The 72,089-nt window shown below is 36.1% G+C and overlaps 1 long non-coding RNA gene across 2 annotated transcripts; it reads right to left on the bottom strand.

Annotated features, from left to right (window-relative positions):
* Positions 1–18,703: 18,703 nt before the first annotated feature.
* LOC102554147 (uncharacterized) lies at positions 18,704–57,505 on the bottom strand. 2 transcript variants are annotated; one of them, XR_010064142.1, is made up of 5 exons: positions 57,218–57,505; positions 23,162–23,270; positions 22,315–22,453; positions 20,366–20,440; positions 18,704–18,966 (listed from the first exon to the last, which is right to left on the bottom strand). It is a non-coding gene; the product is annotated as an uncharacterized LOC102554147 (long non-coding RNA). The 2 variants fall into 2 exon arrangements; XR_590957.4 differs by lacking the exon at positions 57,218–57,505 and having other exon boundaries at positions 22,315–40,322.
* Between the last annotated feature and the right edge of the window lie 14,584 nt (positions 57,506–72,089).

Raw genomic sequence — 72,089 nt, 5'->3', positions numbered from 1 at the left:
TAGGTCATTTTCTTTGATAGTTGGCTCCAAACACACCATTATTTTATTTAATTTAAAGTATAAATATTTTTATGTTTATACCTTACATTCAGAGTTCAAAAATATGTTGAAATATATCTAAAATAGAGAAGGCCTTTTCCTGTGCTCAGCTTAGCCTTTTCCTAGTCATGGGAATCATAACTAAGCCACAAAAGAGGCTCTCAAGTGCCCTCCTAAAATATTAGATAGTGTTCCTCATTACAAGTATTCGTTCTCTCCAAACTTCTCTGTTGTTTTAGTGTTTCCTACTTTTCCTCTGTGTAATAGACCCTTTCAAACACTTTCTTTTTTTCCCCTTTCTTATATTGGATATTTTATGTATTTACATTTCAAATGGTATCCCCTTTCCCCCCTCTCCTATCTCCCTCCCCCTGCTTCTATGAAGATGCTCCCATTTCCACCCACTCACTTCCTACCTCAACACACTGGCATTCCCCAACACTGGGGATACAGCCTTCACAGGACAAAGAGTTTCTCCTCCTATTAACGCCCGACAAGGCCATCCTCTGCTACATATCCAGCTGGAGCCATGAGTCCCTCCACGTGTACTTGTTGGTTGTTGGTTTAGTCCCTGGGAGCTCTGGGGGTCTAGTTGATTGATATTGTTTGTCTTCCTATGAGGATGCAAACCCCTTTAGCTCCTTCAGTCCTTTCTCAAACATTTTTTTTCTTTAATTGCAGCTGAATCTCAAAGGAAACAAATTATTTCCCCATGTCTTCAGGTCTATGCTTAAACAGACTTGGTTTTATTATTAAGACTTAACAGGAATCCTGTTTAGCAATCCTATACATGGACTGGCTATCTGAAGCTTTACGCTCTTTTTTTGTTTTGTTCATGATGTGTATATGAGCTCTGTCTCTCTCTTAGTAGGGAATCTCTTTATCAATGAGATAGAATGATATCACTGTTGATAACCTTCAGACTTCTTGGAAAACTCAAATAGACCTTATATGTAATACTTTAAAAAAATAAAACAAACCTTTAAATGAATGTGTATTTCCTATATTGAAACATGATAAAAATAATGATGAAAAACACATATGCATCTACATACAATGCAGACTGACAGTCAGCATATCGAAGCCAATTAAAACATGCATTTATATTTTCAACAGGAAAATACAATTCTCACCTCAAAGGGTAACTTTATGTGGAGCCAAACATAAGTGACTGTGGCCCAAGAACACAGATTTGCATAACTCCATATATTGGGGTCATTGAAATTATGTGCTACTAAAATAAAGTCATAAATAAACATAGCACTCAGATACATAGCGAAAAACTCGGGTAGAAAGGCTGCACCAAGATATACTAGTATATTATATGAGTTTCAGATAGGATTTGATGACAGTCTTAGCCTATTGCTTTCAAAAGAAAATACTGTATTAATAATTCCTAATTTAGTTACATGGATGCTAGGTCACACACTGAGGTGGTTTGAGAATGGCTGTCGTGAGGTCAGCCATCACCCAAGATACATTTTAATTGGTTAGGACATGTAGCATACAACCTCTTCAGAATCATTCAACTTCAACTTCTAGTCAGCTCTCAGACTTGTACAAGGTTCAATGAAAGATGAATTTTTACACAAACTTTTACACATTTTTTCACATACACAGTCGTATACATACATGTATACATATTTACATATCTATATATGCATATATACTTACATAAATGTAAATATAGGTCTATATACATATGTAATTTTATAACTATTGAAGCTGTGAAAAATTATCTATTTAATTCCATGCATCCTATCAAATCACTGAGGACTAATGCTGTTCTTCAATAACAACAACAAAAAAAGAAACACCACATAAACATGGGAGCTGAAAAACACTCTATTCAATGATAACTTGGTCAAGGAAGAAATAAAGAGATTAATAGTTTTTAGAATTTCATGAAAATGAAGGCACAACATATCAAAAATTATGGGACACAATGAAAGCAGTGCTAAGAGGAAATTCATAGCTCTGAGTGCCTCCAAAAGAAACTGGAGAGAGCATACACTAGTAGTTTGACTGTGCACCTGACAGCGCTAGAAGAAAATGAAGCAAATAGATGCAAGAGAAGTAGCTGCTGTCAGGAAATAATCAAACTCAGGGCTAAAATCAACCAAGTAGAAACAAAAAGAACTGTACAAAGAGTCAACATAACCAGGAACTGGTTCTTTGAGAAAATCAACATGATAGATAAACCCTTAGCTAGACTAACCAGAGGGCACAGAGACAGTATCAGAAATGAAATGGGAGACACAACAACAGAAGCTGAGCAAATTGAAGAAATTATGAGATCCTAACATGAAAGCCTATACGCAACAAAACTGGAAAATTTGGATGAAATGGAAAATTTCTACACAGATACTAGGTACCAAGTTTAAATCAGTATCAGATAAACCATATAAACAGTCCCATAACCCCTAAAGATATAGAAGCACACATTTGAAAAAACATGCTGTTCAAAACGTAAAGTGTAAGTATAAGTATTTCCTTAGAATCATTCAGTATTACAAATTCAATGATACATGTTTTTTTTTTTTTTATTAACTTGAGTATTTCTTATATACATTTCAAGTGTTATTCCCTTTCCCGGTTTCCAGGCAAACATCCCCCTCCCCCCTCCCCTTCCTTATGGGTGTTCCCCTCCCAACCCTCCCCCCATTGCCGCCCTCCCGCCATAGTCTAGTTCACTGGGGGTTCAGTCTTAGCAGGACCCAGGGCTTCCCCTTCCACTGGTGCTCTTACTAGGATATTCATTGCTACCTATGAGGTCAGAGTCCAGGGTCAGTCCATGTATAGTCTTTAGGTAGTGGCTTAGTCCCTGGAAGCTCTGGTTGCTTGGCATTGTTGTACATATGGGGTCTCGAGATACATGTTTTGAGCATACTTAATTACCACATTTCCTTATGTTACTTTCTAATATGTATGGTATTTTTCTCTGTGTAACAATCAGTTCATCATCAATATGTTATATGACATTGTTTTCTCTTTGAGTTTTGAGATTGCAAGAAAGCAATTCTGAATAAGTGGGCTGCCAATGCTAGATCGATCTCCTTTACTTCTAATGGAAAGTTCAGATGTCAATGAATTGATAATAGCTTTGCAGTGGGAAATAGCTTCCTCTCTTCATTCTTTCAATTTGTATAACACTTCTGAAAAACAGGAGTCATGATTCATAGTTTTCATAAACTTTTTGTAGCAGAAATATATGTTAGTTTGAAGACTCAAAGATATCTTTCATTTACCCAATCTTTTCCCTATCTAGTGTCATTATCAGAGGGTTTTTTAAACTGAAAATGTTTTAAGTGCTCTGTGACTATAAAAATAAGTGTTGATAAATTAATAATCATGTACATTTATTTATTGTTAAAGCTCCTATTCTTTATGGAAAAACACAGAGTATTTGGAAAATTTATAATATGAATATATATACATATATATATATATGATGGAATTTCAGAAATTTGAAAAGGCACATTACTAAATTTAAAAATACACCTTTAGGTTCAACATGAAACATCAAAGTTCAAAACTTTTAATAAGATATGTTTTTCGGTTATGAAAGTGAGAACAATATTCATAGGAATAACATGGCCCATCACAAATTGATTATCAATCAGCAGAAAATTTCTCAGACTCTGTGTATAAGAATGTTAAAAAAATGTGAAAAGTTAATATAATGGCTGTTTGTAATTTTAAGCTCACATCAAATAATTTTCAATATTTGGTTATATTTAATTCTACTCCTCTAATATTTAGACATACCCCTCTAATATTTATGGCATACCTCTGTAGGTAAATATTTTGCCACAATTATTTCAACATAAGAAAATAGCCTTCCACATAAATCATTAATTTTGTATATCATTTTCAAACAAATAGAAATTCCACTATGTCACTTCATAAAACCTTCAAGTGAGGTTAAATATCCCAATACTCATACACTTGTATTCTATTGCATTTAGTCAATTGTAAGATGCATCTGAAAGTATCATACATGGTGCAGGGTTGTGCCACATAAATATATGTCTCTGAGACAACAATTCCAGAGGTGACCATTTTCAAGTACAATTAAAATTTACCAAGTTTGATCTAGACAGAAAAGAAAAGAGTATGAGAAAAATCTTGATATTATTTTAAAATGGAAGAATCATAGGCAGATCATTATTAGATTGGATTCTCAATAAAAACTGATGAACTTGAGAGGATTGGAAGTGTATTGCATGGACATTTTGAACTTAAAGAAACCAGTGATAGCTGGGAGTGATTTCACACACCTTTACTTCTAACACTCAGGAGGCTAAGGCAGGTGGGACTTCTCCATTGTAGGCAAATTCATCACAACTCCATCTTGCAAATTCTTATATCATGTTTAGCTGTTGTACCACTTTTGATTACCTTATTTTAGAATGTTCTGTCAAATTAAGCCAAGAATTTATCGTAATTAAACTTATAATTACCTAAGGATATCATTATATATTATACATTTAATTCATGGTATTGACTATAATTTCCACTAAGAAACTTTCAATGTATATTTTAAATGCATTAATGAATGTAATATTATTATGACACAATAGCATCATTGTGGCAGTGAAAAAGGAAAAATACTTAAATTATGAAAAATAAAAGTGAATTAAGATCCTAATGATGACGTTTTATTACAGCATTCTTAGAATCAAAGTTTTAATTTATTTTAAAAATCAACATTTATTTAATACAATTTAAGATCACCTTGTAGAGTGTTTATAACATCATGCTAAATAAAACATCTATGGAATTCTTAGCTTCCTTAAAAAAACCCTATCATTAGTTTTTTGAGCTTCTAAACCTATATGTTTTAAATGACATCTGTTAGTTATTTTAAGATAACAGTTTACATGTCTAGAAATGCTTGTGAAGTCAGTTTCTACATATTTTAAATCCCATGTATGTTATGAGATATGTTTATTAAATGTGTAAGAGATATTTTGTTGTTACTGTTGTACTTGCCATTGTTTTGTTTTTTTTAACAGAAGAACCAATATGAAAAATAAAGATTGATATCAGTTCTCTGGAAAAAGACATTTTATAACAATGTATATTAGTTTATTTAAATTTATATATTTCATGCTCTTGCTCTGATAGGCTTTTTCAGAGACTATATTCAGGACAGAATTTTCTGATCTTTATTTCAGTACTGGCTCATTAATTTTCTTTGAATCTTTATCTTTATAAAAATACACCCATGGACAATATACATGTGTTGTGCTTTGGCCAAGTATTACCTCTGATGGTGTTTTTCTTATCCGTACCATATAAAGTAAAATTCTGCTGAATAGCTACCATGTATTGCACACTGCTGTGTATCTGCTGCATCCAGGATATGTGGTCCCTTTTATCTCCTTAGTCTTCAGCCATATGGCCTCCTTCCTCCCTTCACAGATCACTTGTTTATATCCAACAGCCCCACACATATACTTCAATTTGTTTTGGTCTCTGTATCCTTCTAGGAGAAGCTATTGTGCTATATGTGAGTTTGCTTGATTGGTGGTAGATCTCATGTGTATTTAGTTCTATTGTTCATCTCCTTCTGTTGCATAACTTGTTATGTACCATTTTAATATATATTTGAATACAAATCTTTTGTATGTTCTGTAGTTGGCCAACATCTTCTGAATTACATCTTGCTTTGTCATGTTTGTTCACACTGAAGTTTTACATTTCAACATTTTGCTTACATTTTCTGATTTATATCCAGTTGAAGCTTTACTTAGACCAAAGTTTTAAATGTCAGTTCTTCGCTTTATATCCAACTAAAAAAATCACACAAATTAAAGTCAGAAAAGCATATAACCCCTCCTAAAATGTTCATAGCTTTGTGCTATATTGAAGTTCTTTTAATAATTTTATTGTTTACATGAGCTAGATGTGGGATAAACATTTTTAATTTACTGAGTTCAAGCTGTTGTCACAATATTTCCATAATGTAAGTTTCATTTTTCAGTTAAAATTTCTTCATAAATCAATTTTTTGGGAAGTGTTGCAATAAATCAAAACAAGCTCATGGTTTAAACAACAAAAAATGGACACCATCTAATTTTAGAGCCTGGAGTCTGAAATCAGGGTGTTCTTGAGGCTGACTATTTTAAAGCACAAAGGGAATCTGATCTATCCCTCATTGATTCGCACTTCTGAAAGCAACATATTCCTGCAGATCCTGTTCTTTTAGTATCAACTGTGTACATTACTGACAATAATCAGAAAAATAAAAATAACCTAAATGTCCATGAACTGATAAATGGATATGAAAATATGGTGCACAATGGAATATCATTCATATCTAAAAATGGGATTTGCAGGGAAATAGATGGGATTGAAAATAATCAGTCTTAGTGAAGTAACCCAGGTCCAGAAAGACAAATCCCACAAGTTCTTTCTCAGTTATGAATCATGAATATAAATGTTGGATACATGACTTTGGATTCCAATCAAATCAAGGATATGAGGAAGAGTAAAAGATCATAGATTATGGAAAGTAAATATTAGGGACATGATTGCAAGGTAGAGAATGCAATAAAAGGAACAATGATTAAATATCTGTTTAAAAAGTTATACAGAGCCCAGACCCGGTGAGAGAGAGACCCAACCGCCTGGTCAGGTGGGCACTCCTGAGGCTGCAGAGCGGAAGAGACCACCAACACTGCTCACCCCTGCCCACATCCCTGGCCCAAGAGGAAACTGTATAAGGCCTCTGGGCTCCCGTGGGGGAGGGCCCAGGAGCTGCAGGACCCCTGCTAGAGACACCACGGGACCCTGAAGGAAACAGACCGGATAAACAGTTCTCTGCACCCAAATCCCGTGGGACAGAGAGCTAAACCTTCAGAGAGGCAGACAAGCCTGGGACACCAGAAGAGACTGCTCCCTGCACACACATCTCGGACGCCAGAGGAAAAAGCCAAAGACCATCTGGAACCCTGGTGCACTGAAGCTCCCGGAAGGGGCGGCACAGGTCTTCCTGGTTGCTGCCTCTGCAGAGAGCCCCTGGGCAGCACCCCACGAGCGAACCTGAGCCTCGGGACCACAGGTAAGACCAAATTTTCTGCTGCAAGAAAGCTGCCTGGTGAACTCAAGACACAGGCCCACAGGAACAGCTGAAGACCTGTAGAGAGGAAAAACTACACGCCCGAAAGCAGAACACTCTGTCCCCATAACTGACTGAAAGAGAGGAAAACAGGTCTACAGCACTCCTGACACACAGGCTTATAGGACAGTCTAGCCACTGTCAGAAATAGCAGAACAAAGTAACACTAGAGATAATCTGATGGCGAGAGGCAAGCGCAGGAACCCAAGCAACAGAAACCAAGACTACATGCCATCATCGGAGCCCAATTCTCCCACCAAAACAAACATGGAATATCCAAACACACCAGAAAAGCAAGATCTAGTTTCAAAATCATATTTGATCATGATGCTGGAGGACTTCAAGAAAGACATGAACACACTTAGGGAAGCACAGGAAAACATTAGTAAACAAGTAAAAGCCTACAGAGAGGAATCGCAAAAATCCATGAAAGAATTCCAGGAAAACACAATCAAACAGTTGAAGGAATTAAAAATGGAAATAGAAGCAATCAAGAAAGAACACTTGGAAATAACCCTGGATATAGAAAACCAAAAGAAGAGACAAGGAGCTGTAGATACAAGCTTCACCAACAGAATACAATAGATGGAAGAGAGAATCTCAGGAGCAGAAGATTCCATAGAAATCATTGACTCAACTGTCAAAGATAATGTAAAGCGGAAAAAGCTACTGGTCCAAAACATACAGGAAATCCAGGAATCAATGAGAAGATCAAACCTAAGGATAATAGGTATAGAAGAGAGTGAAGACTCCCAGCTCAAAGGACCAGTAAATATCTTCAACAAAATCATAGTAGAAAACTTCCCTAACCTAAAAAAAGAGATACCCATAGACATACAAGAAGCCTACAGAACTCCAAATAGATTGGACCAGAAAAGAAACACCTCCCGTCACATAATAGTCAAAACACCAAACGCACAAAATAAAGAAAGAATATTAAAAGCAGTAAGGGAAAAAGGTCAAGTAACATATAAAGGCAGACCTATCAGAATCACACCAGATTTCTCGCCAGAAAATATGAAGGCCAGAAGATCCTGGACTGATGTCATACAGACCCTAAGAGAACACAAATGCCAGCCCAGGTTACTGTATCCAGCAAAACTCTCAATTAACATTGATGGAGAAACCAAGATATTCCATGACAAAACCAAATTTACACAATATCTTTCTACAAATCCAGCACTACAAAGGATAATAAATGGTAAAGCCCAACATAAGGAGGCAAGCTATACCCTAGAAGAAGCAAGAAACTAATCGTCTTGGCAACAAAACAAAGAGAATGAAAGCACACAAACATAACCTCATATCCAAATATGAATATAACGGGAAGCAATAATCACTATTCCTTAATATCTCTCAATATCAATGGCCTCAACTCCCCAATAAAAAGACATAGATTAACAAACTGGATACGCAACTAGGACCCTGTATTCTGCTGCCTACAGGAAACATACCTCAGAGACAAAGACAGACACTACCTCAGAGTGAAAGGCTGGAAAACAACTTTCCAAGCAAATGGTCAGAAGAAGCAAGCTGGAGTAGCCATTCTAATATCAAATAAAATCAATTTCCAACTAAAAGTCATCAAAAAAGATAAGGAAGGACACTTCATATTCATCAAAGGAAAAATCCACCAAGATGAACTCTCAATCCTAAATATCTATGCCCCAAATACAAGGGCACCTACATACGTAAAAGAAACCTTACTAAAGCTCAAAACACACATTGCACCTCACACAATAATAGTGGGAGATTTCAACACCCCACTCTCATCAATGGACAGATCATGGAAACAGAAATTAAACAGTGATGTCGACAGACTAAGAGAAGTCATGAGCCAAATGGACTTAACGGATATTTATAGAACATTCTATCCTAAAGCAAAAGGATATACCTTCTTCTCAGCTCCTCATGGTACTTTCTCCAAAAGTGACCATATAATTGGTCAAAAAACGGGCCTCAACAGGTACAGAAAGATAGAAATAATCCCATGCGTGCTATCGGACCACCACGGCCTAAAACTGGTCTTCAATAACAATAAGGGAAGAATGCCCACATATACGTGGAAATTGAACAATGCTCTACTCAATGATAACCTGATCAAGGAAGAAATAAAGAAAGAAATTAAAAACTTTTTAGAATTTAATGAAAATGAAGGTAGAACATTCCCAAACTTATGGGACACAATGAAAGCTGTGCTAAGAGGAAAACTCATAGCGCTGAGTGCCTGCAGAAAGAAACAGGAAAGAGCATATGTCAGCAGCTTGACAGCACACCTAAAAGCTCTAGAACAAAAAGAAGCAAATACACCCAGGAGGAGTAGAAGGCAGGAAATAATCAAACTCAGAGCTGAAATCAACCAAGTAGAAACAAAAAGGACCATAGAAAGAATCAACAGAACCAAAAGTTGGTTCTTTGAGCAAATCAACAAGATAGATAAACCTTTAGCCAGACTAACGAGAGGACATAGAGAGTGCGTCCAAATTAACAAAATCAGAAATGAAAAGGGAGACATAACTACAGATTCAGAGGAAATTCAAAAAATCATCAGATCTTACTATAAAAACCTATATTCAACAAAACTTGAAAATCTTCAGGAAATGGACAATTTCCTAGACAGATACCAGGTATCGAAGTTAAATCAGGAACAGATAAACCAGTTAAACAACCCAATAACTCCTAAGGAAATAGAAGCAGTCATTAAAGGTATCCCAACCAAAAAGAGCCCAGGTCCAGACGGGTTTAGTGTAGAATTCTATCAAACCTTCATAGAAGACCTCATACCAATATTATCCAAACTATTCCACAAAATTGAAACAGATGGAGCCCTACCGAATTCCTTCTACAAAGCCACAATTACTCTTATAACTAAACCACACAAAGACACAACAAAGAAAGAGAACTTCAGACCAATTTCCCTTATGAATATCGACGCAAAAATACTCAATAAAATTCTGGCAAACCGAATTCAAGAGCACATCAAAACAATCATCCACCAGGATCAAGTAGGCTTCATCCCAGGCATGCAGGGAAGGTTTAATATACGGAAAACCATCAACGTGATACATTATATAAACAAACTGAAAGAACAGAACCACATGATTATTTCATTAGATGCTGAGAAAGCATTTGACAAAATTCAACACCCCTTCATGATAAAAGTCCTGGAAAGAATAGGAATTCAAGGCCCATACCTAAACATAGTAAAAACCATATACAGCAAACCAGTTGCTAACATTAAACTAAATGGAGAGAAACTTGAAGCAATCCCACTAAAATCAGGGACTAGACAAGGCTGCCCACTCTCTCCCTACTTATTCAATATAGTTTTTGAAGTTCTAGCCAGAGCAATCAGACAACAAAAGGAGATCAAGGGGATACAGATCAGAAAAGAAGAGGTCAAAATATCACTATTTGCAGATGACATGATAGTATATTTAAGTGATCCCAAAAGTTCCATCAGAGAACTACTAAAGCTGATAAACAACTTCAGTCAAGTGGCTGGGTATAAAATTAACTGAAATAAATCATGTGCCTTCCTCTATACAAAAGAGAAACAAGCCGAGAAAGAAATTAGGGAAACGACACCCTTCATAATAGACCCAAATAATATAAAGTACCTCGGTGTGACTTTAACCAAGCAAGTAAAAGATCTGTACAATAAGAACTTCAAGACACTGAGGAAAGAAATTGAAGAAGACCTCAGAAGATGGAAAGATCTCCCATGCTCATGGATTGGCAGGATTAATATAGTAAAAATGGCCATTTTACCAAAAGCAATCTACAGACTCAATGCAATCCCCATCAAAATACCAATCCAATTCTTCAAAGAGTTAGACAGAACAATTTGCAAATTCATCTGGAATAACAAAAAACCCAGGATAGCTAAAGCTATCCTCAACAATAAAAGGACTTCAGGGGGAATCACTATCCCTGAACTCAAGCAGTATTACAGAGCAATAGTGATAAAAACTGCATGGTATTGGTACAGAGACAGACAGATAGACCAATGGAATAGAATTGAAGACCCAGAAATGAACCCACACACCTATGGTCACTTGATTTTTGACAAAGGAGCCAAAACCATCCAATGGAAAAAAGATAGCATTTTCAGCAAATGGTGCTGGTTCAACTGGAGGGCAACATGTAGAAGAATGCAGATCGATCTATGCTTATCACCCTGTACAAAGCTTAAGTCCAAGTGGATCAAGGACCTCCACATCAAACCAGACACACTCAAACTAATAGAAGAAAAACTAGGAAAGCATCTGGAACACATGGGCACTGGAAAAAATTTCCTAAACAAAACACCAATGGCTTATGCTCTAAGATCAAGAGTCGACAAATGGGATCTCATAAAACTACAAAGCTTCTGTAAGGCAAAGGACACTGTGGTTAGGACCAAACGGCAACCAACAGATTGGGAAAAGATCTTTACCAATCCTACAACAGATAGAGGCCTTATATCCAAAATATACAAAGAACTCAAGAAGTTAGACCGCAGGGAATCAAATAACCCTATTAAAAATGGGGTTCAGAGCTAAACAAAGAATTCACAGCTGAGGAATGCCGAATGGCTGAGAAACACCTAAAGACATGTTCAATATATTTAGTCATAAGGGAAATGCAAATCAAAACAACCCTGAGATTTCACCTCACACCAGTGAGAATGGCTAAGATAAAAAACGCAGGTGACAGCAGATGCTGGCGAGGATGTGGAGAAAGAGGAACACTCCTCCATTGTTGGTGGGATTGCAGACTGGTAAAACCATTCTGGAAATCAGTCTGGAGGTTCCTCAGAAAATTGGACATTGAACTGCCTGAGGATCCAGCTATACCTCTCTTGGGCATATACCCAAAAGATGCCTCAACATATAAAAGAGACACGTGCTCCACTATGTTCATCAGAGCCTTATTTATAATAGCCAGAAACTGGAAAGAACCCAGATGCCCTTCAACAGAGGAATGGATACAGAAAATGTGGTACATCTACACAATGGAATATTACTCAGCTATCAAAAACAACGAGTTTATGAAATTCGTAGGCAAATGGTTGGAACTGGAAAATATCATCCTGAGTGAGCTAACCCAATTACAGAAAGACATACATGGTATGCACTCATTGATAAGTGGCTATTAGCCCAAATGCTTGAATTACCCTAGATCCCTAGAACAAACGAAACTCAAGACGGATGATCAAAATGTGAATGCTTCACTCCTTCTTTAAATGAGGAAAAAGAATACCCTTGGCAGGGAAGGGAGAGGCAAAGATTAAAACAGAGACTGAAGGAACACCCATTCAGAGCCTGCTCCACATTTGGCCCATACATATACAGCCACCCAATTAGACAAGATGGATGAAGCAAAGAAGTGCAGACCGACAGGAGCCGGATGTAGATCGCTCCTGAGAGACACAGCCAGAATACAGCAAATACAGCATCGAATGCCAGCAGCAAACCACTGAACTGAGAATAGGTCCCCCGCTGAAGGAATCAGAGAAAGAACTGGAAGAGCTTGAAGGGTCTCGAGACCCCAAAAGTACAACAATGTCAAGCAACCAGAGCTTCCAGGGACTAAGCCACTACCTAAAGAGTATACATGGACTGACCCTTGACTCTGACCTCATAGGTAGCAATGAATATCCTAGTAAGAGCACCAGTGGAAGGGGAAGCCCTGGGTCCTGCTAAGACTGAACCCCCAGTGAACTAGACTATGGCGGGAGGGCGGCAATGGGGGGAGGGTTGGGAGGGGAACACCCATAAGGAAGGGGAGGGGGGAGGGGGATGTTTGCCTGGAAACCGGGAAAGGGAATAACACTTGAAATGTATATAAGAAATACTCAAGTTAATAAAAAAAACAAAAAACAAAAAAATAAAGATATTTGGAAATGCAAAAAAAAAAAAAAAAAAACCAAAAAAAAGAGTGTATGATCTGGTGGAGATTGGAGAATACAAAGAAAGTTGCCAGCTAAATCAAGAAGAAAGAAGTTCATCTAAACTCACTGACTTGGAGGCAGCTTGTAAAATGCTGGCAGAGATCTGCATCATGCTCTGAGCACATATGTTTTTTGATTTAGTGTTTTTCAAGGATTCTTGTCTGTGTGAATTGATAGGATTTTCTCCTTTTACTTTGCTCTTTATCTTCTGTTTGTTGCCTGTTTGTTTTGTCTAATTCTGATGTGACAGTTTTTCTTCTTTCTTGTTATATTTCATGTATTTCATTATTATTCTTTAGAAGTCTGTTTTATTAAGTGATGTAAAAATGGAGTAGATCTGGATAGAAGAGGAGTTGGAAAGGAACTAGAAACAGTGGAGAGGTAAAATAGTAATCAAAGTACATTAAATAAAATATGTCTATTTTCAATAATAGGAAAAAGAAAACTTTCCCAAGAAATATAGACATTTATTGTATTATATCTTAAGCATATAAAGTAGGTTGAATTTTAAAGAAGACAGGTTTGTATTATTCTAAACATATGAATGCGGAGAAATGAGAAGTCTTCCTCTAGGCTTTTGAGTTAGAGGAGTTACTGCAGAAAAAAATTATTCCATTCCTCAAAAGTTTTCATAAGAAGCAGATACGTTTGGGAATATTTAATTTTCTGTCTCAAAAGGAAAATGAACAGAACTTCACAAATGGTTTTAGGCAAAAATAATTTTGCTGCATATTAAAGACTGGTTCCAAAATAAAAAGTGGAACATCCTTTGAAACTAGAGAGATATAGTTAAGGGATCAAATTAAGAGATGTAAATTCATATAAGACTGAGATAGAAAAACAGAATTTTCATATTCCAGAAATGATGTGGCCCATTTGTTTGTGCCTTCACACCCTCATGTACTAGAATACATCAACAACAGGGCTGAATTAAACATTTATCGTAATGAAGGTCCCTAAAAGTAAAAAAAAAAGTCATCAAAATATGCAAAAGTAAACAAAATATGAGGATATCTCAGACAGAAAAATGCTGTTCAGGCTATGAGAAATAACATATTGTGAAAGCAAAGCAAATCACAGAAATCTGCACTGTTATTGATTGGAGAATGATCAATGGTGGAAATTATTGTTTTAAATTAAAAGATCAGTGAAATGCTTTACATACAATGGAGCATAATAATGTCTCACCAGTGGCTTCACATTTTATGAAACCTGAATTGTGTACTACAAGGTGCTATAAGACTTAGCTTGAAGAATGCAAAATACTAAGTTTGAACATAAATCTCTGTAAAATACTGTTTCGTATACAGAAAAGTTCACATCTCAGTTTAAATTTAAATAATACCAATTTTACAACTGTAAGAGAGCTATTATCCAATATATACAAGGAACTGAAGAAGTTAGACTCCAGAGAACCAAATAACCCTATTAAAAATGGGTAATAGAGCTAAAAGAATTCTCAGCTAAGGAATAATGAATGGCTGAGAAGCACCTAAAGAAATGTTCAACATCCTTCATAATCAGGGAAATGTAAATCAAAACAACCCAGAGATTATATCTTATACCATTGAGAATGGCTAAGATCAAAAACTCAGGTGACATCAGATGCTGGCAAGGATGTGGAGAATGAGGAACATTCATCCATTGTTGGTAGGATTACAAGCTGGTACAACCACTCTGGAAATCAGTGTGGAGGTTCTTCAAAAAAATTGGACATTCCACTACCTGAGGACCCAGCTACACTACTCCTGGGCATATACACAATAAAAGTGTTCCAGCATAAAACAAAGACACATGTTTCACCATGTTCAAAGAAGACTTATCTATAATAGACCGAAGCAGGAAAGAACCCAGATGCCCTTCAAGGGAGGAATGGATACAGAAAATGTAGTAAGTACATCTACACAATGGAGTACTACTCAGCTATCAAAAACACTGACTTCATGAAATTCATAGGTACATGGATGGAACTTTAAAGTGTTATCCTGCGTGAGGTAACCCAATCACAGTAAAACACACATGGCCTGCACTCACTGATAAGTGGATATTAGCCCAAAAGCTTATATTATCCAAGATACAATCCACAGACAACATGAATCTCAAGAAGTAGGATGACCAAATGCAGATACTTCCCTCCTTCTGTAAAAAAGAACAAAAATATTCATAGGAGGGGATACGGTGACAAAGTTTGGAGCAGAGACTGAAGGAATGCCATTCAGAGCCTGCCGCATCTGAGAACGCGGCATATACATATATATATATATATATATATATATATATATATATATATATATATGTGGATATATATATATGTGGATATATATATATATATATATACATATATATATATATATATATATATACACTAGACAATATTGATGAAGCCAAGAAGTGCATGCTGACAGGAGCCTGACATAGCTGTCTCCTGAAAGGCTTAGTCAGAATTTGACAAATACAGAGGTGAGTGCTAGCAGCAAACTTTTGAACTGAGAATGGGGTCCCCATTAGAGGAGTTAGAGAAAGGTTTGAAGTAGATGAAGGGGGTTGAAACCCCATAAAAACAACAATAACAACCAACTAAAGTTCCCAGGGATTAAACCACTACCCAAAGACTATACATGGACAGACCCACGGCTCCAGCTGCATATGTAGCAGAGGATGGCCTTGTTGGGCACCAATGGAAGGAGAAACCCTTGTTTCTGCCAAGAATGGACTACCCAGTGTAGGGAAATGTCAGGGGGGAGCAAGAAATGTGGGTAGTTGGGGAAAGGGAACACTCTCAAAGAAGAATGGGAATGGGGGGATGAATAAGATAGGGGGGTTATCCTGGACAGGAAACCAGGAAAGGAGATAAAATTTGAAATGTTAATAAATTATTTCCAATAAAAAAATTCACCATCAGTTCAGTAACTTTGCAGATGCTCTACAGTCCATCACATGCTAAAAAAATAAAAAGAAAAAATAAAGAAGAGAAGTATGTTTAATATTCTGAATAGTATAAAATTAATATGAATATTTTATTGTGCATAACAAATAGATATTTTAAAATAACTACTAAAGTATTTAAGACCATCTTTTGATGCTTAAAGAGTGCAAATTGTTCCAGCACCATGATTATCTTTACTGTATTGATTTCCTCATTTGTCAAAGATGTACTGAACATACCATTTATATATCCACACATATATAACAACAATTAACAGAAAAGAGGCCACATATTTGTAAAAGAACAAGGCATATGGCTTCCTAGGAGGGTTCAGAGGAAGAAAAGGAAAACAGGAAAAGATGTAATTACACTATGATTTTAATATTTACAATTTTTAATATTTTTAATATTATTTAAAAATGACACATTGACTATGAACATATGAGTCTTTACAAGTATACAGACACACACATACATACATACATACATATATATATATATATATATACATTTTATGCTGCCTGTTCTGTTCTTTGATCTGTCTACTCTATTTCTAACACTACTTCTGTGTTGTTTATTTATAGAAAGCAGTATTTAATAACTTTCCAGTAAAAGTAACCAATTTCAGGTGATTTCACTGCTCAGTACTGTAAAAGGTTATGTCACTAATTATAGTAGTCACCATTCCTCATGAAATAAAGATTTTCTACAAAAATTTTTCATAGACATGGATACAAAAACTTTCAACATTTTAGGAAACTAAACCCACAAATTTGCACAAAGGAATATACACAGAAAATAACTGGCTTTTTTTCCTAGCACTGTGAAACTCATTTAAATTAAACTTCATGGAATGTATCATGTCAGCAGGCTAACAATAAAATCATAGTCATGTCAACAGTAAGAGAAAGATATTTGATAAGGACAAACATATCATAATAAATATTGTCAAACATTTATTATGTCTAGGATTAGAGTGGAATGTTCACAATTTCATGAAGAATATCTTGAGCCTAATGTATATTAACATCATCGGAATGGAAACAGAGAGGCAGAAAATGTAAGGTGATCCCCTTTATAATGAAAGGTAATGATGTGTCTCTAGCAATTTACTTACACATTAAACTGAAAAGCATAGTGAACCCACTGAGGAAGGAAAAGAAAAAGTGAAGATAAAGAAAAAGTGCTTTAGAAGAAATCTTCCATCAAATCTCATGTTTGTTTATAAAGAAAACTTCAAAAGAACAAAGGCTTTCTTTAAATATACAACATGTAAGTAGTGTTAGAAATAGAGTGGCCAGATCAAAGAATAGAACAAAGAACATAAAATGTAGATATGTGTGTGTGTGTATGTGTATACTTGTAAAGACTCATATGTTCGTAGTCAATGCATCATTTTAAAATAAGATTAAAATTATTAAATATTAAAAATCATAGTGTAATTACATCTTTTCCTTTTTCCCTTTTCTCGCTCTAAACCCTCCTAGGAAGCCGTATGTCTTGTTCTTTTACAAATATATGGCTTCATTTTCTTTTAATTATTGTTATATATTCATAGGTATGTATAAATGATATGTTCAATACATCTTTGACAAATGAGGAAATCAATACAGTAAAGACAATCATGGTGCTGGAACAATTTGCACTCTTTAAGCATCAAAATATTATCTTAAATACTTTAGTGGTTATTTAAAAAATATCTATTTATTATGAAAAGAAGCATCCAATTGAAATATGAATCATGTAGCTATTTGTGGACTTTTTATTTGCTTTCATAATCCTAAACACTGCCAAAACATATATCAGAAAAAAATTATCATTGCCTATAATTAGGTGCTTAATATACTGGCTCATAAAATGTTTGTGGGCATCTAGGGCGTCAGTGAGTCAATTATATTTCTAATCTCTGTAACTGCTCCTGAAAGACTGCTGCTCAAAAAATCACTACTCTTGATTAATAGAAAAACATAATTATAACTAGAAAAGGCTATATGTTGCTCTTTTATTTCTTACCATGTGCACATTTTCCAATTTGCAGATAGTTTATTCTGCTGGGTATTTGGGACATGTGGACCACAGTTTTATAGCTGCTCCGACAGAGCAATCTTCCTAGTATCTATATATTACCCATAGCCAGGCAAGAAAGAGAGCAATTTACAGCTGGCACCACTCCTCAGCCCTCCTTCCTTCCTGCCCTGTATTCCAATGACATGATGAATCTACATGGGATGTATGGCACCAAGAGTTTCTGTTCCCTGTAGAAAGCTTTCTGAGATAAAATTATTTTATTTTTATGTCCAATTCTGTGCTTTATATAAATAGAAATCTGTCAAAGGAAACTTCACAGAGATTACATGACTCTGCACCATATTGTCTCCATCCACCCCCCAAGCTGATGGCATTTGGCTGATATTGCACCATTCAATTCTCATTTGTATTGAAATGCTCTACTGCCGACTTTGTAACAGCAAATGAGGCTTGCAAAAACCTCCATCCAGAGAGCCATGTTCTTCTGTAAATGTGATAATTGCCCCCATTTGCCTACTGATTCATTTGGCCTTCATATGGATAATTAAGAACCACAGACCTGTGGTAATGAACTAACCACATGGTATTCTGAACATTTGCAACATTCTGTTTAAAACATACCAATTAAATTAAACACATTGTGCTAAGGTTTGTTTAAATCAAAAGGTGCTCATTTTTACTCATACTTGAAAGTGTATATTACGTCCTTTATTGTTCATGCTGAAGTATTATAATTGGTCACAGTATGGCATAGAATTAATAATGCCAGTGTCTCATATTTCAGAATAATGTACTTGGAATTTTCTTCTTCTTGTTTATGTACCAAATGCAGAATTTCACATAAGCATATTTATTTTGATGTATTGCAAACGAACTTATACTTTGAAAGTGATGTTTGTTTTAGATGACTGCCTGAGGAAAAAGGAAAGAAATATTTGTTCACAACAGAAAAAATGATCAAACATTTCAACTGTGCAGGCACCGTTACTCTTCAAAAGAGATTCTAGTTGATTAGCTAGCTAAATTGATTTTGAAAAAGTTTCGCTTTTCATTTACTTTAGAATAATTCATTATAAGCAAAATTGAATTATATTGATGTTTTAAATTTGCATGAGAAACCTTTTCAGACTTCAGCCTTTGAATATCCATGGATTAATTCATTGAATTCATTCTAAAAGTTGGAATCTTCGTCATAAGAAGGTAAACGAGTTGCAGGGTAGAGAATGTTGTTGATAAGCACTCTTCTAATTCTTGATATTTCACTAAATAAAACCACTCCTTATCTCTGTGTACTTTTCTGGTATAGAGGGAAGCACAGTGCCCAGGGATGCTAATTCCCCCAAAGAGGTCCACTGTGACATGGTGGGGAATTATTATTTCAAATGAAAATTCTGGTCCTTGTGGTTATTAAAGGTTACTAAAATCTATACAACAGAAAACTTTGAATTCAAGGCTTCTAGGAAATAGTACTTGAGCCTATTTAAGGGAGAGTACAGAAATGAATGAGAAACTTAAATCATTTGGATTTATGGATTCTTTCTGATGAAGACTGTACTATAGAGCTGTTACAATTTTATTAAAATGTTGTGTTAGCAAAAAGTAAATAAGAAATGTGATTATTAATTATTATATTGTTATTATGCTGAATAAAAGACCTGTATTTGATATTCTCCATATGTATTATTCAGTAAGATAATCAAGCAGTTTATGTAGGGTATTTCAGGGTTAGTATTCTGATCCTAGGAGAATAGACTTTCAAAAATATAATTTGGACAACCACTGGTCTATTGAAAATCATTTATATAAAGGCTCCTCTCATGTTTCTGCTGGGAAAAGAGACAGGCATATATGTTATTTGCATAAATGTGCATATGTATTCACATCATATGCAATATCCCTATACAGGCATGTATATGAAAATACATGCATATAATTTACATATGTATGTGTATAACCACTTTCATATGTAGAGTGGATTTGTATGTATATAAACACACAAGTACATGTATATGTAATGGCATATAGAGGTATATATGTATCTACATATATACACACAAGAGTCCCTGTGAGTCAGTCTATACAAAGCATAACACTAAATGACTGTAGCTCTTTCTTTTCTCTTCTTGACAACCAGATTCCAGACAAATTGTAATGAGAAGCCTATCCCTATATATCCTAGAAAAGGCTATCTAGGTCTGGCCATTCTTAGGAATTGAAGAGATGATGAGATTTGTGGTCCACACCCTCTAGTTGTGTGCTTTTGGTAACTATCAGTGTATGTGTTGATTCCATGAAGCATCCCTGGTTTTACCTTTCAGTTAACTTAGAACATGAATGAAATGTTGAATGTTGTACTGGTAGCAGCATATTGAGTTCATGGTGAGAACTGAAAAAAAATACAAAAACAAACACAAAAATCATTCCACTGAATTAGTGTTCTGTGGTATAAATACCTTTTGTTTTTCTGAGGCATATAAAGGTGAGAAAGTGTATCTCCATGTTTTTTTCTCCATCCTTCACTAATGTTCATATCAGGGCCTAATACATAAATTTCGCTTGAGTCTGTTCTTTGCACGATCATCAACTGCATTCCATAAATTCCTGTCCCTTCTACGTATAGAATGCTAAGATTTACATATTCCTTGCTTTATTGTTACAACCATGGCAAATGACTATGTCTTTTATAACACACAAAATTATATGTCTTGGATTCAGATTCATAATATGTTTTGCTAGTAGTCATTATACCAATGAGTAGTTGTATAATTTGCTAAAATCAAACTACTTTGAATACTCCCAGAATCTTAATTCTAATCTGTATTTGTGCCAAATGTACTTAGTATTGACATTCACCATTATTATCTTGGGAGAAATGATATATCCTATGATAGCACATGATAAGTATCATGTGAGCCATCAGAACAGAATTTGCCAGAGTTCACGTTATCTTAGACAAATGCTTACCTAGAATTATTTTCAGACTTGTGTCCTTTTAGCACATTGCTTACTGTAATCATTTTTAATAATCTTCTCAACACTCATACAAATCATGCTTGAAATATTTGAAATTAGTAAAGGAAGTGTTACATAGAGGACACAGGAATTCTCAAACATCAGAAATATGCTAAATATGCTAATATGTTTCCAAGGAAAATAAGAAAGCCAAACTTTCGGGAAAATATGTATCTAATCTATCATTATCAATATCTATTTTTTATCTATACTCTATCATCCATCTATCTATGTATCTATCCTATATTATCTATCCCCCATTTCCCACTTCCTCCTCCCTCCCTCCCGTGCATGCTATGCCTTGTTCTCTCAAAAAAAAAAAAAAGAAAGAAAGAAAAAGAAAAAGAAAAAAAGAAAAAAAGATGCTATCAGATGCGCAACATAGAGTAATACATATATGAAGATTTGGGATATTTTCCTAATTTTTAGGCAAAATTGATTAAGATCTTGAAGTGAATTAGAATTGCCTTATTAACTACCTCTTATAGCACCATGTGACAGTATACCAATGCCCATTATGATTCTTTAATGATGTAACTTATAGTCAGTGATGATCAGACTCCTGTAAGAGTAGCATGTGGTTTAAAATTTGATTACTAACATTTCACTAGTAATGCAGGAGTTATTAGTAACAGAACTCAAAGATGTAGCATTTTTGGCTCACATTTTTATTTAATTTTCTACTTTTAATGGAAAATGCCATGTAATGCTTCCTTCACTGACACTGGTATTTCTTCTGGAAGAAATCTTCCTGGCTGGCTGAATCTTACTCCTTTATATAATATATGAGATCATGTTATCTTTCCCCCCATTTCTATTGCCATCATGCAAAGTTTTAATGTGCTCTGCAGTTGTACTTTGCTATTGGACTAATAGGTTTAGATGCTTTTGGCCACCATCTTTGAATATCATTGCTATTTCCACACCTGATTTTAAGATAAATCTTAAACTATTAAAATAAAAAATTTTAAACTTCTCTACGAATATTTTTTAATAATTTCAGATTCATTGGAAGAGATCATACCTGCATAGTCAAGAACATGCCTCACATATATCTACATGCTTACCTATCCATATTCAGAAAAATAATAATTTAATTAATAATTTAATTAATATAATTGCACATTTATTTTCTACTCAAGGTATGCAATTAAGCACTTTTGTTGTCACATGTCTACATTTCTTTATCCTTCAAATACAAACGATTTTGATCAGTAGAACATAGTTTAAGAAATGCTAAAATTTTACCTCAAATTTCAAAAAGCATTATTCGTGCACTGAAAACAGAAAAGTGGCTCACGATGAAGATTATACAGCCCAAAGGTCCTGAGAATGGGTGACAGGATTTTCCTGAGACTTGAGCTTCGTGTTTACTCATCAGGACCCTCTTAAGATCACATGTAAAAGGAAAGAACAAAAAAAGAAAGAAAACCCATTCCCTTAATGTCTTAATATTTGAAAGGTAAATACATAAAAGATCCAATAATAAATAAATGAATATAAAAATGGAAAGGAAAAAAATGAATTGTGTATACAGAAACACCTAGTGTTTTGTACAGTTCTTCTAAATTTTTGGCTGAAATATTAAACAAATAAACTAAAAAAAAAGACATATTCTAACTCACAAGTCTTGTGATTTTTGTTTTTATATTTCTATGTCAAATCTGGAAATTTTAAAAATAATTTTTATAATTACTTCTTCCACTAGAATACATTTTTCCAATACTGCATTTCTTCTTTTTTTTCTGGGGTTTGGTAGGAATGATACTTTATTTTAAATGAAATTATTTGTAGTAAACAGACAATGACAGTAACATCTTCAGATATTCCCAAATTTTCATTTCTTCTGGCTAGCTTGGGTTACTTTTGGAGAAGGTAGAGAGAAACCGCAATACTGTATTACTAATCTTATTCCAAGTTTCAACTACTCTAAAAACAATCTGTATTTCTGTTTAGACATGGAGATATTTCACAAAAAAATTTACAGTTGAGCTTTATTAAGAATTCCATTAATAACAGTTTAAGAAATCATGCAAAAGTTCTGGGCCGATGTTGGCTTACCCTCATAACCAAGTGAAGCAGAAGGACCACTCACCAGTTAGAAGCCAGCCTGATTTACATATTGATTTCCAGGACCATGAAGTCAGACCTTGTCTTAGTAAACAGGGAGAGAGGGAATCTCATAATAAGTGAGTGGCTATAAACTAAATGAAAAAAAATGGAAGAAAAAGAATAGAGATTGAGAAATGGTTTAGCATTTAAAAGTACTTGGTTGCACTTCCAGACAGCTTTAGTTTAAGTCCTAGCACCTACATGGTGATTAAAAACTATCTATAATTCAAGTACCAGGGGTTCCAATTTCATTTTGGGGTCTTTTTGGGTATGTTTGCATGTGGATAGAAGAGCGTTTCTAATGTTGTTATTTTTCATCATATTGCCTGTTTTGGCAAATAACATTTTTAGATGTCAGGGAGGTGCAAATTTATAATCACCATTGTAATTTCCAACAATACAACATTTAGAAAATTTGATTATATTCTTTTTTTTAGGTAAATGATGTCTAAATGTACATGATAAATAAAACACTTATTTATTTTAATGGAAATTAACAATACAGACAGTATCTTTTAGCTAACTTTATATATATATATATATATAGAGAGAGAGAGAGAGAGAGAGATGAGAGATGGTGAGCCGGAGAGAGGGCTCAGCAGTTAAAAGCACTGACTACTGTTTCAGAAGTCCTGAGTTCAATTTCTAGCAACCACATGGTGGCTTACAAACATCTGAAATGGGATCCAATGCCATCTTCTGATGAGTCTGAAGAAACGGTATATTTCAGTATATGTACTCATATACATGAATAAATAAATCTTTAAAAAGGAAAAGTGAAAACACATGGCTGAACAATCTCTATCATGGATCAAGAGGTCATCAGGATTCTAGGGGCCACAGGACTGCAATGATAAATTCTGTTTGTGACTTTATTTATTGTACAGCTAATTATCCTAATTGTAGAAAATAGGGAAAAAATTGGCTTTCACTGTTTGAGGGTAATTTCCTTCTTTCTAAGGCAGGAAGGGAAGACAAGGATGATGGGAAGGAAAAGTTGGAAAAGTTAGTTAGCCTATACAGATTTCAGGAGGAACCTTCAACTCTACTGAAATCTAGATGTTTGGTTTATTAATTTTTTAGAGAATATGCAAAAACATTAAACCAAAAAGCACTAAATGTCAAGACCAAGGCTGAAAACTGAGTTGTGCTGACTGCTTGAAATAGTAAGAAAATTATCTAATGTATAAGAATGCCCCTGTTAGCTGGGTAACGTGGCCGAGCAGTCTAAGGCGCTGAATTAAGAATGCCCCTGTCATTATAAGCAATGGCAAACCACTTACAGTGTTAGAATTGCTTAACAGAAAACAGAAGTAAGATAGCAAGGCTATGTGCTGGCATGTGGCAAGGCACCAGGTTAGCATTACTGTTTCAGAATCCTGAATCATTCCATCTTCCTACAGTCTTTAACAGTATTTTGGGACTAAAACATTTATTATTTGATATTTTTATTTACTTTTCAATTGTTATTCCCTTTCCCTGTTTCCCATCCTTAAGTCCCCTATACCATCACCCTCTCCTTCTTCTATAAGGGTGTTCCCCCTGCCCAACCACCGCCCTTTCTGCCCCCCATTCCCTTACACTGGGGGGGGTCCAGCCTTGGCAGTCCAGGGACTTCTCCTTCCATTGGTGCCCAAGAGGCTATCTTCTGCTACATATGTAGTTGGAGCCATGGGTCTGTCCATGTATAGTCTTTGGGTAGTGGTTTAATCCCTGGGAACTCTGGTTGGTTGGTATTGTTGTTCTTATAGGGTTGCAAGCCCCTTTAGCTTCTTCAACCCTTTATCTAATTCCTCCTACAGGGATCCCATTCTCAGTTTATTGGTTTGCTGCTAGCATTTGGCTCTGTAATTGTCACACCCTGGCTGAGCATCTCAGGTTTCTGTCAGTATATACTTTTTGGCACCATCAATTTTATCTAGGTTTGGTGGTTGTCTATATATGAGCTGGATTCCCAGGTGGGGCAGGATCTGAATGACAGTTCCTTAAGTCTCTGCTCTAAACTTTGCCTCCATATCCCTTTATGGATATTTTTGTTTCCCATTTTACGAAGGAGTGAAGCATCTAAATTTTGGTCATCCTTCTTGAACTTCATGTTGTCTGTAGATTGCATCTTGGGTAATTTGAGATTTTGGGTTAATATCCATTTATCAATGAGTGCATACCATGTGTGTTTTTCTGTGATTGGGTTACCTCAGGATGATAATTTCTAGTTCAATCCATTTGCCTTTGAATTTCAGGAGGTCATTGTTTTGGATAGCTGAGTAGTTCTCCATTGTGTAGATGTGACACATTTTCTCAATCCATCCCTCTGTTGAAGGAAATCTGGCTTCTTTCCAGCTTCTGGCTGTTATAAATTAGGCTGCTATGAACATAGGGGAGCATGTGTCCTTGTTATATGTTGGGTATATGCCTAGGAGAGGTATACCTGGATCCTCAGGTAGTGGAATATCCAATTTTCTGAGGAAGCTCCAGACTGATTTCCAGAGTTATTGTACCAGTTTGCAATCCCACCAACAGTAGAGGAGTGCATCTGCTGTTACCTGAGTTTTTTTGTTTTTTTGGTTTTTTTTTTTTTTTGGTTTTTTTGTTTGTTTGTTTTATTAATCTTAGCCATTCTAACTAGTGCGAGGTGGAGTCAGAATCTCAGGTTTGTTTTGATTTGCAGTTCCCTGATGACTAAGGATGCTGAACTTTTTTTTGAAGGTATAAAGTTTTTAATCCACATACATGGGATTGTTCATCCATGCAGAGAGAGGCAACCCCAAACCCAAAAAGCACACAACTTTTTTGTTGTTGTTGTTGTTGTTACAGAAGGCAGACTTCAGCAACAGGGTTAGCTGGCCTTTTCTCATTGGTGGTACACAGGACAAAGGATCTGGTCAGGTATTGGCTGGCCTGCTCAAGGGGCTGTTCTTGGCTCAATTAGTCACTTCCTCATCCAGCCCTACACCTGGCCTTGGTGATTCTCTGGGAAAGAGCTAAGTTGGCATGTCCCTTAGGAGGGGGAGAGGAACTGGGTGGTCGGACAGGGTCAGGATGACATCTTGCAGTTGTTCTTGGAATTTACCACAGGGAGGGTTAGGGGATTGCTTAATTAGCTTAGTCAGAATCTTGAGCACCAAAACTTATCATATCACTGGCCATCTTGATGTTAGATGTGTCTCTCAGAAAGGTCACAAGTTTGTCATAGGCATTCTGACCACCAGATGTATTTCTCAAAACCTTGTTTTTACAACTTTGTTTCTTACATCTATGAAACTTTATTTCTTCATTCTGCCCTTTTTCTTTTGTCATAGTTTTAATCTCAAAATTATAACTTAATCTCATCACTACTGATGAGCTCATATTGCTGTTTTTTGGTTCTTTTTTTTTTTTTTTTCCGAACTGAGGACCGAACCCAGGGCCTTGCGCTTCCTAGATAAGCGCTCTACCACTGAGCTAAATCCCCAGCCCCCATATTGCTGTTTTAACATCATTATCAGTACCATACCAATAAGCAATAAACCAGAGTTGTGAACCAAGGGGAAGAATTGAACAGGTTTCAAACCAACTTTTTTCTTGAGCTCTCTCTCTCTTAAAAAAAAAAAAAAAACTTTGTTCTAATCCTTCTCTAATCTTAGCCAAATTGTCTTTAACTCTTCCTGAGTGATCTATATAAAACCAACACAGGCCTCCTTCTTTAAGGAATAAAAAACAGTAAATCCAATCCTCTCTTATTCTGAAGGACTATATCTTAGAGGGAGGTCAGGGATTCTTGGAGGTCAGTTAAAGTCTTTCCTATCTTTTCTATATCTAAGTCAATGGCAGCCCTCAATTCTCTATAAGCCTTGTGTTGCAGGGCAATGGCAGATGTCCCTGCAGCTGCTCCTGCAGCACCTAAACTCAGCCTTAAGATAATTGCCAGAGTAATTCCCAACTCTCTTTTGTGTCTTACTAAGTCTCTAGCAACAGGATCCTAATAGTTGAGTACTTCCTCATAGGGATGGCATAACAACCTAGGCACTATATGAACTAACACACAAAAGTCATGATTGCCTTTTAGAACTTCTAAACTTATACAGGTTGTGACCCAGGAGGCATTCGCCCAGGAAGTGTTAGGAGTACTAACGTATGCAGTGGCTTCAAAGTAAGGGGATGTTACATCATTTGCAATAGAAATCAAGCCTACCCCCACACCTATGTTTGAGGGGCCTATCTCGATGGAGCCTAGGGCAAACATAAAATTCTTGTTTCCAAAGAACACTCCTTAAGTGAGCATTACAGCAAGCCCCCAGTCACGTCTCTGGTGTATCCACTTATCTGACTTGCAGGTTCAGGGAGCTTTGTAAAGATCCTAGTGTCCTTCGAGGTCCCAGCCCGCCCAATCCCAACAGCTAGTAGTTGGCTGGTGAGAGCTGACACTTGACGACTGTCAGGGTGGTCAGCAGCACCAGGTACGGTCCTTTCCAGTAAGGCTCAGGAGTCTGGGCCTGGTGTTGTCATACGTAGACCGAGTCTCTGACCTGGAACTGATGAGCTGTCTTAGGAGTCTCTGGGGCATAGGCTGCTGCCAGCTGTGACCAGACTTCTTTCTGTATCATCTGTAAGCCTTTTAGCCTGGCATACAAATCATTATTACTATGATGTGTTCATTCAATAACATCATCTAATACAATCAAAGGAGCTAGTACCCCATATAAGATCTCAAAGGGGCTAAGGCTGAATTTGGATGAGTATTTCTTGCTCCGAAGAGAGCAAGAGGGAAGGAGTGCCACCCAGTCTGCGCCAGTCTCCATGGTCAATTTGGTCAGGGTCTCTTTTAGAGTTCTATTTATTCTCTCTACCTGTTCTGAGTTTTGAGGTTTGCAGAGGCAATGTAATTTCCAATTGATCTCTAAATACTTGAGCACACCCTGGCTTACCTTGGCAAAGAAAGCGGGGCCATTGTCTGACCTGATTATGTTGGGAACTCTGAAGCAGGGTTGGGGGGGGGAGATTTCTTCCAGTATCTTCTTGATGACTACCGAGGCTGTCTCTTGCTTGGTGGGGAAAGCATCTACCCATTCCTGAAAAGGTATCTCCAAATACTAGGAGATACTTGCAACCATATTTTCTTGGCTTTATCTTAGTGAAGTCCACTTCCTGTTAGGCCCTGGGCTGGTCCCCATGGAACCTCCTGCCAGAGTCAACTTTCCTGAAAACATTTATCTTTTGTCATGGTACACATCAGTGAACTCTCTGCTCCACGAGATACTTGAGGCCTTTCTTTTCTCTTATCATTTTTTTCCATTGTATAATTCTGTCTTCTTTGGAAAAAATCAAGTATACACTGGTGTATGAATTTTTGTTTGGCTATTGGATTCGACTACATTTTTATGCCAAAACCATGTGATTTTTTTTATTACTATTGCTATATAGTGAAGCTTGAAATCATAATACCTCCCGAAGTTATCTTATGACACAGAATTGTTTAAACTATCTCAGATTGTTTTCTAAGGAAGTTTAGTATTCCACTGTTAAGGTCTTGAATGCATTGTGTTGGTATTTTGATGGGAGTTGCATTGTATCTGTAGATGTTTTTTGTAAAATGGCTATTTTTACTATGTTGATCCTGCTGAACCATGATCATGGTAGATCATTCAAACTTCTGATAAATTCTATTTTATTTTCTTCAAAGACATGACATTCTTCTCATACAGGTCTCTTACTTGATTGTCTAGAGTTACACTAAGATATTTAATATTATTTCTGAATATTGAAAAGAGTATTCTTTCCCTAATATCTTTCTCAGCCTATTTATTGCTTGCAATATGAGGGCCACTGACTACTATTTGAGTTAATTTTGTGTCCAACCACTTTGCTAAAGGTGTTTATCAGTTGTACTAGTTATTAGGGAATATTTTTATGTACTTTATTTTCTGTGCTTATTTATTTATTATTACAAACAATCTATAATTTATTTTTAGATTTGGATAAAACATGGAGAGATAAGTAGATAGATAGTGACAGAGACAGACACAGAGATAGACACAGACACAAAGAAAATAAATGAGAAAGAAGAAGGAAAGGGACCAGGACAAAGTAGTAAAAGAATGAAGATGCAAAGAAAGAAATTTAATTTCTTGTGTTCTTTTAAATTAAAAAATGACAAAGATAAATGGATAACAATATTTGTGGTAGTATGTATCTTATGTTTACTTTAACTGTACTTTTAAAGGTAGAATTTTATAGAAATATTATTTTGTAAAATTTAGTACAAAGATGGCCATCAGTTTTGAATATATATAAAACTACTAATACAACATGTACTTATGAAGAGTTCCATACACTGGTGGAAAAGAGTAGAGATTTCCTAAGAGGAAGTCTAATCATAGTATTCAGCAACACTGATTTCTAGGATGGAATTATTTTTTTCTGCCCTAAACAGATGCTGTGATAAATTCCCCAATCCCTTTGAGAGAGTGGCTAAGCAATACTAATCTTTGTCTAAAAAGTTAGCTGAAATAGCTCTCAATGCCTGGTAATTTTTGTTTGTTTCTTGTTTGTTGTTTTTTTTTCTTTTATTGGTGATTGTGTCATCTCAGTAATATTAACTGAGGCTGTCTTTCAAAAATGTATATATTGAAGTAAGAACTTTCTGAAGTTCAGTAGGTAAACATAGCTGGAGATGAATTTTTAACAATAAGTGAAACTTTTTGTGGTCCAAATGCCACATGGCATCTGTCTGATTAGGATAAAAATAGAAGAGTGACACAGGAAAGCAGGTGCACAGAAATGGCATGGCAGAAGCATCAAGAAGCCAGCATCCTTACTGTCCCGGCAAATATCCCAGAAGACCCCAATAACATTGGCTTCTCTATGTTCAATATCCAACTCCAATAGCTTGTTAAAGATGTTACTCAGTTGATAAAACTGCTCAGTGTGCAGCGATTTGTTTTGAATTTCCCAGAAAATCAAAGCACTAGTTCATGAATCAAGAGTTGCTTGGGAGAATGCTTTTCATCTTGAGCCCCCTCCAAAATACAACCCAGGATCAAGAATGTTTGATGAATTGTGTTTGTCTGTTTTCAAACCTAATGGAGTAATTTTCATGTCAATATTGTCAACTTTGTCCTGCAACTTCAGAACCACAAATATCTGTGGCCCAAGTTTCCACTGAGATACAAATGGAACCTGGCACATTCTGTTTCAGCAGGGCATCCAGTTAATTGGCTGTACATTTCTGTTTGAGGGCTTTGAGTTTTAGTTCTATAAAATGAATGTCCAGGTAGATGACATTCATGAGTGATGCAGCCCAGGTGTAAGACAAAAGGAAAGCCTGCCATCATGGCAAACCAGAGCAGCCTTTATGTCCACTGTGAATAAGCTAACCAAGCAGATGGTCAGTGATGTGTTGGATGGAAAGAGTCACAGAGAGTGACTGGATATGTATTAGATGTATGAATGATAGTGATCAATTTTAACAATTATTGGCAGACTAAATTATGTTTTATTCTCCATGACCTCTAATTATTACTACTAATAAAAGAGTTGTAGTTTAGTTATGGTAAAGTTTAAGAAGGAAAACATTGTAGAATACTTTCCCCCTTGCTGGTGGGAATTCTCCACATGTGAAAACAGAGATTTCAGTGTATCTTGTGCATGAAGTTCCTGTCTTTGTCTGCATAGATCTGAACTACACATCTTTCTTTGCTCAGGGTGTTTATTATCCCACAGAAGGGCTTTTGTCTCTTTTATAAGCAAGACAGACATTTCTTTAATAGCAAGTCTCAGGTCAACCATGGTCTGTTCTTAGAGCCCTTGCTGAAGTGAAAGTCACTCCCACTGCCATCTGTACCTTGTGTATAGGGGTGAAAAGATGGAAATTCACTGACAGGGACAGTTTCATCTCTGCTGACCATCTGCCACAGGCGCTGTACATAATGCATGTAACAGCCAATCTTCAGAGCAATGGTTGAATTAACCAACAGGGACTTACTGAACTGTTTGTCCCACTTTTAGACTAACATGTTCTGTTGCTAAATGGAAACACGATGTTAGAACACCGTTTGCTTTACTGAGGTAATGCTTTTCCACTCGGTCAAAATAGGTGCACACTGAGAGAAATAATCTCAAAAAGTTACTGAGAACATGAAGCAGAAACATTTCAGAATGACTTGTCTTTGCCTCCCCATTATCTCAGCAAAGGATAAAGTTAAAAATAAGAAAACAAGATATTGTTCTAGTTTTAATCTTAATAAACATTAATGGGTGATAAAGTCACTTCAAGTAAAGGATGAAAATGACAGAATGATTACTAATCTTATAAAAATAATCATATTCCTAAATATTATTTATGTTCTATCACATTTTGCTTTTTTTTCCTGGGGAATTTTGCAGCTGTGAGTGACTACCAATCAAATTACTTTTTTATTTATACTGTTTTCACAGAACAAAGACAGACTAATGATTACTTAAGAAGTACAGATAATATAATTTTGTCTTTTGACATGTGTTTGATATTCATTACACGTATGGAGTAACAAGTTCAGTCACATTTAGAAAGCACAAATAGAGAAGATTTAACTTTTATTATTAGCTCCATAACTCCAATTCAAGAAATCTAAAGAATGTCTCCTTCAATGCAAATATATTTATTATATGACAGGCTGCTCCTAGGCTGGCACTATTTTCCCTTTTTAAAGCACTCCAGACAAACAGAAAGATCTGAACCATTATTTTTATAAAATCACAAATACTAATACCCAATCCCTTTTACAATGTTGTTTCATCATCTACACTACAAAGTAGTGTCGAGTTCTATCCCTCCAGATGTCGGACTTTGTACAACCTCTCTCTTTAAACTACAGTTTCAGTGAACTCTAAGCATATTGTTACAAGTTGCCTAAATCTGTACATAACTTTCCTGGGCAGTTGGAGTTAGTTAATTGTCTTTGTTTACCCTTACCAATTACTCTATTTGAGTTTGCTTATTCACAGATACCGCAAGAAGGTTTCTGGAGTCATGGCCTCACTTAGAAAGGCCTAGCTTTTTCTAATCCGAGTTTAGCACAATCTCCAGGACATAAGAAAGTCTTCCAAATAGTGGCTAGATACAGTTATTTCTCTAAAAGCAGGAGAGATAGTAAGTTTGAACACAATTTTCTGGGGAAAAGACATAAAATTAACCACAATGCAGAAAGTCCCCAAGAATCCAACATGTAGACACCAAAACCTAAAAGTGAAAGAGAGACTGACAGCAGTCACGCATTCTGCTCAGCCTTGTTGGAACTCTAGTGAGCAACTGTGCTGGCTTCATGACTTTCTCCATTTCCAGTAGCTATGGTTTAGCCAGCTGAGATTGAAATTTTCCATAATTATATTTTTAAAAGTATTGAACATGGACCCTGGTGTTCAGGGTCACTAAACATGATCGTTTAGTCAGTGATTTTTGTCTGATCTATTACCAACCTCTATGACATTAGTCAGCAGTTAACTAATGTGAAACTTGTATTTTGTTTAACTGTATTTCATTTTCCTCATCTCCAAGGACACCAAGGACATTGGCTAGTAATGACAGGACTGCCTCAGAAAGAGAAGATGGGTGATAAGAAATGCTCACATCCAGATTCAGATGAGACAAGACAAACTACCTTGAGTGACACAGCATTAGATCTTTCTTTCTAGAAGAATGTGACATTCTAACTAAAGACTTTGAAAGAAACTGCATGTGTTTTGTTGCAGCTGCAGATAATTTAGTTTATGTCCTGAGATCCTTATACTCAGGGCTGGATAATAGAATGGGCATAATTTAGGTATATTGTGAAGCATCTGGGTTTTAAGTAGTTATGATTATGCAAACATCCTTTATGCCTACCATAATTATCAAATATTTGTTTCATTTGAAGGTAAATGAATTTTCCATTTTAATTTGGTTTTGTTTTACTTTTTTTTTTACATTTTAATCTAAAATAGCATCTTCTCTAATGGAAAAACATCCGGACTCCAGTTTCCTCTCCCTTCATTCCCTTCAGGTATCTTTTCCCTCATCTCTTCCCCTGTTCAGAAAAGAATGGGCCTCCAAGGACAGCAACCAAGCATCACAAAACAATATACAATAAGGCAAGATAAGAGCTCTCATTGTAAGGCTGGACAATGCAACTCAATAGGAAGAAAGATCTTCTAAGGGGAGCAAAAGAGTCAGAGTCATAGTTTCTCCCACTGTTGTGGGTCCCACAAGAACACAAACTAATAGCCATAACATTTGCAGCCCCATGATGGCTCTGTGATTGCCACTTCTTTCTGCACAAGCCCATAGCATCCCTGCTCAGTTGATTCAGTGAGCCATGTTCTCCTGGTGTCTTCTAAACTCTCTCACTCCTACAATCTTTCATCCAAATTTTCCATGGGAGTCTACGAGCTCTCAGAGACAGGACCCCATGAAGACCTCCGAGTTAGACCTACTCTACAAAATGTCTGGCTGTGGGTCTTTGCACCAGCTCCCATCTGCTGCTAGATGGCGCCTCCTGATATGTGTATAGTATGAATCATTTATATTCTCTCTCTCTGTCTCTCTCTCTCTCTGTCTCTCTGTCTCTCTCTCTCTCTCTTACACACACACACACACACACACACACACACACACACACACACACACACAAACACACTGTTTTTTCTTAATGTTCGTTCTACCTTAAGTCTCTGAGCTACCCAGTCTCCAGTTTCTAGACACGGACTCCCTCTGATGGCACGAGCCTCAAGTTAAACCATCCATTGGTTGACTTCAAATTCTGCTCCTGTACTGCACTTGCAAATCTCCCAGGCTGGGCAGACTATAGAAAGAGGTAATTGTGGCTGCATTGGTGTCCAGACTTTAGAGTAACTTCTTGAACCAAAGTGACTAGAACATAAGGATGAAGGCTCCATGCAAGGATGAGCTCAATTTCTTTATCGTCAATGAGGTGTGTGGCTGTTGTCCTCTGTAACAGGGGCCCTGCTATCAGTTTTCAGAAAGGAATAATCTGCCCCAGCATCAGCCCAGGTTGTTTCCGGATTTCCACAGGATCTCCCAGGCCAATAACTCAACTAAATGTAACCTAGACGCAGCACTTGAAGCCTTGCCTGGGTGGAAAATATAGCCAGTTCAGACTCCATATCATGCATCAGGAAACATCCTCAGCAGGGTCACCCTAATAGATCCCAGGAATGTTTTACTGCACTAGACATCCAGTGTTCTTGTCAAATGCCTCCCACTTCCAAGTATATTGGTCTTCAGGCTCCCACTCCATCTTTTCTCCCTCCCATTCTTCCCACATATTTTCCTACATTCCCCTAGTCTCCCCACAAAATCTATTTGGATTTCTCTTTCCATGGAGATTCATCTGTCCTGTCCCGCCCACTATAGAGTCCTCCTCTTTGCCTAACTTCTTTGCGTCTATGGATTGTAGCTTGATAATCCTTTATTTAATAGCTAATATCCAATTATAAGCAAGTATATTTGTCTTCTGTATCTGAGTTCACTCATGCTGAATGACATTTTGCAGTTCCATTCTTTTGCCTGCAAATTTCACGATGTCATTTTTTTTTAACAGATGAGTGATGCTCGGTTGTCTGTGTCACATTTTCTTCATTCATTCTTCAGTTGAGGGAAATCTATGTTGTTTCCTGCTTACGCCTAGTACGGATAAAGCTGCTGTAAACACAGTTAAGGAAGTGTCCTATGGTACGACGGAGTGGCTTTGGGTATAATCCCAGGGGTGGTTTTGAGATACATCATTTCCCAATTTTCTGAGCAACAGGCATATTGATTTCCATCGTGGTTGTACAAGTTTGCAGTCCCACCAGAAACGGAGACGTGTACCAATTGTTTCACATCCTCATCAGCATGATATCCCGCTTGAGGGATCTCATTAATTAGAAAGAAGATTGGGAATCCAAATTATATCCAATCTTAAGATTGTTTTCATTTCATTTGTGTGTATATGTGTGCTTGAATATATGTATGTGTACAGCATATGCGTATGCACAGATGTGCTTCTGGATATACATACAAGCATTCACCAAGAAAACAGAGTAACAGGCCGAGAATCATACTCTGTAATTCTATCTTATTCTCTAGAGACAGTACAGTATCTCATTGGACCTAAAAGTAGGCTGGTAGTAATTAGGCCCCGGTGACCCTATCATCCGCTGCCATATCAGGGGATTCATGTAAACACACACACACATTTTTAACATTGCTTCTGAAAGACTGACTTCATTTCCTTCTCCTTAGGTAGCTATATCTTCACCCCTCAAATTCCATCTAGAATTAAGCTAATTGATGATGATGATGATGATGATGATGATGATGATAATGCTATTCTCCACTACTAAATTCACTACTGAATTCTTTTCTTGCACTAAAAATCATTTAATTGTCCTTAAATATATTTGTTTTGGCTAGGTTATAATTCTCTATTGTTCAAATACTAATCATCGTTTTCCTTTGAATAGACATCCTTAATAGGAATAAAGTGTACCAGCTTATAGCATTAAACAAAGAAGATTATCCTATATTGACCAGATAGCTCTACTTTTGTCAGCCAATTCTCAAAAATAAAACACTGGAAATACCTCTAAGTAAGGATAAATGTATCTTGTAGACAACTGATACCCATTTTAAAACATTCCTGAATGCCTATTCTGTGTACTTTAAGCTTGTATGCCAGCCTACCAATTGTGTCCTTGAAGAGGGCAAAATGCAATTAATAGTGTTCCCTTCTGAAGTCTTTCAGTATAAATGCAAATGCTGAATTTATTTTTATTTAATTTTCTATTAAGTTTCTATTATTTATTAACTAATATAAAATTTACATCTGGAAACACATATGTGCTGATTTCTAATTTAGGAGGTTAGAAATGCAAAATACAAAATACTGACCCAGATGCATGTCTTGACAAGACAGTTTTCTTGGATGCTTTAGGGGAATGTGCTCTCTTGCTATTTTCAGTGTCGAGATACTATTTTCTCTATGAATTTTCTCATTGACCTGACAATATACTTGACAAGAACCAATTTAGGGAAGGGAAAGGTTTATTATTGTTTAGAGAACCAGGTTATATTTTCTACCATAGAGATGTAGACATGGGAGGAGAGAGAGGCTGTTTGGTCTGATGGCATCTGCAGTGAGCAAGCAGAGGATGAGTCAGAAATGGGGTCAGGATATAAAACTTCAACACTCGGCCACAGTGATCTACTTCCCCCAGCATGGGTGTACTTTATAAACGCTATATAGCTGTCACAAATAGCATGTCAAGCTGGGGACCAAGTGTTCAAAAACATAAGCATATGGGAATATTTCACTATATTCCTCAGTTAGTGGCTCCTTCTGCCATTGTTGTAGCAATTAGTACATATTCTATTACATTGTCTATGTCATTGAAGTACTCTTTTTTACTTCTAAGCAGGGAACTCTAAAGATGTCTAATATTACAGGTATTTTAAGATCCTATAATTAGGACAATTGAGATTTGGACTAGAGCCATTTGAAATAGATGAAAACTTTTTCTTTAAAGGAAAAAAATATAAACTTAAAGCTCTGAGTAATTTTCATGTTTAATATTCCCCCAGTCACCAAAGTTCAGTTATATATCAGTAAAATGGGCTTTTTATTGGAAGTATCTAGATGCTGAACTATTAGTAATACAGTAAATATTTTTTATAGTTTTCTTTATATTGCTGTGATCAAACCCCTCTGACTAAAAGCAGCTTAGGGGAAAGGGGGCTGGCATGACTTTTATTTCCAAATCACCATAGGCCACTGAAGTAAGTAAAAGTAAGAACTTGAATCAGAAATCTGTAGTGCAGAAAGCAGGTTGTTGTCTGTCTTACATTTGTTCCCTCACTACTCCATGTTTAGCAAATGTTCTTATGTAATTTAAGACCATCCAGCTAGAGATGGTATTGCACACAGTCAGTTTGTCCCTTCTATGTCAGTTAATAATAATAAAAACAACACCCCTGAAATATGGCCATGGAGACATTAGGTCTGGGTAATTCTTCATCTGAGACTTTACAATCAGATGATTGTAGGCTCTACTGAGATGACGAACTCATTAGTGTAACAATGAAAAACTATTCAGAGAGATTTGATTTTTTTTGACTAATCTTAAAATTCCAATATTTTAGAAGTATTATTACTGCTTATTTCAAAGAGGGGTTTAAAACTTGTCAGACAAAATACCTCAAAGCATTAAGTTTCCAGCTTAAATTAACAAAATTGATAAAACTTTTATTATTAAGTTAATGAACATCAAATTTTAATCAGAGTTTTAACTTTAGCTTTAACTTCCAGCAATTCAAATGTGTAATTGTGCTTACATAATAGATAAGGAAATTCTTCAAAGCATTAAAGTGATAAATGAAGCTTAAAATTTGTAAATCATGCATTTTTTTCATTTTTGAATAGATGTGTTTTAAATATTTGGAGTTTCAAGTAAAGATAATGTGGTTTTGTTCTCTTATATGTGAAAGCAGTAATATATTTTCTTTTACACTCTTAAAATGGTAAACATGTACAAATATTTTTCAATTTGAAATTTATTACATTGATCATGTCCTCAATGATACCTAACAATATTGCATTAAGTAAAAATTTAACCTCACATAGGAATAAGTTTATTATCCCACACTTGAAAGGGAAATTTGCTATAAGATTAACACTGTAAATATCATTCTGGGAAAACCTCTTCATCTTTGCCACAGTTATCCAGAAAAGATGATGGCTAGAATTTTGTTTTATGAAATTAAGTACTCCATATGAGCACCTCATTCTTTGGACATTTTATAAAGACTACTTAGTAATATATATTGAATTACACACACACATACACACACACACATACACATATGATGATGTAAACATTTGTTGTAAATTTGAATAGGCTATTTATAGTATATTGATGAAAATCTATACTAATAAAACAATTCACCCATCACAAGGTTTCAATAGTTATCTGAAAGCAAAATAAAATGAAAAAGGTATTATACATGATTTTATGATCTTATTTTTATTGTTACTGAAACTAAAATTAAGAAACGATTGGTGAATAAAATCTGAATAAGTGAAACAAACTGCAACCGAAGGTTTATTTTGGTTCATTGATGATTGCACTTTAAGTATCAGAATAGCCTATTAGACACATCATTCTTAGCATTCATTAAACGGATATCATTAAAGTTATAAACTCATTCATTATAATTAATCTCTAATGGTAATATGAGATATAATTAAATTTCACAGTACTTTAAAATTATTTCAACTCAATGTCTGATTTATCTAACATTTACAGCTCAAATGAGAGCTGAAGCCTGACAGGATTTTAATGATTTATCAAAGGAGCATTATTCAATAGCAGTGAAAATAATTTGTTTGTAGGAGGAATGAGTCAGAAAACCGTGACCTGCAGTTCACAAGGGTCGACCATGTGCTGCTAACCCTAACCCCTAAAGCTTGCCTGACTCCTTGCAAAGAATGATGACGGAGAACATGCCCAGAACAATAACCATGGGCCAATGGTGCCTGGCTGGAAGGTATAAAGGCTTGCCCAGTTCCTGAAATAAATGAACTGGGTTTTCACTTGCCTAAACCTGAAGTCTGTGTCCTTGATTCTGAGGCTTCTTACCTCTGCCTCCAAAGGTCTTGGTCATGGATGCAAGCAAGAGTATCTGATCCTAAAATGACAATCTTGTCATTGTAAACGACTCCTTCAAATATATCCCTGGAATTTCTGTGCTTACTTTTTAAGATTTATTTAATTTGCTTTAAATCATATTTGTCTACATACTTGGATCCTCTGCACTGAGTTTCCCTGTGCTTGTAAGGTACCTGACATGGGTGCTGGGATTTAGACTTAGGTCTTCTGGAAGAACAGTAATCTTAGTCACTGAGACCTCTTCAAAGCTCCATTTCTTTTTTGTTTCCTTTTTTATTTATTGATTATGTTAACATTCAAACTTACCGCTTTTTAAAATAATGTATGATGCCAAGTTATTTCTATGCCTGAAGATTCAATTTGAACTGAATAAAATAAGTGAACATGGTCGCATACCTCTCCATTGCTCTTTATTGATGTAAATAGGAGGTGATGATATAAGTAATTATGTCTGAATTATTGCACATAGATTTTCTGGTCTTAGAAGATAACTAGTTTTAAATTTTAATCTCTTGTGAATCTTTATCTGAATTTTGAATTTGATACTGGTTGTATTTTTTAGGATTCTGAAAGTATAGTTGAATTTCCCAACGGTTTAGATTATTGCCCATCTTTAAAAGTATAATTCACATTAGCTATGGATTTATAGTTATTCTGGAATATTTCATGACACTTGATATTAACAATTATTTTAGTTGAATTGGGAGATTCAGTTTTCATAAACCAGGCAGTTATAAAATCAACATAACAGAGAACAAAGAATCAAACAATTCACTCTTTACATGCAGTTCGTATTGCAATGGACATTTTGTAACTAAATCATTATTCTAAACAAACTGTATGTCCATTTCCTGCTTGTGTCCTTATTACTGCTAAGTAGAAGAGCATTGGTTTGGTGGGGTTTTATACACTACAGGAAATATTAATCTGATGTGAGAACACCAAAATCATTTCCTCCTACTTCAATTCAAAGTAGCCACACTAATTCACAGCTTCCTTATTTCATTGAACATAATGATAATATGGAACTATAGAGTTAATATATATATATATATGTTATTTAAGAGAATATTTTGCTGTACATATTCAATGTACTTAGTATTATGACTTTTTCAAAAAGAGTCAATGCAAAATCACAAGTTGTACCTAATAGTGGCAATGAAATAGTTTATTCTTGAGTCATATATGAATAATCATGGAATAAAAACACTATTTGAGTTCAACAAAAATCTGTCAACCTAGAAACAATTTTATGAATTTTTTATATTAATGAGGAAAATAAATTCATAAGTCGAATTTTTAAATACTTTGGTGAGAACATCTAGTACACAATTACAGCAAAGTTGAGAAATATTACCTATAGACCTCAGATAATTTATATCTTTTAATTCATTAAATGTTAGTTTTATTAAGTTAATACATTCCCAATTTTTTCTTCATCTTTATTAAACTGGGTATTTCTTATTTACATTTCAACTGTTATTCCCTTTCCTGGTTTCCAAGCAAACATCCCCCAACCCCCACCACTCCCCTTGTACATGGATGTTCTCCTCCCCATCCTCCCCCCATTAATGCCCTCCCCCAAACAATCCCCATCAATGGGGGTTCAGCCTTGGCAGGACCAAGGGCTTCCCCTTCCATTGGTGCCCATACTAGTCTATTCATTGCTACCTATGTGGTTGGAGCACAGGGTCAGTCCATGTATAGTCTTTGGGTAGTGGCTTAGTCCCTGGAAGCTCTGGTTGGTTGGCATTGTTGTTCATATGAGGTCTCAAGTCCCTTCAAGTCCTTTCAGTCCTTACTCTGATTACTTCAATGGGGGTCCTGTTCTCATTTCCGTGGTTTGCTTATGGCATTCACCTATGTATTTGGAATATTCTGACTGTGTCTCTCAGGAGAGATCTACACCCGGTTCCTGTCAGTATACACTTCTTTGTTTCATCCATCTTATCTAGTTTGGTGGCTGTATATGTATGGGCCACATGTGAGGGAGGCTCTGAATGGGTGTTACTTCAGTCTCTGTTCTAAACTTTGCCTCCCTATCCCCGCCCATGGATATTTTTGTTCCCCTTTTAAAGAAGGAGTGAAGCATTGCATTTTGGTCATCATTCTTGAGTTTCATGTGTTCTGTGCATCAAGGGTATTTCCAGCATTTGGGTTAATATGCACTTATCAATGAGTGCATACCATGTGTGTTTTTCTATGATTGGGTTACCTCACTCCTCACTCAGGATATTTTCCAGTTCTATTCGTTTGCCTATGAATTTCATAATGTAATTGTTTTTGATAGCTGAGTAATATTCCACTGTGTAGATGTACCATGTTTTCTGTATCCATTCCTCTGTTGAAGGGCACCTGGGTTCTTTCTAGCTTCTGGCTATTATTAATACGGATACTATCAACATAGTAGAGCATGTGTCTTTGTTATATGTTGGGGCATCTTTTGGGTATATACCCTAGAGAGGTATATCTGGGTCCTCAGGAAGTTCAATATCCAATCTTCTGATGAACGTCCAGATTGATTTTGAGAATGGTTTCAACAGTCTACAATCCCACTAACAATGGAGGAGTGTTCCTCTTTCTCCACATCCTCGCCAGCATCTGCTGTTGCCAGAAGTTTTGATCTTAGCCATTCTGACTGGTGTGAGGTGAAATTTCAGGGTTTTTTGATTTGCATTTCCCTTATGACTAAAGATGTTGAACATTTCCTTAGCTGTTTCTCAGCCATTCGGGATTCCTCACCTGTGAATTCTTTAACTCTGAACCCCATAATTTAAAAATGTCTCCCCGCAGTCTAACTTCTTGAGTTCTTTGTATATTTTGGATATAAGTTAGAGGATTGGTAAAGATCTTTCCCCAATCTGTTGGTTGCTGTTTTGTCCTAACAGTGTCCTTTGCCTTACAGAAGCTTTGCAGTTTTATAGATCCGATTTGTTGATTCTTGATCTTAGAGCATAAGCCATTGGTGATTTGTTCAGGAAATTTTCTCCAGTGCCCATGTGTTCAAGATTCTTCCCCACTTTTTCTTCTATTAGTTTGAGTGTATCTGGTTTGATATAGAGGTCCTTGGTCCACTTCGACTTAAGCTTTTACAGAATGATAAGAATGGATTGATCTGCATTCTTCTACATGCTAACCGCTATTTGAACCAGAACCATTTGCTGAAAATGCTATCTTATTACCATTGGATGGCTTTGGCCGCTTTGTCAAAAATAAAGTGACCATAGGTGTGTGGGTTCATTTCTGGGTCTTCAATTCTATTCCACTGGTCTATCTCTCTGTCTGTCTCTGTACCAATACCATGCAGTTTTTATCACTATTGCTCTGTAATACTGCTTGAGTTCAGGGAAAGTTATTCCCCTGGAAGTACTTTTATTGTTGAGGATAGTTTTAGTTATCCTGGTTTTTCTTTTTCTTATTACAGATGAATTTGCAAATTGTTCTATCTAACTCTCTGAAGAATTGGATTGGTATTTTGATGGGGATTGGATTGAATCTGTAGATTGCTTTTGGTAAAATGGCCATTGTTACTATATTAATCCTGCCAATCCATTAGCATGGGACATCTTTCCATCTTCTGAGATCTTCAATTTCTTTCTTTAGAGGATTGAAGTTCTTACTATACAGATTTTTCATTTGCTTGATTAAACTCACACCAAGGTATTTTATATTATTTGGGACTGTTGTGTAGTGCATCTTTTCCCTAATTTCTTTTTCAGTTTGTTTCTCTTTTGTGTAGAGGAAGGTTTCTGATTTATTAGAATTAATTTTGTACCCATCCACTTTGCTGAAGGTGTGTATCAGGTTTAGTAGTTCTCTGTTGGAACTTTTTGGATCACTTAAATATACTATCTTATCATCTGCAAATAGTTATATTTTGATTTCTTCCTTTCCAATCTGTTTCCCTTTGATCTTCTTTTGTTGTCTGATTGTTCTGGCTAGGACTTCGAGAACAACATTGAGTAAGTAGGGAGAGAGTGGGCAGCCTTGTCTAGTCCCTGATTTTAGTGATATTGATTCAAGTTTCTGTCTATTTAGTTTAATATTAGATACTGGTTTGCTGTATATGACTTTTACTGTGTTTAAGTTTGGGCCTTGAATTCCTGTTTTTTCTAGGACTTTTATCATGAAGGGGTATTGAATTTTATCAAATGCTTTCACAGCATCTAACGAAATGATCATGTGGTTTTAATCTTTCAGTTTGTTTATATAGTGGATTACTTTGATGGTTTTCCGTATATTAAACCATCCTTGCATACCTGGGATGAAGCCTACTTGATCATGGTGGATGATTGTTTTGATGTGCTCTTGGATTCAGTTTTCAAGAATTTTATTGAGCATTTTGCATCGATATTCATAAAGGAAATCCATCTGCAGTTCCAGTTCTTTGTTGGGTCTTTGTGTAGTTTAGGTATAAGAGTAATTGTGACTTCATAGAAGAAATTTGGTAGCGCTCCATTTGTTTCAATTTTGTGCAATATTTTGGACAGTATTGGTATGGTCTTCTATGAAGGTCTGATAGAATTCTGTGTTGAACCTATCTGGACCTGGGCTCTTTTTGTTGGGGAGACTTTTAATGACTGCTTCTATTTCTTTAGGAATTAAGAGGTTTTTTAAATGGTTTATCTGTTCCTGATTTAACTTCGGTACCTCGTATCTGTCTAGGAAATTGTTCTTTTCCTCCAGATTTTCAAGATTTATTGAATATAGGCTTTTGTAGTAGGGTCAGATGATTTTTTGAATTTCCTGCGATTCTGTTATGTCTCCTTTTCATTTCTGATTTTGTTAATTTGGATACACACTCTGTGTCCTCTGGTTAGTCTGGATAAGGGTTTATCTATCTTGTTGATTTTTTCGAAGAACCAGTTTTTTTTCTGTTAATTCTTTGTATAGCCCTTTTTGTTTCTACTTGGTTGATTTCAGCTCTGAGTTTGATTTTTGCCTGCCTTCCACTCCTCCTGGATGCATTTGCTACTTTTTGTTCTATAGCTTTTATGTATGCTGTCAAGCTTCTGATATATGCTCTCTCCTGTTTCTTTCTGCAGGCACTCAGAGCTATGAGTTTTCATCTTATCACAGCTTTCATTGTGTCCCATATATTTGGGTATGTTATACCTTCATTTTCATTATATTCTAAGAAGTCTTTAATTTCTTTGTTTCTTCCTTGACCAGGTTATCATTGAGTAGAGCATTGTTCAACTTCCATGTATATGTGGGCGTTCTTTTCGTATTGCTATTGAAGACCAGCTTAACTCGTGGTGGTCTAATAGGATTCTTGGTATTATTTCTATCTTTCTGTATCTGTTGAGGCCTATTTTATGACTGATTATATGGTCAGTTTTGGAGAAAGTACAAAGGGGTGGTGAGAAGAAGATAATAACCTTGTTTTAGGAGAGAATGTTCTATAAATATCTGTTAAATCATTTTGTTCATGACTTCTCTTAGCCTGTCTATGTCTGTGTTTAATTTCTGTTTCCATGATCTGTCCATTGATGACCGTGGGTTGTTGAAATCTCCTTCTATTATTGTGTTAGGTGCAATGTGTGCTTTGAGCTTTAGTAAGGTTTCTTTTGTGTCTGTAGTTGCCCTTGTATTTGGAAGATAGATATTTAAGATTAAGAGTTCACCTTGGTGGATTTTTCCATTGATGAATATGAAGTGTACTTCCTTCTCTTTTTTGATAACTTTTGGTTGAAAATCAATTTTACTTGATATTAAAATGGCTACTCCAGCTTGCTTCTTCATATCACTTGCTTAGAAAGTTGTTTTCTAGCCTTTTACTCTGAGCTAGTGTCTGTCTTTGTCCCTGAGGTGTGTTTCCTGTAGGCAGCAAATGCTGGTTCCTCATTGCATATCCAGTTTCTGTCTTTTTCTTGGGGAATTGAGTCCATTGTTATTGAGAGATATTAAGGAATAGTGATTGTTGCTTCCTGTTACATTTGTATTTGGATGTGAGATTACGTTTGTTTGCTTGTATTCTCTTAGTTTTGTTACAAAATGGTTAGTTTCTTCCTTTTTCTAGGGTGTAGCTTGCCTCCTTGTATTGGGCTTTACCATTTATTATCCTTTGTAGGACTGAATTTGTAGAAAGATATTGTGTAAATTTGGTTTTGTCATGGAATATCTTGGTTTCCCTATCTATGTTAATTGAGAGTTTAGCCTGATACAGTAACCTGGGCTGGCATTTGTGCTCTCTTACGACATATGTCTAGGATCTTCTGGCTTTCATAGTCTCTGGTGAGTAGTCTGGTGTAATTCTGATAGTTCTGCCTTTATATTTCACTTGACCTTTTCCCCTTACTGCATTTAACATTTTTTTCTTTGTTTTGTGCATTTGGTGTTTTGACTACTATGTTTTGGGATGAGTTTCTTTTTCTGGTCCAATCTATTTGGAGTTCTGTAAGCGTCTTGTATGTTTATGGGCATCTCCTTCTTCAAGTTAGGGAAGTTTTCTTCTATGATTTTCTTGAAGATACTTACTGGTCCTTTGAGTTGGGACTCTTCACTCTCTTCTATACCTATTTTCCTTAGGTTTGTTCTTCTCATTGTGTCCTGAATTTCCTGTATGTTTTGGGCCAGTTGCTTTTTCAGTATTACATTATCTTTGACAGCTGTGTCCATGATTTCTATGGAATCTTCTGCTTCTGAGTTTCTCTCTTCCATCTCTTGTATTCTGTTGGTGAAGCTTGTATCTACAGCTCCTTGTCTCTTCTTTTGGTTTTCTATATCCAGGGTTGTTTCCATGTGTTCTTTCTTGATTGCTTCTATTTCCATTTTTAGTTCCTTCACCTGTTTTATTGTGTTTTTCTGTACTTCTTTCAGAGGTTTTTGTGTTTCTTCTCTATAGGCTTCTACTTGTTTATTCGTGTTTTCCTGCATTTCTCTAAGGGAGTTCTTTATAATTTTCTTGAAGTCCTCCATCAGCATGATCAAATGTGATTTTAAATCTAGATCTTGCTTTTCTGGTATGTTTGGATATTCAGTGTTTGCTTTGGTGGGAAAATTGGGTTCTGATGATGCCATGTATTCTTGGTTTCTGTTGCTTGGGTTCCTGCACTTGCCACTCACCTTCAGGTTGTCTCTGGTGTTACCTTGTTCTGCTATTTCTGACAGTGACTAGATCGTCCTATAGGCCTGGGTGTCAGGAGTGCTGTAGACTTGTTTTCCTGTTTGTTTGTTTGTTTTTTTTTTCAGCCAGTTATGGGAACAGAGAATTCTGCTTTCAGGCGTGTAGCCGTTCCTGTCTATTGGTCTTCAGCTGTTCTTGTAGGCGTGTGTCCTGAGTCCACTAGGCAGGTCACTTGGAGCAGAACAGTTGGTGTTACCTTTGATCTCAGGCCTGAAGTCACTTCTCGGGTTTGGGTTTTAAGTCTCTGTGAGGGCAACAACCAGAAGGGCCTTCCCCGCCTTCCCAGGCGTTTCTGCCCCTCTGAATGTCTACCTCTCCCACCCAAGGGATTTGGGTGCAGGTCCCTTCAGATCTGAGGGCAGTCTGGACTGTAAAGCTCCTGCAGCTTGAGTGTCCCTATCTTCCTGTTCCTAGTGGCCCTATACAGTTTATTCTTGGGCCAGGGATGTGGGCAAGAGTGACTGTTCTAGAGGTCTCTCCTGCCCTGCAGTCTCAGGAGTGCTCACCTGTCTGGGAGATGTGCTTTCTCTCCCATGGGGTTTGGAAGCAGGGAGTTGTGGGCTGGCATCAGTGAGATTCGGGCTCCAGCTAGAAAGCAGAAGTGTCCGGTCCCAGAGGAATTTTGTCCTTGTGTGTCCTTAGTCCACCAGGCAGGTCACTTGGAGCAGAAAAGTTGATCTTACCTCTGGTCTCGGGTCTGAAGTCGCTTCTCAGGGTTTCGTTTCAGCGCTCTGTGAGGGCAGCAACCAGAAGGGCCTGCCCCGCCTTCTCTCTGGTCCCTGTGCACACGGGGCCCAGATGGCTCTAGGGGTTTTCCTCTAGAGTCAGAAATGTGGGCAGAGAGTAGTCTCCTCTGGCTTCCCAGGAGTGTCTGCCCCTCTGAAGGTCTAGCTCTCCCTCCCATGTGACTTGGGTGCAGGGAGCTCTGTGACTGGGTCCTTCAGATCCAGGCACAGTCTCCTAATGTTTTTAATCAGTAGAAATGATGCTAGCTCCTTACCATAATGTTGCAAGATAGTGGTTATTTATTAGAAAAAAGATATCTCTAGATAACATTTAATTAGCGTCCAAATGTACATCTTTCTAACCTCTTCACAGTCATTGAAGATTTAGCTATTCAATCTATCTTGGCAGGCACATTTCTTCTAAAAAATTATTGCTCATAGAATATATTTAATTCTTTATTTTATTCAATAGTTTCTTAGTCCTCTATTTGTGCTCAGTAGATGACAAGCTTGGTCATACATTTGAATTTATAACTTTTGTCCTCTTTAAAAAGGTTTTCTGATGCTACAACTGGCCTTAGAATGTTTGCTGTATGAATAAAATGTATATTAAAGAAAGTCATATTTTTTTTCTTCGAAGAGTATAACAACTTATTCACTCTCTCAAGGAGATAGCAGGTCCCTATTTACAATATCATTCTAACTTTATTAAAAAATAAGAACTTTATAGCTTTATTAACATAGGTTAATTGAAAGCAAAGCTACACTTTTTATTCATGAAATTTAAGACAGCAATCATAACATTTATCTATGAAATATTAATGTGTAAAGAATGCTACATATAATTTTGTATTCTTAAATATTTAATAATTGAGAGAATGCCATATGTATACACAATGAATGTATCAGAGATAATGGAATGTTCTGACTTCAGATGCTCAATTCACAGTTTTATATGAATGTACTTATAAACTAACATAATGTAAAGCATGTGTATAAAACAATCTATGACCGCTGAGTGGAATATATGGAATAAGTTTAAAGTCTTTTGTTAGAATTTATTTATTAATACCTTTAAGTATTATTGATATGTGTTTGATTTCATTTCATATTTTCTCAGTCATACATTTCATCAAGTGTCTTATTTAAGTAAAAATTCCTATTACATACACAGACACACACACATGCACACATGCACACATGCACACACACACACACACACCACATAGGGAGTTTCTGCAATAAAAACTATGACTTTGGATTATTTAATTTAGTTAATGTTTTTATAAAACATCAAACCAAGAATTAAAGGCATCAGGAAATAGAAATTTGGGACTCTGGTGCCTTATCTTCCTGGTTTTACAGCTGTGAATTTATGTCCTTTCATTAAAAAAAAAGAGATCTTCGCAAATTTTGTGATACTAACAATATTATTAGAATCATATAAGAATGATAACAAGAGGGATTATAAATAAAGAAGGAGCTTGCAACACTAACCAGAGACAAAAACAAATGGGAAAGTACAAGGTCTGAATCATGAGAAGGAATTACGCTATGGCTCCCTTGTTTGAATTGTTTTGGTACCTGCATATATAAGCTGAGAAAGAAATTAAAGTTTATAAATTTAGACTAAAGAAATTGTCAGAGCCTAGATAGATAAGCATACTAGTTAATGAAATGATTACTGCTTTACAAAAGCATATACAGAGTTGATATAGATTATTTAAGTTTGGGGTCTCTATAATACAGAATAGATTGGAATAACCTAAGATACTAAGCCATGATTCTAGCTAACAGAAAGAAATAATCCCTACCTACAGGAATCTTTTTACTACTTGTATGTGACTTTAATATATCAAATTTTACTATGCCCATGGAATCCACAAACTGGACAGGATGTCCCACACTTGTAAACATTTGATTTGTGAGTGTGGCAGGAAGATTATTTCATGTTTGTGGTCAATCTGAAGATTCTGTGTCCAAAACCAGCATACATTTTGTGTGTATTTGTGTGTGTGTGTGTGTGTGTGTGTGCGTGCACGCATGCAGTTGTGCTCACATGTATTGTGTGTGCATCTGTATTTGTATGTGTGCATGTCCTGAAGTCACTAAAAGGAAAAGGAGTTTATTAAAGCCTGCATTTCCAGGTGACAGTACATTATTCTAAGGAGGTCAATGAAACAGACTTCAGAGAGGGAGGAGAGAAAGAGAAAGAGAGAGAGAGAGAGAGAGAGAGAGAGAGAGAGAGAGAGAGGCAGAGACACTGAGGAGATAGAAAGACAGAGAGTGACAGAAAGAGAGAGACAGAGACAAGACACTGAGAAGACAGAGAGACAGAGAGTGCTAGAGAGAATTAAAGAATGAGAGACAGGTACAGAGAGACAGAGAGACAGAAAGACAGGGACAGAGAATTTAGTGTGTACATGTTTGTTCTCATTTCCCTTTATTCTTACACAGTTCACAAAAAGCACTACCTCCCTCAGTGATGAGTTGTTCCCATATCAAATAATATAATCCAGATAACTGTGGTCATAACAACAATTCAATCTGATTTATATAAAACCATATTGAGACTCTCTTGCTGTATGAATCCATAACAAAAAAAGATTGATAAATAATATTAATCATCTCACATTTTTTCCCATGGAATCGCCACATGAGTGGTTTGTACTTCCACACATGGTGTTCTTGGGAAACTGGGATTCTGAGCTACTCAAGACATGAAAAAAACACGGTAGGCAATTACCTGATTTGCAAGTTCTGAATTAATACATCACTGCTATGTCGCTTGTTGAGACCAACAATGTAAAAGAATATTTGTTAGATTTAGAAATTTTCAAATTGTCAGCACATACAATAAATGTGCCTTGATACATTTACAAACTCAAAATATTTAAAAATTGACAACAATCTGAAGATGGCTCTTGAAAGCTATGTAAATTCAAAGTTTACTCTCTCTCTCTCTGTCTCTCTCTCTCTCTCTGTCCCTCTCTGTCTCTCTCTGTCTCTCTTTGTCTTTCTGCCTCTCTCTCTCTTATATATATATATATATATATATATATATATATATATATATATATATATATTCTAACTCTACTGCAATAATATGCTGAATTGTTAAAATGTATCAAATTTAAGGTACAAAACTTGTTGGAAGCAAAATAAAACATAATCCTGTTGAGAATATTTTCTATTTTTTAGCGTAAGTGTTTTTTTAAAGTAAGTGTGTGTGTGTGTGTGTGTGTGTGTGTGTGTGTGTGTGTGTGTACAGTAATATGCAGGTCCTTGCATCAATGTTTGTGCACATAGGCAGAAAAGAACTAAATATTTTATGAAAAGTGGAGACAGAGTTTGGCAAGCACCAACATTCTCTGTTCCGCTTCTTATTGCGGTTACAGGCCCAAATAGCAATGACCAATTTTTGTGTAAGTTCTCGATTTATTGCAGTGTGCATGTTTTTTCAGCAACTGTTCTTATACATTGCAATTTATTCTCAGCTCTGATTTTTTTTTGAGAAGTCAGTTTGCCGTAGCAACCATAACCCAAGCAAACTTGCTGCATGAAGCATTGTGTAAAGTGTTAAAGTAATCTTCACAATGTTAACGTCTTAAAAAGCAAAAGGTAATAGGAAACATGTTAACTGACAGCAATTAGTCTTAAAATATTTTGCTGTGTGCATGAAGAAATCTATTTATCTTCCTGGAACTTTGTACATGTGATAATTTATAATTTATAATTAATCAAAGATAGCTTCAACATTCTCATCCAGAGTTTAAATGGCTCAGCTGTTAAGAGCACTGACTGCTCTTTCAGAGGTCCTGAGTTCAATTCCCAGCAACCACATGGTGACTCACAACCATCTGTAATGGGATCTGATGCCCTCTTCTGGTGTGTCTGAAAACAGCTGCAGTGTACTCATATAAACAAAATAAATAAATCTTTAAAAAAAATCAATGTATTTGTTCAGCTTTTAATTGACCGTGAACAGACATCTACAAAACACTGATTATTTAACACCGAGATTAATACTCAAATATTGGGCCACTGATACAAAATACACTGTTCATTTGCACTGTCTGTAGCTTGAAGCCTTCCTGATTCCCAAGGAGTTGAAGTGCTAACAGAGAAAAGAAGGGTATTGAAACTTCCAAAAGCTATTCTTACAATGAGTTTATTAAAGTGCATGAATTTTAGGAGCGTTAATTAGTAAAAGTGTTGACACTGGAAAACGGTGATAGTAAGTGCCAAGCCGTACGTTCAATCCCTAGCACTACAAACAAACAAACTTCCATGGCATGTTAAAGATGATACAGGAAACTTATATTCGTGTGATATTAATTGAATGTATTAAGCCAGGCCAGTACCCAATTGTCTTGACCTTGCACTTGAATCTAGTGCCTGCCTACATGACCTATAAAATTTCAACAAAATTGAAAAAAAGTGCTTTAAAATGTATCCACTAAGATTTCAAAAAAGAGAATATATTGGTTACTATTTCATGTGAACTTCTGCCAGACTAGATTTACCTAGGAAGAATGTTAATGAGGAATTTTCTAGACTTATTTCCCCTGTGTGGTTGTCTGTAAGAGATTATCTAGATCATATTAATCATCATGGAAAGATCTACCCTAAGAGTGGGTGGGATCATCCCCTGGAACTCTGTCCTGAAATTCATGAATAGAAAAGACGAGCTAAGCAGTAGGCATTACATACTCATTCCACTTCTCTTGGCTTTGACTGTCATTAGGTGTTTCAAGTTCCTGATATATTGGCTTGTCTACTATGATGGACTATAACCTGGAGATATATGCTAAAATAAATCTTTCTTTCCTTACTTGCTTTTTGTGGGGATATTTTATTACAGACACATGACTGAAACTAGGAAGGAGCCCTATAATTTAGAAGATAATTATTGTCAAGAAGACGGTCCACCAAGTAAAAGTTCTTGCTTCACAAATCTGACAGAGATTGATCCAGATATCTGTCAGGTAAAGGTAAAAGAAAATACCTCTTATACAAAGTTTCTCTCAAACTTCTATCTTTATAGTATGTCATATATACCCGCCATAACAATAAATAAGAGAAAGACATAAAAGTACAATAAACATAGTCACAAACACATGTTCCATAGAATTCACATAAAATAAATTAATCTCTTTAATTGATACTCCAAAATAATATATTCAGTAGTACTCAGGAGTGATCTAACAATTAAGATGCAAAAAATTCACAAAATAGATAATTTTTCTTAAGATTATGTGTTATGAGAATTAAGAGTAGGTGCATATGAGAATAAATGCACTCCAAGACTAGAGATCACCTTGGAACTACTGTTACAAGTAAGTATGAGATTTTAAACAAGTCTTAGAAAATAAACTCAGACCCTCGAGACCAGCAACAAGTGCTCTAACTCATTGTAACACCTTGGTTGTCCTTGATTCATGCATTTTAAAAACTATAGTTGTCATAATATGAGAGATTGTCCTCCATATCAACTTGTTTTGAAAAATTATCAAATGTTCAAAATTATTTCATTTTAATTTGCATTCCTATCTATTTATGGTCTATTATATCTTTACATGCTATTAATATTTCATATCTTCTTAAACTTTTTATATTTTCAATTGTACAGCAAACAACCAGGTATTGTGAACAAAATAAAAGAGTTAGAATATTCTAGTCTTGCACATTCTAGATTAAAACATTAAGTTACCATTTTTCCTATATTAAAAATGACAGTTACTCTGTTCATACAGCTGATATAAATAGGAAGGATTTCTGAAAACGTTTACTGTGTTCGAATATCCACTGGCCATGAGAGAGCTATTGAAATCAGTACTGTAAACTGCTCTTTTTATTTTCCATTTGCTTTAAAATACAATTATATTCCCAGGAGGAGGAAACATAAAATTTACTACATATTCTAGATAAGTTTTACATGTTTTCAGTGAAATTAGACAAAATAGCATTCCAGAATAAAGTCACAGCCACTTAATATCTTAAGAAAAGGATTGAGAAATGAAGAAAGCACTCAGAAATTTGTCAGGAGGTGTTCAGCAGTAAAGACACTTTTACTCATACTGCATGCACCTCACTGGATGTTTTGAGTCATCAGACAGGTTTCAGAATAGCTCAGTGAATGATTATATATTAGATTTCAGTGTGTTATCTAGAAAGCATGTGCTAGAAACTTAGTTCCCAAAGCACCCGTGTTAAAAGGGCAGACCTTTAGATTGTGCTTAGGTCATGAGTTCTTCATTGTTATGAATTAATCATGATGTTATCCAGGTTTTATTATTATGGAAAGCACTCCCTTGCAAAGAAAAGAGTTTATTGTTTTCTTTTTCTGTAAAAGGGCTTCAGAAAGTTACCAGAGAACCAGGAAACACTTTCTATGTATGGTCTTTTAATCTTGGATTTCCTGGAGACTTCTATTAACTATGAGATGAATTCATTTCTATTTATTATAAATTATACTATTTTTATTCTCTTATAGTAACACAAAATATCCTAAGCTGATGTCTTATTTACATTTCTACTTCTGGGATAAGATGCCATGATCAAGGAAAATTACAAAAGAAAGCATTTACTTGGAATCTCATGGTGCCAAGGGTTAGACTCAATAATCATGGTAAAGAGTGTAACAGAAGACAGGTGCGAAAGTGAGAGTAGAATCCAATTTATATTCTGTATCATAGCACAAGAAAGAGTATCAACTCTTGAACTTTTGGTATCAATTTTTGAATTCTCAAAGCCCATCCCCAGTGACACACCTCCAACAACAATAACAACAACAAAAACTGCCTTAGCCTTCACAAACAGTTCCATCAGCTAGAGATAAGGCAAATATGCAACATACAAGATAGTATTGCAACTATTTAAGTATTGGAAAAAGCTGGTAACACCAATGTTAAGACAAGAATTTTCTTTACCTCCTAATCTCTTATGCAAAAGAAAAGGCAACGTTTGTCTAATATGCAAATGTAACACACCTTTGTATAATATATTTTGCACATAAATGGTTCCTCTTCACTGCCCCTACTTCTGACCCTCCAAAATTAGAAGATTTTTGATTTACATAACCAGAGATCGAGTGATCATTCAGATAACCCTCACAGGCCCTCCCCTCTTCCTCAGGAGGTTACAATCTCTGGTTTCTTACTCTTTGTTTGCATCACCATAAGCCTTTATATCATTCAAGCTATCAATCATTTAGTTTTTTATAGCAGGATTCCACTATGCTGTTTTTGTTTGTCTGCCTTTCTGTCCATCTGTCCATCTCTGTCTGTTTCTCTCTGTTTATGTCTCTGTCTCTGTTACCATCATCTCACCATTCTTTGATAAGAAGTCCTGCATCTCTTGAAGTTCTGGAGGGAACAGGAAAATATTTACTTAACTCTATTCTCTAAATAAAATCTCTGTGTTTACTAGATCATTAGGTCTACACTTAATATCAAAACTCCCTCTAAAACTACATTATATAATTATCTGCAAAGCTCATATGATTTTGCTTCCTAATGAAAATTAGCCTCTCATCTCCAAGATAGAAATCCCTGACCACATTTCTGGAAAGAAGAGGAAATAACACTTCTTATTCTCTGGTAAATATCACCTCTCAATTTCAACAGCTGGAGAAAACAGCCATGGTTATTGACTTAATCAATTATTCTGCCATATTCTCTCTAGTGTGTACTTCTTGTTAAAAATGCTGTTAATCTCTCTGTCCCTTAAGAACGGGAAGAGGAGAACATTTACATGACCACTGATCTGTGTCCCCCCGTGAAGTCTGGAAGAACTGTAACTGTACATGAGTATTTTCACCAAGCTTCCTTTGTGCTAACAATCTGACCATCACCTTTCTTCAGTTTGTTTACAGCTTCCTTTGAATTATTTAAACATCAGAGAACAACTTTTTCGTCATTTATATTTATTATTAGCTTTTCCAGAAGCTGGGGTCATACCCATGCCTGCAAAATAATAATAGTAATATATTCTTAGTAAATTCTCAATGATGTTCTCTTTTTTCTTTTTTTTTTTTTTTTTCGGAGCTGGGGACCGAACCCAGGGCCTTGCGCTTGCTAGGCAAGCGCTCTACCACTGAGCTAAATCCCCAACCCCAGATGTTCTCTATTAGAGTAATGGCAGAAAATAACATACAATCCATATAACTCACCACTGCCTCCTAAAAATGAAAATCTTCCCCTAGGGTCTGTCTTACACAATGATCCTTCCTTATTCTCTACCCTACATAGTAATTCTTATACCAAGTGATATATTTACTTATGGGGAGATGGTGAGATTGTGCCACCATAGCAAGATATGCCAATATGTCTGTTATTCATAAAAAAATACGATTTCAACATTGTAAATTTGATATTAGAAAACTAATGAAGATGATCTTCTAAGACATTTACTGTCAAGAGATTATTTTAAAACTTCAAATCATTTAAAGTCTTTAACTGGCAATGGTATATTTCTTCTGAATATTTTTGTGAATCATTTTATTCTGACCTAATGATCCCTCCACACACTGACTATGAAGATAACTTAAAACTAATCCATACTATCATCACGTTTCATCTGAACTTAATAAGGAAGAATTTCTTGTATCACTGTGTATGTTGCCAAACAAACAAAAATGTGCATCTCAGGGAAAATACTGAAGAAATTGTAAGAAAAGAAAGATACATTACTGCTTGTCTAAGTTAGGGTTTGACTGCTGGGAACAGATGCCATGACCCAGGCAACTTTTATAAGGACAACATTTAATTAGAATTGACTTATATATTTTGAAGTTTAATCCATCATCAAGGGAAGAATATGACAACATTCAGGCAGGCCTGGTACAGAAGGACCTGATCATTCTACATCTTTTTTCTGAAGGCTGCTAGCAAAATACTGGCTTCCAAGCAGCTAGAATGAGGATCTTAAAGCCCATACCCTCAATGGCATACCTACTGCAAAAAGGCCACCCGTATTCCAACAGGGCAACATTTTCTAGTAGTGCCAATTCCTGGACCAAGCATATACAAATCATCATACAGCTTTATGGCCAATGTATATACATGTCACATGCATGCTCTCAAAAGAAATGATCACATTTCCTTATACATTTCACTTGCCATAATTTGTTCTTAATGTTAAACTCACATGTTATGTAGAGGTTCTATTGCTTTTATTTCTTTCCTGTTGAGTTAGCATTTTGTTACATTTTAGAAATGAGAAATCTTTTATTAACATTTATTCACAAAAACATAAATTTGCCAATTTGTAGATAACATAATCTTTCACAGTAGTAATGAAATGTAAGTGTTGTCTTTTGTGAGATTTATATACTATTAAAGATATAATGATGCCAAACCACCAAAGAGAAGCTTACACACACACACACACACACTCACACTCACACACACAAACACACACACAATAGAAACAAGAAAAAAGCATTAAAAAAGCATATGAAAACTGTAGTGTCTTAGTATATAAATACAGTTTATCCCACACTATACCCCTCTGTCCATACATCTACAGTTGTACAATTGCAAATGTTCATTGTCATGAGTTGATTTCTGTATTCTGTGACACCATCAATATTGGATCTACACTGGGTCTCCTCTGGGTTATTCTGTTGTTGCTCTAAGTCATCAAGATCCTGTAGATGGTCATCAGCAGGATTGGCTTTCATAAATCCCTCCTGTTTGCAAACGATATTCATTTTAGAGTAGGCTAATTCAGAGCCTTAGATGTGGACTTCGAATAACTAAGCTGGCTGGTTCTCCATTATCCTCACCAACAGGGCAAGCTCTCCAACAATGCTACAGTAGCTAGACTATCAATGTTGCCACCAGAAGGAGGCAGGTCAGCTTTCTTGCTCTCATGTCCTCAGAGCCAGATCATCTTCACTCACACCTCCAGAGACTGCTTCACTGGGCTGCCTGTCAAGACCACGGGTCCACTCGCTCAAGTGTGGCAGCCTGAAAGTGGTTGGGCCAGCTCTCCTGCCCTTACGCCCTCTAGGCTGGCTCATCAAAACCTTCACTATCAGGACCAGCTCTTCTGTGTTACCTAGTGAGATGCATGGCCTGAACTTTTGAGTTCTATAGGCAATGAAGAGGTAAAAGCTAGTTCTCATGTCCCCATGCCTTCAGAGCAAGATCTTCAAACATCCAATGGTGGTTAGGGATAAGCACATCAGCCCCATATCCATACCACCTCACAGCAGAATAATGGTAGGGCTATCTCTTTCACTCCCTTGCCCACTGCTGCCTCACCTGTGCCCAGTCCACCAGGGCCAATTATACTCTGTAACCTAGGCAAGAGCTGAGGCTACTCTCCTGAATAATGTAACCTACAGTAAGTGAGAGGCGGTTCCAGCTCAACTAGGGTCAGCTCTCCTGACTTCCTCTGGTGATGAGGAGTGAAGGTGAAGAGAGCATCTCCTCCCTATTCTATCCCCTCCCAGGCCATCTCATGGCAAAGGAGTGGAAGAGGCAGCTCTCCCTCACTTATACCCTTGGGCTTGGCTTACCTGTGTCCAGTACCCAGGACCAGGTCAACTGTGCTGCTCAGGTGAGGCCCAGAGCACCCTAGCTGCAGCTAGCAAGGGTCAGGTCCTGCTCTCCAATACTCATGACCTATGGAAACTTTTCCAAAAGTTTAGTTGATTCAGGAAAAAGGGAGGGGAGACGATCATGCCATCACACAGAGAATGAATGTTAGGCTCACTCTCTCACAATAGGTGCAGAGCCTGATCCCTGAGTGCTGAGTGACATCACAAATGAGAGGTGGGGCCAGCTTTCCAGAGTGATTCAGCCAGTCATGAGTGGAGCCATCCCTCACATCCCTCACATCCCCTGGACATCCAAACGGTCCCTATGGCCCTGTGTAGCAACTTGTGCTGGGACCTCACACAGCCCCAGGTAGAGGGACTGCTCACTCAAAACTAACTCCTGTTCTCCTCCTTTGCCTCTTCCATTCCATTTCTCTTCATAATGCTCAAGCTGCTCCACTTCTCTTTCTCTCACATCTGTCCATCACAACTCACACATTGTGGTGGCAGCTCTTGTCACAGGCTGACCATGTGGCCGATAGGGCCCTGGGTGACATCCTCTATTAAGCACTTGTCTACCGCCTGCCTTTGCTGTGGGGGCCAAAGGGCAGGTCTGTCTGCCTTTCTCCTCCAGCTCTGTGCTGCGTTGTGTGGTAGGGTTCTGAATGGCTCTGGCCTGCCCTTTCCATGGAACAGAAGGCAGGTCTGTAGCTGTCTTTACCTGACTGCAGGAATACAGGTTCCTGTCTCTTTCCCTCTTTCCTTGTCTGCCTGTGTTTGTTTAGTATTTATGTGTCCTGTGCATTTTATAGCTTTGGCCACCAAGACCGGCATCACGCTACAATGAACAAAGGTCTGCCATGTGATTTGCCCTTGACTGATACAGAAATAACACCAATGACAAGGTGTCTCTGCCCATTGCCAGAGTTACAGAATTCTTAATATATGTAATCATCTCACTATTTTTATAATGGTAGATTTGTTCTCTGTTATGAGTAGCAGTAAATGGATATGATTAGCAATACACATGAAATATTGAAATTTCAAAAGCTATGATTCAGTCAACACTCTGAAATGTTCATTCCAAACCCACAGCACTGACTTCTCTCATCCCTTTCTTCCAGCACTGAACTTTCTCCAAACAAATCCCTCTCCTGTACTGTATCTTATGCAAGATTGGGACCTTTTTAAAATAACAGTTTTCAAAGCATTTACTCAAAAATACATCTCCTGATAATATTTTCTGACTCTACTGAGTTTACTGACTCTTCTTTCCATGGATGAACCCCCCTTACTGCAGGGAAACAACAAGGACTAACCCATTCTTATTGCCAGACATTCATTTTCCTAGAGCTACACGCATAGAGCTCTTGCTCACAAACAAGAGAAAGGAAGTGAAAGGGTTTGGTTATAAAAATGTCAACCAGTTCTCTGAACTCCTTCGGAGAATTATAACAGAATTGCAGAGTGATTTACTTTAAGATTAATTTATACTCAGGTCCTCTGACATCTCAATTAAATATTCCTTCAAGTCTTTGAAAGGAATAAATCTAAACTCGTAAAACATGCACAGTCATTTGTGGACAGTTTTGAGAGTCATTACTGTCACTCAGGTTTGAGAAATGTAGATTAATGCTAAAATGTTCAAAACATATATTTCTCTTCGTCAAGGAAAACTACTGGCTACTATCTTTTGTAAAAGTAAAGATTTGTGGAGGAAAGGCATTAATTCAAATAGAGTTAACTCCACTTTGAAAGTTGGAAGTTCGTTAAGTTGAGAGCCACTTTCTGGGTAAAATACCATTCAGGTTGTCTAGGACTTTTAGGGTTAGAAGGCTTTGGATCATGAAAATTAACAACTAAAACATGACTGGTAACAGTTGACTTAGTGAGGATATATTTATGACGTATCAGTATGTCTTATTTAAGCAAACTAAAGGAATAGAAAGCATGAAACTAATCAGATGTTTCTTCAATATAGTGGTGCTGGGAATTTAAGAACCAATCTTAAATGTTTTACCTTAGGCATTTTTTTGCATTCTTGGGGGCTTAACTGGGCAAAAAGTAATCTTGCAACAAAATCTGTCAAATAAGACCATGACATCACAATGTATATAAAATAAGACACTCCTAGTCTCTTTATAACATTCTTTAAATTATTCTTAAAATGCCAAATGTAAATATATAAAATGTCTAAGAAAAAAAGTCCTGTCAATATTAAAAAAAATACATTAGAAGACATTAAAATCTAATAGATGTTAGGATTGAGCCAGGTTTAAGTCATTGTTACAACCTTAACTGTAATTTTATCTCTTCAGATATATCAATTTGAAAGTAAAGAATCTTTATCTGAATTTAAATTAAATAATAAAAATGTTTTCTGTTTATTGTTCCTCTTAATATTGCTCTTCTTGTATTAAAGCAGATGAGTGGAATACCTCAGAAACTTTTCCATATCTCTCCATAAAATGCAGAAAATAGAGTGGAGAATCATCCTGTCTGGTTTAAGAGTATCAAACAACATTAGGAAATAAAGGTCATGGATAAGTATCTAATTTTCTTTGTTTTGTCTGGAGAGGAAGATGGGAGGAAGATAGAGCTTAGAACACCATCTCCTCTAGCATCCTGTTTGTAGAAGCAAAATAATGAACAATAACCTTTGTAACGAAAATGAAAAATCTAAGCCACCGGACTGTATTAGAGATGTATTCATATCTACTGCTGACCTTAAAAGAGGAACTTAATGACCTCTATTTGTGTGAGATTTACTGCAGTAGGATAGTAATGAAGATAGAATATTTGCAAGTCAACAGGAGAAATCTTAGAGAAGTCAGTGTAGAGTTTTTTTGGTAATTAATCCTATGTCTTACTCCTACATGCATGTGCATATACTACTTGAATTTGATTTTAAGGAGATCCCAAAGTATCAAAAATAAATGCTGAATAATTCTCCGTGTGTGTGTGTGTGTGTGTGTGTGTGTGTGTGTGTGAGAGAGAGAGAGAGAGAGAGAGAGAGAGAGAGAAAGAGAGAGAGAGGGAGAGAGAGAGGGAGAGAGAGAGTATGTCTGTGTATGTGTGGTTTCTGACATGTATTTATGTTTTTCACTAACTATCATGTTCAGTTTCCACTTTGTTTGCTCATATTCCAAGCTGATTTCAATGCATGTAATAATGCATGAACACTTGCACAGATGTGAAGAAAGCCTTTATTCAGTGTCACGCATGCCATGGTTAATCTCAGTATTTCACCAGTGCAGGGATTTTTTGTATTGTTTTGTTTTGTTTTATTTTATTTTATTTAAGACCCATGTACTTGTGTGCAAAACATGTGTGTGTGTATGTGTCTTTCTGTGTTTGTTTGTTCTATGTGTATGTGTTGTATGCAGAAATGAATCATATCGGTGTATACTCTCTTTTTGTTTGTATGTCTGTGTCTGTATTTGTGTGCCTGTATGTTTGTGCATGTTAAGTCTGAATCTTACTCTGGTTCCAACTGAGGAAATTGACAGATAAAATTGCTGAAATGTTTTGCATCTGGTGCAATCAAGTTTCTATTTAAATTTAAAAATTCAAAGTGCTTATGATAAAGTTTAAGTGTATTATTTATAATAGACTGCTAAGAAATAGATACTTAGACCTGAATAGTATAAAAATATTTTAATATGTAGAAGTTAAAATTAATAACTCTCTTCATGATCCCATCCTCTGACCTAGTTGCAAAAAAAAATGGTATTCTTACCAGTTATCTGAAAAGTTACTCTGCGTGGATTACAAATAACATAAACAAGGATAAACTAACAAATCCCAGAACTTTCATCTCATCACTTTCAACATTTCAGAGAGATGTTGCAAATAACCCTGTGTAAACTGGTGAGAAAGGAGTTCAAGTTCTAGCATTTCACATGTAAGGCTAGGCACTCTGGAGACAGTCGACCCTTGTCCTTCTGGGTACTTAATATGGCTTGACGCTGATATCTTTATGAGGGTGTTGTATGACTCGTTTCTAAGAATTACCATATTCCACGTGAATTGACTCATTTGATACAAGAAGAAGAGAAAGTCCAGCAGGAGGTAATCAAAGGTTATATATCCTGCATGATAGAAGTTTGGAGATTCTTGAAGGTGCTTACCAACACTTTAAAAAAAATCAAGAGTGGCTGATGTTAGACTCTACAGCCAAACATCAAAAAATAGCAGAAAGCTCCTCTCTAGAGCTGCCTGCAGGTAAAGGAGGGAGCTCCAGGGTTGCCTTAGTTAGAGGCTTCCTCCCGGAAAGAGTGGGCTCTCCTGTGATGGAGCTGCTTTTGAGTGATCCCTCCTCCTTGTCAGTAATCCATCATCCATATTCTCATTAGTGATCTCAGTAAAATGCTCATTAGTTTTCAAAATTGGACCTCAGTCTACATTTGACTTCAAATGGTCTTGGATTCCCTTCCTGGGATGAGTAGACATTTTGTTATACTTTAGCAGGAAATGTCTGTCACAAAAAGTAATGTTGATCTAAAGGTTGTTACCTTTTAGGAAGTGATAGTTTATCATGCCTTCAGAAACTGCCACATTCGAGAGTCTGCTTTCTGCACACAAGTGGACAAATTCATGTGTGGGGCTTAACTGGACACAAGTTATGCACTAGCTTATCTCGGCCTCTTGCACTTCATCTATCACAGTTATACATTATGCAATTTTGCCTCAAGGACACCAGAAAGGTTGGCACATTTAGGCAGAACAACAGAACTTATTAATCATCTTTAGCCTCAGAAGGATAAAAGGTCCTTCTTGAAGTTTGTGTGTGTTCTTAGACCCAGAACAGAGTTTTCCAACAGCTGTAAGGGTCACTTGTCTCACTGTTCGTGGAAGCCCATGAGATCAGCTCTGCATGCTACAGCCCTGACATAGGTTCACACAACTATGTCAGAATTCATTCTAAATTGGACAGGATACTTGAATAGTACTAGAAGACTCCTTCAGCAGTTTAAATAATCAGTAAATAACCTTCATTTATGGAGGATAAAGGCAAAACATATTTTCCTTTAACAACATTCATTTAGGGCTTTAGTACAGTGTGAGCAGATTTTCATGAAATATTCAAAACTGGCCTTTTCGTTGTTTCTTCTTTTCCTGCTAGGCACTAATGTTCTCTATTTTCAGTTGTCATTTGTAGAAACCGGGAGAGAACAGCAGGGATATCAGGGTACCCTGATTTACAAGTCCTATGGAAATGTTCATAAACAATGAACCCAGGAAGAAACACACACACACACACACACACACACACACACACACACACACACACACACACCTAAGTAAGAGCTGACAAACCATACTTCAGCTTTCCAAGTGTCAGCTTTGTATAAAATAGATCTACAAAGACCAAAAACCCTGTATAAAACATGAGTATAAAACATGTTTTATCTCCTTAGTTCCATATGTGTTATCCCTTCCTAATTTATGCCATGGAATTTAGCATTTTTGGTTTATCAGCTTGCAGAATGAGAGACGATAGTAGTATTTACAAATACATTCACAACAATAACAGAATTTTATCATCAAATAAGATAATTTTTATGTGAAACACATATGTGTTTGTGTGTGTGTGTGTGTGTGTGTGTGTGTGAGAGAGAGAGAGAGAGAGAAAGAGAGGGGGGGTTCATAAACTTCTGAAACTATTAAAGCTCATCCTCAGTGACAGAGGAGGTTCCAAGTCCATACCTCATAAACCTTTGCATTCTTTCACAAGCTACACTCTGTAGTGACTAGGCATATAAATAAATATATGAGCTTTGGGGGCCTAGTCTTACTCAAACCATGACAGATGCTGTACCCATAAATCTCAGCAATATTATTTACTAAAACAGAACTACAGACAATTTGCCAATGTAACTGGGGGAAAATTCACAAAGTCCCATCACACATAAAGACAATCAATGGCTGTAGAGAGAGGAAAATCTCTTTCCACAGAGTTGAGCCCCCTAATCATTTGTCTGATCCTATGTGGTAAGCACAAATAAGTATGTTGAAGTCATTTTGTAAGGAACTAGTGGAACAGGGGAGAGGGGGAGGAGAGATGAAAGTATAGGAATTATTTAAATACAAAACTCATGTATGAATAGATATTATATTAAAAATAGTCCTGAAAAAATGTCTCTTAAAATAATTCAAAATCCTTTTCTTAAGTTTACTGGTCGTATTTGAAAATGAAATCTTGCTGTTTGCCTTCCTTCCAGTATTGTTTATAACCAATGTAAATAAAAAAGCAATGTTCTTCCATGAATAATCACTTCATAGGATTATATTTAAATTTGAGAATTTCAATGTTATTTTAGAAAAATTAGTTTGTGTGTTACAAATTTTGCCTGTAAGTTATTTCATTTAAACCTACGATTAATTGCTTTGAAAAGAAATTCATAACACTTAATCTTACATATGTCACATTTTATTTTTCATGCTTTGGCAGCCATAAATAGAAACTTATTTCTGTTTGATTCCTTCCATTAAAAGTCAAATATATTAGCACTAAGTGCTTTACAGTCTTCTAGGAAACATAAGACTTGTTAAGTATATTAATATCTAGCAAACAGAATCTAAATAATGTTTACTTTGTAAATAAATATGAAGTCCTTTAACATTTTCTGTGTTTACCTTGTAGTATATTGTGAAAAGAACCAAGTAGATTCCATAGAGATTCATCAGACACACACCCAATGGTATTCAGATGTGCCATGAACCAATGTAAAAATCAAGGACACAAAAGCCAAAGTAAGTTAAAGGAAAAAAAAAAGAAAAGAAAATTTTCAACTTTCAACAGAAAATTGTTTGGATTGTGATTTGACTATTTGGCAGAGGTAAAGTCTGCTGGTTATCTGTTATTGTTGTCCTCATTTCCATATAAAAAGATATGCATGCCCTTTAAGATTTCCAGTCTGTTCCAGGGAGAGAAATCTTTTAAAGACAACAGCATAAGAAACCAATTTGTCTTAAAATCAATATGTTTTTAGAATCAGAGATTATACCCAAGTATTATAGTGCTTGCTTAGATATTATTGCAAGGCTTAGAGTCATTGAGGATGGACCATTTCCTCATAATTAGTAACTCACAGGGAAAAAATTCAGCAGGCTCCATTTACCGGCCAAAATAAAGGGATCTGAAGTTATCTCTCACACCAGAAATAGACATGGCATTTCTAACTGTGAAAAACATCACAGATACATGGCTATCTAAACATTCTAAGACCATGCTCCATCTACAGGCTTCCTGATAAATTAATAATAATAATAACAACAACAATAAATAATGATGATGATAATGAGAAGGAAGAGGAGAAGGAGGAGGAGAAGGAGAAGGAGGAGGAGAAGGAGAAGGAGGAAGAGGAGAGAAGAAGAAGAAGAAGAAGAAGAAGAAGAAGAAGAAGAAGAAGAAGAAGAAGAAGAAGAAGAAGAAGAAGAAGAAGAGAAGGAGGAGGAGGAGGAGGAGGAGGAGGAAGAGGAAGAGGAAGAGGAAGAGGAAGAGGAAGAAGAAGAAGAAGAAGAAGAAGAAGAAGAAGAAGAAGAAGAAGAAGAAGAAGAAGAAGAAGAAGAAGAAGAAGAAGACATCATACAGTTTTTTATTAGGGAATTTCCTAAAGGCTTACAAGCAGAGGTCCAGTCAATCTAATAATTCGTGTTGAACAATGGAAGGTTGACAAATCCAGTAGCTTCTCAATTCATAAGGCTGAATTATTTGCCAGGCGTTCAGTATATACAGAAATATGAAAAAAGGTAGACTCTGATATCAGAGAAAGAATGAAGTTGGTGAGAATGTGAGCAAGAATACAACAAAATTTGCTTGTTCTGTATCATTTATATTGCCTGACCCCACAAATGATATCACGTTAAGAGGTCAATGTATGATGGTCATGGAACCATTTATCTTTCCTTTAAGTTTGTGGGAAATAAGCATCCCGTTGTTTATTTTTGGTACTCCCCAGCTTCAAATGGTTTGGGAAAGAGCTCTCAGAGTTAGTGGATAAATGGGACTCTGTTCCTAATTCTCCACAATTAAGAGGTTGAATAGTTGGGCTGTGATAGCTGCTGTAACACTGCCTGTCTCTTTATGGGCAGAAGAATAAAATTTGCATAGGACATTGTCTTAAAAATTCAATAAAAATGGATCAAGGAAATGTAGATGGGAAATGGCCTTGCTGAAAGTTGAGGTTTCCTTCAAGTACCATCAAGAGTAAGAGTTAAGTTGCAGAGAATTTTCATCTCCATAAAAAAAATAAGAGAAATATTTCATCCTTACTGTTGTAAATATCTGTGTGTTATTAGAAAGAAAGAAACAACAAAGTAATATAAATATATGGAATACTAGTTGGAAAGTAATAAATGCTGATATTTTATTCCAGAATAAGTAGCTAATTCATGAACAATCTCATGAGGAATTACATAGTTTAAATAGTTTTATTGGTTGTTCTATAAATGAATAAAAACAGTTTATGTGATAGTGCTTTGCTTAGAATATTTATCAATACATTTTAAACCTATTTTTTTAAAAATGCATTATTAGAAATTCTTATTTTAGTAGAAACATAATTGGAAACTGCACACACACACACACACACACACGCACAAACATACACACAGACACAGACACATACACACACACCATATATATGTTACTATAAGATAGTTTAATACATGCAAATAATGTTGTTTTAAATGTCTTTAGACATTGAGAATGTAGTACAATGTATTTTGATCATACACACTGTCATTCTCTACTTTTTTCACTTTTATTATATTTTAACTCTCCACCCATACTTCATTTCTATAGTTTCCATGCATCCTTCCCAGCTTGTTTTGTTTCTTTCCTCAATGATTTCAGTTTGTAAACCTGACTTAAGAGTGGGGTTTATCTTATAGTGTTGTATACTAAAAAGAGAGATCACCACTAAATATTATTGCCTTACTCTCCCAGCCTCTAGCAAATATTAATAGCCAATCAATGAGTGATGGAATTTTATGTCCTAACTCCATGCTGGAATTTTGTCTTGCCCAATCTTACAAAAGTTCTGTGGATATTGTCATAACCTGTGAGGTTATATGTGTTACTTCTATGTTGTAGGCAGAGAGCATTGTTTCTTTGAAATTATTTACCACTTACTGTTTTTCTAATACTTCCACGTTCATTTTGAAAAAGGTGCCTGACCTTTGGGAGCACTATGCTATGGAGATGCCATTTGAGAGTAAATAAACCTCATTCTCTTAATTCTCTGCCTATTGACCTGGTGAGACTCTTTGTGTTTATTTCAATCAGTACCGAGAAGTTTTCATGATGACATTTTCTATGGGAACAGCGTTCAGCAACTAGGAGGACGCTTATTGCTGTCTTCCGTTAGCAGAATAATATCATTAGGTTCTTCCCTAGTTCTTTGGGTTCTTGGCCCCATCAACAATGGTAGGTATGCATTTCATAGCTTGAATTAGGTCAAACCAGAAAACTCTTGGTCATTCACATAACTTTTAAGCCACCATTGCAGCAGTGAGTATATCTTGTCTGGACATTTGTTATTGTATATTACCAGGATCACAACTGGGTGAGAATGATACACACATGTTATTCTTTTGTACAATGCATAGCACCTTTTAATACTACAGAAAGCTAATCCATGGAAATGAGGATTATAGGTGAGTAATGGCTTGATTTCTCCATGTGACTCATATAGATAGTGTTTTCAGCAAGATGGGTCTCACCATCAAGTTCTGGAAGTTAATCAAGTGTATTATCAACAGCTTGTTATGCTCTGGTCTATGTGACCCAATTGGCCAGAAACTAAACATTTGACAAACCCATTCTTGATACAGTGTTTCTTATATGCTAGGATATGATGTGTAGTTTAGGACTTGTCTTCCCTCTTGTACAATAAGTATTAAAAATATAGAATTTTAATATATATTGAATTAATATAATATATTAAACAAATGTATACATACACATAAACACACATATATATATATATCTTCCATTTTAAAATGACTAAGCATTATTTAACAAACTGTAGAATATTTTCTAAAAAAAGTAATATTAAATAAGCATGTAAACAAATTTTAATAATGACTTTATTAAAAAAAATCCAGGTCCATAAAATCTGGATTATAAGCCAAATAATCTGGAGATTCCCATTATTTTAATTATCACCAGACATAAAATCAAGTCTTCTTAATTCTTTCTAAAGCACTGAACTAAGTTTTATTTCTATTTTATTATATATCAAATATATATATTCTTTCTGTGTAAAGTCCTATGAAAGAAAATTAAATGATATTAGCCTAATGGGGGCTGTAAGAATTGCTAGGAAAACTAGAATATGTACCAAAAGGGTTATTTTTACATTTTTAAATTTTAATGTCTTATATAGTTACCAAATTTGTGCAAGAAAAAAGGATTTGTGCAAAGAAAAAGTGAGAAAAACTTACTTCTTCAAAGGACTACACAAAAAGACAGTATATAATTTCTCCTCTTCCTCTTCATACAGCCATCATTGCTGAATTTCTCTACTCACTGCTTTTAATCAGTGTCATGATCTGGTTTATCAAAAAGTCAAATAATATTAGACTTCTTTTAACTTCTTTGACCTTTCCATGTGGTTTTGCAGCCATCAGCATTGAGCCTCTTTGTTTCTGAAGAATCTACATATTTAATAGCAAGGGATTTTCCTGTCGAAATATTTGCTCAGTCATCCACATCATTAAAACAGTTATTAGTTGAGAACAAAGTGAGCCACAGTACTCCCTGATCACCTTGAAGCAGCCTGCTGACTTGGAGGTTGTATCTGACATAATTCATCAAGGATTACAGATGTGGAATTAGTTTCCACAACGGAAATCTTTAGCACACATTTAGCAATAACCCAATTTAATGTTTAATAGGAAACTCCTTTTCAAGCCAGTGCCCAAGAACAGCAGTTTTATACCCAGTAAGAAAACAATGAAGTGCATTTTGAACACTGTGAAAAATCTGAAGGCAGAGAAAGATGAGAATATTGGGGGTGGGAGATAATTTATTCTTATGCCCATCCATTCATTAAAACCCTGAAATCATACAGATATTTAGATTTGTCTAAGTAGGCTACAGCATTTGACTCAAGCTCTGGCATGGAGTAGGTCTATTGCTAATGTTAATGCTTTTCTTTACCTTTTTCCTGTTGTTTAACTCATATGCAAATTTCATAAAACATGTATAGTTTTGTTTTATTCTTCGCTAATGTTAGTCTATTCGTGTTACTTTTATTTTACTCACCAATAGATTAAACAAGTATATTACTATCTCTATATCTGCCTTGCCATTTGCCAGGCATGGATTGTAGGAAAATTAAAATAATATGCAAGGATTTCCATTAAACCATCATACGGCTTTGAAAGCCTAGATTTTCATACCAAGGAATTCAAATTTCTGCAGAGTTTCTTTTGGTTTTTCAGTAGAGTTGTAATTATAGGCTGGGGTATGAAGCTTAAGCAAGTTAAATATTAGAGCTAAGAATTGGAAGTCTGCCTCAGGGAATGCCTCACTTGAACCTTGGCCAGCCCATCACAATATTACCCTTTATTTTACCCTTAGTCAAAAAAAAAAAATAGAGCACTCTAAGATGGTGGAAGGAATTCTAACATCTCTGCTCTGCTGCGTAGAATTGGAGCTACATGTGCAGGTTGCCTTTCTATGATCTAGCTCTTAGGAGGCTCCGAACTGCGATGTCGGACTCTATGTTAAGTGTCATTTTCACTAGTGAAATTATGTTTCACCCAGAAGAAAGGAGTTCAAGAAGACTCAGAGCCCTTTTTATATTGAGGTTAAGTTCTCTTCAGTTCATGTTCTTTGTGTTAAATTTTACTCCTAGTTGGTTGTTTTTTTTTTTTTTTTTTTTTATAACTTAATATGTGGAATGACTATGAGAAGTTGATCTCCCTTTCTGAATGCCATTATTTGAAACTCTGAATGGGCAAACTTAGCAAATTTTATTATTAAAGTTTCCTTTGTTATATGAGTGTTAGCTGAAACCATCATCATGGTAAGGATAATTATCACACTTTTTTCTGAGTATTCTTTATTTTTACACATAATTTTGGGGGCTGGGATAATAGGAGAGACCTGTCTGGTTTACTGAATTGAGTTCCAGGACAGACAGGATTACACAGTGAAAACGAAATAAATAAATGGATAAATAAAAACAAAAATAAAGATGATTTTGAAATATTGGAAAGGAAAAGGGTGCCCAAATAGTCAGAGAAAAGGTGACAATTGGTCTCTTTTGAACATGAGAAACATAGCGATGACAATCATGATCACTATGGTTGCTAGCACCTGTTCTTTACAAAACTCTGCCTCTCCCTGCCAGATATGGATGTTCATATGGCTATATAACTTATATTCAGGAAGAGGGGCCATTACCCTGAGCTATGTACACTACAGGTGATCCAATAGATAGTTCACATAGTCACATAAAAGTGCTTGGTTTAAACTTAGTGGTAGAAAATAAAGCAATAGTCAGAACAGAGAGAGTGGATTTGTGTGTGGGATGGGATGTGGGAGGGAAGGGGAGAGAATAAGAGAAGGAAGTAGGAGGAAGATAAGAGGAGATACTGAGAGTGATCATAAAGGTGGAAATTAAACGTGACAGTGACCACCAGCATCCTCCGGACACCTGGCTGCTCCTAGGACCCTGAGAGATCCATGAATGCTGTTTTAGGGAGGTGCAGTGGCAGAGGATAAACCTGCAGAACATCGAGTATCTCCAGAGCAACAAAACAAAACACAAAACAAAAAAAGTCAGGTCTTCTGGAGAGATGATTACATAGAATTTTGTAAAACAAATGGCAGAAGGGAGCATATTCAGAAAATGAAAGAAGAGGAATGCTGGGGTGACAGACTAGCAAGTACAGCCACAGTCTGCCTCAACAGCCACAGCCTGCCTCACACCATCACCACCCGCTAGTCTAATCCTCCCACTTAACCCCTGGAATGGAGCCACAGTTGCTATTGCTGTGGTACTGGGGAAAGGAGAGTTACAGGGCTTCTGTGTTGCCCCTGGGGTGTAACATGGCCGGTAGCATCTTAGGCACCCATAGTGCAGGATGGTGTACAGTAACCTGGAGCCAAGAATTCTTGTACTTGTGTTGGAGACCAGGTTGATATCTGCAAATAACAGTGTTGATGACTGTGATACATGCTGTTCCGGTAGCCATTTTGGTGTCCACAATCTGTGCTACAGTCCGAGATCCCATGGAAGTATTTGATCTGTGTACCACCAGGTGCTATGAGCATTGAAGCTTTGTTTCCAGGGGTATTAATGACTGCAGACTCAGACCAAGAATGAGACAATGAAGGTTTTTTTTTTTTGACAATCTCTTTGCCACCACCCAACATAAAGAGGCAGTCTATACAGTAAGCTATTGAAGTGAGTTCTTGAAAACATTGTGATAAAGGTGCTGAAGAGTAGCTTTTGACAGTTAATGGCTTCTGGCAGAGGGTAAGGTCTCACATTTCCTTAAGGGGCTGGTCACTGGGAGTTGGCCCATGTTCCAGTGAGTATATGGGCAACTCAGATTGGACTAGGTGTTGTGTTTGTTTAGTTTGGCTTTGTTTTTATTTGGGGGCATATGCATGGTGGGGGTGGATCTAGAAGAAATGAGATGTGTGATCAGAATACATTGTATGAAATTTCCATGCAAATAATAAAAATTACATTGGAGAAAAGTGAAATAATTAGGATGAATAAATTTATATATAAAATTGTTAATGATAATTTTAAATAGTAAAGAAAATAGAGAGATCTGAGAAAATTACAGGTAGTTTTTTATACATGACTTAGCATTTTAACATTTTATTAAGTAATTTTTCTTACACTGTTTTGATCATGTTTTTTCATCTTCTAATTACTCTTACATCCTCCCAATATATCTGCACATCTAGTTTTAAGCTCTTTCTGTTTCTTTCTCTTTAAAAAAGAAAAATGAGAATCAAAGCAAATCAAGCAAATACACAAAGGCCTTAAGACAAAAGTCCAAACACACATTCCATAACAGACAAAAACAACAAAAAGAAAAAAATAAAACAAAAAGAGAAAACTGGAGTTCATTTTGTGTTTACCAATGACTCCTGGGCATGGACCCTACCCTGGAGTAAGAGTGGTTTACATGCCCACTGACATTCCATTGTGAAAAAATATATTTCTCTTTGATAGCAGAAATTGACTATAAATAGATTATTGCCAAAAGTTAAGAATCCTTGTCTGTTTATCTAGTTCTCTTCTGGGATACAATCTGGTGAACCCATGAAGTATGAAGTCCTATATGTGCTGTCTGTTTCTGTGAGAAGTTTGAATGAGAATGGCCCCCATGGCTTATATATTTCCTTAGTCAACATTTAGTGTCATTAGTTCAAGTATTAAAAGGAAGAACCTTGTAGGAGGAACTGTGTCACTGGGGTTGGCTTTGATGTTTTAAAAGCTCTTGTCAAGCCTGCTGAGTCAAATCTCTCTGTTCTCCCTCCATCTCTTTGTCTCTCTGTCTCTGTCCATCTCACTGTCTTTCTCTCTGTCCCTGTCTCTCCAAGTCTCTATCTCTGTTTCCCTGTCTCTGTCTCTGTCTCTCTGCTTGAGAATTGTTATGTAGATCTCAGCTACTGTTCCAGTAATATACCTCCCACTATCCCTGCTGTGATCCTCAGAAATTATGAGAGAGTCCCAGTTAATTTCACCCTTCTATGAGACTATTTGTGGTATGTGTTCATAGCAAAAGAAAGGTGACTAAGATTAATGTTCACAAGCAGAGCTAAAGACCATGAAAAGGACTATGCATATTTTAATTTATTCAGTAAATT

The sequence above is a fragment of the Rattus norvegicus genome, chromosome 2 (genome assembly GCF_036323735.1).
Source record: "Rattus norvegicus strain BN/NHsdMcwi chromosome 2, GRCr8, whole genome shotgun sequence".
Lineage (NCBI taxonomy): Eukaryota > Metazoa > Chordata > Mammalia > Rodentia > Muridae > Rattus > Rattus norvegicus.
This window is presented reverse-complemented; position numbering and strand designations above follow the sequence as displayed.